Raw genomic sequence first — 72,089 nt, 5'->3', positions numbered from 1 at the left:
GATATAAAACTTTAGATTCACAAAGATAGGATAGATGATAGAGTATTTTCCTTAATTTGCCAAATGTAAATGGACTAACTATGATGTAAATGGGTAAATGGGTAACTATAATTCTTGCTTGATAACTGTTTTGTGTATGTCTATGCTAAAGTTAAAACCTTCCTTTTTATTTAGGCAGAAAAGGGAAGATGATGTGGGGTGTCCTTCTGTATATGTGTTGCTTTTACTGGCTAATGAATAAAGCTGTCTCGGCCAATGGCTTAGCAGAGTAAAGCCAGGCAGGAAATCCAAACAGAGATATAGAGAGTAGGTGGAGTCAGAGAGATGCCATGTAGCTGCTGAAGGAGAAGGATCTGAAACCTTTCTGGTAAGCCACAGCCTGTGGCAATACACAGATTAATAGAAATGGGTGACACTCCCACATCAAAGGTATAAGAGCTAGCTAGATATATGCCTAAGTCATTGGCCAAACAGTGTTGTAATTAATATAGTTTCTGTGTGATTATTCAGATCTGGGCAGCTGGGAAAAGAAAGAGTAGTCACTGGTTACAAAATGGAGACATTACTCCTGAAGGACAGCCAGCCACTCCTGGAGGCACTGCAAGGGCCTGGAATGAACATTCTTATAGTACTTAGGGAGAAATCTTTATAGACACTATGCAATATACTTTCATGTCCTGTGATGCAAGGAGGCTGTTGGTTTGTTTCCCGGCTGCTCAGCCCCGAAATAATCACACATCAATTATATTATTTAAAACACTTCTTGGCCCATTAGCTCTAACTTCTTATTTGCTAACTCTTACATCTTAATTTAACCCATATCCACTAATCTGTGCATCACCATGAGGTCATGGCCTACCATCAAAGTTTCAGTGTGTTTGTCTCTGGCAGTGGCTCCATGGCTTATCTCTGACTCTGCCCTTCTTTCTTCCAGCATTCAGTTCAGTTTTCCCCACCTAACTAACTTTTGCCCTGCTATAACTTTCTTTATTCATTAATGTTAATCACAGCATACAGAAAGAGGGAAATCCCACATCAGTCCTGAAGAAACTTAGGATGTGGGTTTTATTGTCCTTCTTATCAAGTTAATAAAGTCTACTAACTGGACCACAGCTCTCTGCAGCTGCAAGGAGATTGGAGAGAGAACGTATCCATTTGAGTCTTTCACCCATGGTATTTGTTTCAGCTTCAGATGCTACCTCCTCGCTTAAGACTTACTGGTTTTCTTGTCAAAATTATCACTTTCTCCTTGTAATATTTCATGAAGTTTTGCAAGGGTCTATTACTTTATATGTCACCCTTATATATCAGAAAGATAAGGTCTTAGCATATAGTGTTAAAAGGTAGAGATTCCAAATCCAGACTGCTTGAGTTTCAATTCCAGCCCTGAACCTTCTTGGAGGGTGTGTTAGCTAAAGATGGATATTTGACCCCTCTAAGTTTCTTCAAGGTCACACTAAGGATAAGAATACCATCTTCTTAGGCAAGGTGTTAAGCATGAGAGTGATATTTTTTAAATGTCTGTCACAAGGCAATTGCTTGCATAACGTTAGTTCTTGGACTGGAACAGTGTGGCTCGGCACTTAAGAGCACTGACTGCTCTTTCAGAGGACAAGGGCTCGGTCCTCAACACCCACACAGCAGCTCCCAGCTCCCAGTTGCGAGTCCTCTGGTTTCAGGGTATACAACACCCTCTTCTGGACTCTGAAACCACTGTACGCATGTGTTACAAAAACATGCAAACAAAACACCCATACACACAAGTAATAAAATATATAAAAATGTTGGCTACTATTTGTGAATCTATAGAATGTCTGCTTTCCCTGTAAGATTGTTATCTTGGATGGGTCAGTGATTCCTCCTTCTCCTCTTGTTCCACTACTGATAATAGATTTTATTTTTATAGCCATTTGAAGTTCATGGAAAATATATGGGAATGTGCAGAAATTTCCTCAGATTCTCTCTGCTTTCTCTTTCTATTATCCACCCCCTACCAGAGTAGGACATTTACTAAAGTTGGTAAACCTATATTGGTGGATAGTATTGTCTAGAATTTATCGTTCCTGTTTTAAGTAACAGTCTTGTATTAGTTGCTGTTCTATTGCTATGAAAAGACAGCATGATCATGCCAACTCTTGTAAAAGAAAGATTTTAGTTGGAGGCTGACTTGCCGCCCTAAGTTTCAGAAACAGTCCATGTAGGCACACAAGTAGACATGGTGCTGGAGAAGTAGTTGTAATTCTACAGCGTGATCTGCAGTCGGCAGGGAGACGGAGAGAGACTGGACCTGGCATGGTCTTTTGAAACCTCAAAGGCCACCCCAAGTGACACAGTTCTTCCAACAAGGGCACACTTCCTAATCCTTCGAATCCTTTCAAAGAGTTCCACTCAAGGATAGGACACAGACCGGGGCCACTCTCATTCTAAACTCCACAAATCCTTTAATTTGGTGCATCTCTAGCAAATATCCTACCCTGGTCTGTGACTTCTCTTTATTCTCACAAAGAAAAAAAAAAGATTTAGTTTTTTTTTTTCAAATCTAGTTTCTCCATAAGTCTAATCAAACACAGCTTTGAAGTCATTACCAAAGGGCTCATGAATTATCTCCTATATTATCTTCTTGGAGCTTCCTGGTTCCAAATAAGCGATCTCTTGAACTTAACTTCTATAAGGATGCGTGGTCTAGATTCTGTCTTTTGCATATGAATGTCCAGTTGCTTCCCCCACTTGTTTCTAAAATGATTATCTCTTCTCCATTTAGTTTTTCTGCTCTTTTCTCAAAGATCAAGCAGTGTGGGGTGGGGAGCTAAGTCTGTCTTCCTAGAGCCTAAACACTCACCCTCCACCCCACCCCACGCACCTGCGGTTTGCAGTTGTTTTTTATCCTTCATAATATTTTATGTACCAGTTACCTTTCTGCTGCTCTGATAAAACAGCCTTACTACCTTGTTAAGGTTGGCCTCTAACTTCTGGGCTCAGGTGATTTTTCTGTCTCAGCCTTCAGATTAACTGGGATTAAAGGTATAAACCATTATTCATGATCATCTATTTGCGTCAGTCCGTGTGTGTCTTTACCAAAAGTGTGTTTCCTGTAGACAACATACTGTCTGACCTTCTTTTATGACCCTCCCTGAAGCTCAAGAAAAAAATCTGCATTTTGTTCATTGCATTTAGATCATTGGCATTCAAAGTGAAAATTAATAGTGAAATTGATATATATTATATGAGGTACCATTTCTTCTGTTATTCTAAGTTTCTGGTTTTTTAATGCATGTTGTGTTTTTCTGCACGTGGGTCTGTGCACATGTCCTTTTAAAGAGCAATGTAAGCTCTCAACCCCTGAGCCATCTCTTCAAGCCTCTTTGTTTCTAGAATTATTTTCTCTGCCCTCTGTGGTATTACTTTAACATTATATTATTTCTTTTCCTCTATGTTCTTAGCATTGCAGCTATAGCTTTAGATTATTTATCTGCTTACTACTAATTTTAATTATTACCTTAGAGTTTTCAAAATGCTTTCATCACTAATCAATCTCACTTTCAAATAACATTCTACTGTACCTGTCAGGTCGAGCAGCCTGAGCTTAATTCAAGGGACCCACTTGCTGGAAGAAGACAGTTAACTGCTGCGCCTTATCTTCTGACCTCTACATAAATGTGTGTGTGGGAGCGCATGTGCTCATGCATGCGTGCATAAATAAGTAAACAAAGCCATTTGATGTAACAGGTAGTATAAGCACTTTGCAACGCAAAATAACCCAATCCCTTCCTCGTGTTCTTCACATCGCTGCCAGCCTTCATTTTACTTGCACCCAAGTATATAATGCATAATTAAAGATGTGGTTGTTACATGTTTATCTTCTACATCCATTAGGAACATGGAAAAACAAAGGCTTCATTTAACCTTTGTGCCTCCCTTCTTGGATGCTCTTCTTTTTCAACACAGACCCCAGTTTGTTACTCATCATCTTCTCCCCCTTTAAATCCACATCTGAACATTTCTTATAAGTCCCTAGATGCCTCCTTCAGCTTTAATAGAGTACTGAGGTCCAGGGGCCTATTCACTTGCAACAGTTTAAATATCATACTCATATGATTTCTAGAAAGGATTTAGACGAACATCTTACTTTTTGCTCTTGTATAGACAAAAAGGGTTTTAAAGTCTGTCTTTGAGCTTTTGATCTTTGAGGTGTGAAGATCACATGCATGTGTGCTGGACACTCTCCATCTTACTTGTGTTTTTTGGACATCCCAAACCTGTGGTTTGGTTTTCAACAGTAAGCTGAGCAATTTTCAATTACCATTGATTCAAATATTTTTTTTCTGCTCGTGTCTTTCTTCTCCTTGTATCACCACTGTGTATATATTCCTTCATTAACAGATGTCTCACAGTTCTGGGATAGCCTGTTTCAAAGTTATTCTAGTCTTCTTTATTGCTCGCTTTTGATTTTCAAGGGTTTTGGGGGGGGGAGGGGTTGCATCCCACTGTGTCTAGTCCCCTAACAAACACATCATGGGGTTCGTAGAGTCTGCTCTGTGCTCTTTGGGTTTTTACAACTTTCTGCTTCTATTGCTTATCTGTTCTTGCACGACATCTACCTTACCCATTAGATGCCTTAACATCGCAATTATAGGTGTTTGAATTCTCCATCGGATAATTTCAAGACGCCTGCTATAACTGCGTGAGGTTCAGATACTTACTCTGCCTGTGGTTGATTTCGCTGTTTTGCTTGCTTTGTAACTTTTTCTTGATAACTTGACAATGCATTCTAAGTGGGGGAAATAAAAAGATATTAAAAGAGTGTTAGCAATGTGGTAGCAGCTATATAAACCTAGAAGCAGCATTCTAAAGCCCGATGAGGAGGTAGATCTTTATCTCTTAGTGAGCTGGAGCTTCTGGTCTGTAAGCTTTGCAAACACCTCTCAGTTATCTCCTGGATGACTGGAGTTAGCAGAGCTTTCTATTTCTCTCCTTCCATTGGTACCCTGGGGGAGCCCGGAGTTGGCTATTTTCTGTCCTCACGTGGATGCCAGCTGGAGTTGAGTGTTATTGGTACCTGCTCAGCAGAAGTTTAAGATCTTGTTAAAGGGTTTCTCTGGAGAGCAGACCTTGGTAAAGACTGAATACTTTAGTGTATTTCAAAACGGTTTCTTTTTCCATCTTCCTACTGGAAGCAGAAGGGTTTATCTTTGATATTTACTGTGGAGTCCTCACAGAACTCCAGGGGGGTTAAGTACACAGAAGTCCGAGGGCTCTCCGTGACTGAGTACCCAGAATCCTTTAACTCCCCTTGGAGGCAATGGGGTCTTTGTAGCGGCTGCCCGGGCAGGTGTGCACCACCTGGAACACATCAGTTTCAGTTCAGGCTTTTCTCATTAGTTTCTTCCACTCAGGGTAAGGAGCGACTCTTCATATTTCCTTCTCTGTGTCTCAAATCTGGGGCAAATATTTGCTCAGTAACCTCACTTCTCTGTAACAACAAATCGGTATTTGGTTTTCAGTTTTCTCAGATTTTTTTTCACTTCTTTCTGAATGGAGTAGCAACTTGTAAATTTCTCCCATGGCAGGTCAGAAACCACAAAACTCTATTTTTCTTAATCCTGGGGTTTACTCATGAGCTTAAAATACATTCGTTGTACTGAATTGAGAGAGGTTTGCTGTCTTACTCAGATTTTTTTCCAGAGTTCTCAAAAATGGAATTAATAAAAATAAATTCTCCAGATTTTCTTTAGGATTGAAAGCATTTGAAATAATAAACCAGCTAGAATATTAGAAACTTAGTTTAAAAAAGACAAAGCGTATCACACATGAGTAGAACCAATCCTACATTCTGTACTCCCACACCTGCCGTTTAACTGATATTTTAATAAAATATAAAAAGAAAATAAATAAAAATAAAAAATATAAAAATATTTTAAAAAATAATAAACAAAAAACAATATTTTAATAAAGCTTTGTAAAGAACACTCTCGTCTTCACTTATTCTTTCACTATTTAATAGATAAAGAAGCTCAATCTCAAAGACGTTAGCCATTTTCTTGCTCAGGGAGGAAACGGCCACCAGCTCCAGGATGTCCATTATCTCCCGTTTACTTTCCCTTTCTGCTTCATTTCCTTAAGACAGAATGAATATCAGAGTGAAGTCATGACTGGAAAGCTGGGAATTTATTGATTGATTAATTAAAATCATTGCACATTACGAGGTCCTGATATTATTCAACAAATGAGTCACAACTATGGCCCTCAAAGAAGACAACATGAGCATATTTCACACTCTTGCTGTATGAGAAGCTTATGCAGTATACGATGACCATTATGAAGGACTGGTGAGAAAAACGTAGCCTTAAAGTATAAAGGAGATGCACACAGGATTTTCTACTTCAGTTATATTTCTTAAAATGGATCACAATTCATTAAGTATGAATATAAGTCTAGATAATAGCAACTATACGGTTCAGTCATTGAGCCCCTACTGTGGGCCATGTAGTACCTATTACAAACATGTACTGATATTCAAGATTGAGCAATAGTAGGTATCACTTCTGCCTTGTATGCCTTTCATCTTAGTGCAGAATTTTAAAAGTGAAGTGAGAATAATTTATCTTCTAAAAACACAAAGGAAATAGTTTCTTCCTTTATTTTTTAAAAACTTTCCAAGTTAAAAAAATAACAAATATTTAAAAAAGGATTTAGCATGGGCGTGGCTAAAACAATGACACAGAAATCTATCCTCAGTAAGAAAGCTGCATCTTACTTAATTAAAGCCTAAATAATTGTGATGTGAGATTCCCAAACCAGAATTGTGAGAAAGGAAAGATCTCAAGGGGCAAAGGTAATCCATCATCATCCAGCAATCAGCTGGGGATGAGTTAATGGTTTAAATGCCAACAGCGGAGGTGAAGCAACTTAAGGTACTGGAGTCAACACCAAGACAAGTCAAGGAAGACTTTATGGGCAACTTCAGAGTGGGGGCGGGGACCAGGAACATACAGCAATGCTCGGTTAAAAGTCAATGACTTTATTGTAGGGCCATATGAATGTGAAGGACATGTGTAACATCCTGAAACTGAATGTCATTTCTGAAGTGTTAGAGCCTGAAGCAGGGAATCACAAGAAATCCATCCTTTGGTCAGGTCCTGAAGGAAGACTAGTCAGTCCCAACTAAGATGGATACATTTTATCCAGGAAAAAAACAAGGACACAAGGACATGCCTACTGGGTTCCATGTAAAAGAACTATGTATATGTGTGTGTGTGTGTGTACATGTACAGACACACACACACACACACACACACACACACACACACACACACACATATCACCAAGAGAAAGAGAGAGGGACAGACAGACCATGGCATGTGTGACTCTGTGAGTCTGTTCACTAGTATCACAAACCAAACCAAGAATCAGGACCCATAAACAACCCAAGATCATTCAGGATATCATAATGAGATATCTATATTATAGATAACAAATTGACTGATTGTATAATGTGTATAAAGGGTTGGAAAGAAAAAAAAGGCTATTTCCTTTAAGTGAACCAGAATGATTTCTGCTGAGGATTGTTGAAGACCTTAGTAGATAACAAGCTTCCAGATGTCAGATAAGGGCAACCAAGACCTCTTTATATAACCCTAGTAGAACTGACTTCCCGGCAAACAGCGTCTTGGTCTATGCCCGGGCATCTCTTTGAGGAACTTACATAAGCTCCTTATGGAAATGTCTGGGCATAGCCCAAAATGGTGCTGGCATATATGATGCAACCCAATGCTGCCTCTACTTGCTGCAATTTTGCCTTGTGCCTCTGGGTGGTAATTACTGATTGTTTGATCTTGGTCAATAAAATACTATTCAATTTCCCCTAAAGACATCAGAGATGTATTTATTGCAGTAAAAATATTTTCCCATGCCACTATTTGAATCTCAGGCCTGTATGTCTACTCATTTAATTTCTGGCTATGTACATAGGCTTTTTAACATACAGACCAGGTACAAATTAAAAGTGTAAGAACATTACTCACGTTTCCAAAGGTAAAGATGGATGGATGTTTGGCAAATTACACCTACCCTTCTAGAAGGTGATGCTGATGAAGCTGCTGGAAGTTGCCTTCTTGATTCGTCTGCACTGGCTGCCTTCCACCACACCGTCTATGCTCTGAAGGTCGGGCTACACAGATGAAGCAAGAAACACCTACATTAAGAATGTGGGAGATGCCTTTGAAAATTCAGTGGAATTTTATTGTGGTAAGTGTCTACATCACATGCCTCAGACACATCACAGCTCGACCCTTGCTCTTCAAGGCAGTTGTCGTAAGGGAGGACTTCCCTGAAAAGCTTGATGCCACTCTCTTTCCATACGTGTGCCTTTCTCTATGGTCAGCGGGATGCTGATAGTCAATTCAGCTGTAGATGCAGCAGCCTCGGGAGAGAGGCAAGGCTCTTTCACACATCCAGCAGTCAAGCCATGCAGTGTTGGTACATTCACAATGAATGGGAAAGAACTTGAACACTGGCTCAGGACCCTTCCATCTGGAAATAGGAATCTATTTGTAACCTTAATATTAGGAGAGATATAAGCTCTAAATTTAGAAGCTGTTTTCTCTTTCCCTCAGTGCATTATATCATACAGAAGCAAACAACAGCTTAAATAAATATGATTACAAAATGCAATTGATTCCATTATGATATTGTTACTAAAACAGCCATTCCAATAAATGAGGTAATACCTATTTTATGTCAGATGTATTAAAACTCCAAGACCGCTTTATTTTATTATAAAATTTTAGTAAGTATAGTAAGGTAGATAAGTGAGATCATTTATAATAAAAGTTAAAGAGATATTCTGAAAATGCTGTAATCAAAGTGCTAGGGTTTTAATTCACCCACTAACATATAAAGAAAAAGTATTAAAATGATTAAGTTTTATGGAATATGAGCATTGCCAAGTTAAGAGTTGTGTGACATAGAGAAATAGCCCCCACACAAAGGATACCTAACCTAGACCTTAGATACTTACATTAAGAGTTTTAGCCAGTTTTTGGAGCTCATTGCCTTTGCTGGGATACCTTGCTCAGCCTTGCTGCAGAGAGGAGGGAACTGGTCCTGCCTCAACAAGATAGGCCAGATTTAGTTAACTCCCTATGAGATCCCCTACCCTCCCTAAGGAGTGAATGGAGGGTAGGGGGAGGGTGTAGGGAGTGGGAGGGGAAACTGGTTGGTATGTAAAATGATTTTTTTTAAAAAAAAATAGAGTTTTAGCCTGCAGTGGTGGTGCATGCCTTTAATCCCAGCTCTTAGGAGGCAGAGGCAGGCAGATCTCTGTGAGTTCGAGGCCAGCCTGGTCTACAGAGTGAATTCCAGCACAAGTTCCAAAGCTACACAGAGAAGCCCTGTCTTGAAAAACAAACAAACGAATAGACAGAAGAATTCAATGATGGAGTGCTTGAACGAAGAGGCATGGGTATGTAGGACCTCAGAAAAATCACTGACATATAAATAATTGTTAAATGAGAATGATCTTAGGAATAAGTAGCACATGTTATGAGTTCCTAGGCTTTGAAGTACAGGAGTACGTACTACCACAGGGAAGTTAGCAATTCATTGTTAGTAGACATCAGTAGAAAACAAGTAGGTGGAAAAGCTAGGGAAAGGCTTTTGAGATAGTGTGGTTAAGGGCATGTGTGTGTACGTACATACATGTGTGATGTGTATGTGTGTGAAGTTGTGGCAACAGGCATTAGGGCAAGGAGGAGGGATCATCCAGCATGAATATCAGAAAGTGACTAAATGATTCTGGATGTAGTAGGTCTGAAGGACCAATAGCTGAAAGTAAGCAGCAATGTTGGGTGGGATAAGAAGGACTCTGTCACCGCTACTGAAAAAGATTTTTTTTTTCAAGACAGGGCTTCTGTGTGTAGCTATTGAATCCTGTCCTGGTACTTGCTCTGTAGCCCAAGCTGTCCTTGAACTCAGAGAGATCCGTCTGCCTCTGCCTGCCTGGTATTAAAGGCTTGCGCCATCACCACCCACCTTAAAATGGTTTATGAATTACTATCTTCCACTGTGTTTCCCATGCATTTGGTTCCATATTGGCCTGTGGTAGGTGACGCTCGATGTTGTTAATGTCTTTCTTTATTCACGTCATCACCTCTCATTCAGAATCCAAACTGCACGAAGCTTGGGACAAACTGGCTTTACAGAATAACAAGGCAGATGATGGCATATTCAGTCTCTGGGTGGCCATTCATATGTTGCCTTTTATTTTAGTTGCCTATTGAGCTTTTTCACTTTGAAACCCTGCTTATCCTCCCTGTAACATGTCCAAAATGAAATCCTTCTCTCTCCTGGGTGGCCACATTCCCTATACTTCTTGAAAGTACCGCAAGACAATTTCACTATCTCAACTGCCTAGACTAGAGCTGTTTTTCCATATATACAAATGATGATAACATTATTCACTCAAGAAAACAAAATGGATCAGTAATTACATTGGTTCTTCAGATATCAATTGGGGATGCTGGAGAAATCAGAACTAATGATCAACCTGTGTAATAGTTTGTTATTAGGTTCAGGCAATTCTTTGTTTTAATCTCTCCCTTCCTTTCCGTTGCTCTGTCTCCACTCTGACGTGGATTCTACAGCACCCCCTTTTCTTGATTAGTAGCCACCTACCCACTTCCTCTTTCCATTCTGTGACAGAGAAATGTACCTAAAAGATAGTTGCTGTTCGCGGGTAGCCTGCTCGAGTACCTACACGCTGGATCCTCTGTATTCATGTTCATCAGAACAAATTCCCCCTGTTGACTTTGTAGATTGGGCAATGTCTTTTTATCCAATGTTATCACATAGTATTCCTGGCTTTGCTATTGCATCAGTCTAGAGTGTCTCTGTCTATGATTGTTTCCTAATGAAATAACAGCAAATCTTCTGAGTGCTCTCTTCTTCTGAGTCCCCCCCACACTCAGAACTTAACTATGTACCTGTTCGGTGACACAGTACTAAGCATTTGAGTTCATGCTACTTTTACTACCTCTGTTATGGAATTGTACTGCTAAATGTATTTATTTGGATTAGTCATTCATTGAGGATACAGAATATCGGTGACGTACGTCATTTATATGAAGTGTGTTGCCAAACATATGATAAGAGCTGTGGCCATGGCTCAGGCATAGGAAGCTTGACTCTGCCAGGTATCTCTGGCATTAAAATAAGACATGTGTGCAGACCTCCCTTCTATCCCACCAAGCATTATAAGTGAATGAAAGAATCAATAAATAAAATACATTTGAAAACACATCTTTGATGAGAGATGCGTTTTTCCCACTAAAGTCTCTTCTTATTGCATTGCTGCCTGAGCTCCCTTTGTCCACACCTAGAGAAAAAAAAATCAAAACAAACAACAACCTCCCCCAAATGAAACTAAAACACAAACAGAAAGTCCAATCTTCTTGTAACTTTTCTATTTTACCAAATATAAATCAGTGACATCCCCTTCCTCACTAAGTGAAACAAATTCCAATATGTGGTTGGATTAGCGTTCTTGGGCTTTGAAGTCTTCACCCGATTTAACAGAATCACTCTCAGAAAGTCTCAGCGTTTGCTTTCCTAAGCATTTGAAGGTCATACATAAACATTTCCTGACGAGAATTATTTCTGGAGAAATTTAAATTTGGTGGCGTTCTCTGTGCTTTTATATTTTTCTGTCTTTGAACATGAATTTAATGTGTTATATAAACTTTTATGTGTGCAGCAGAGAGAATGGCAAAATATGTAGACTGAGATGGAGGCTGTAAATTTAATTCTTACTGGATTTAGATTTTTCAGAGATGAATCAGATTGCTTTCGAAGCCCCCCTGGTGATTAATTTGAGGAGTAGGGCTAAAATCCAAACCGAATCTGGAGAAATGACTTAGTGAGTAGTGCACTTGCAACTGTGAGGATCTTGTAAAGTTGGCTGTGGTGGTATACACCCACAACCTTAGTGCTCTTTTGGGAGACGGAGACAGGTGAATGAATTTTTAGAAACTGATGGCCCCTTAGAAGCTCATAGTCTAGCGTACCCCACTAATGAACAATGAAGAAGAGACCCTATTCCCAATACAAGGTGGAAAATGGGAACTAACATCTTGTCTCTGACTTCTGCAAGTATGCCAAGGCACACATGTGATTTCACTCATGCACATGAATACACACACACACACACACACACACACACACCCCTCACGAACCCAAACTGACATGAGCCAAATCTGTAAACACTTTATTTAGCTGGTGTTCAGTTTCCAAGTTAGTGAGGCAACACCCTATATCACCTGCTGTCCCATAGAAAGTCAGCGGATGAACAGTGAGGGACAAAGAGTTAGTAAGGAATATCAGTTCCTGGGTGTGATGTATTTTATCTCTTCCTTCGTGGTTCCCTGGTCTTCTAGTCCCACCAAATACAAATGAGCAAAACTGGCAGCTAGGACTCCCCCCAGTCCTCTGGTGGGTACCTGGTCTGACTTCCTCAGCTTATCCTGCATTGTCACAGCGGGGTGTGTTCAGGATCTGTGATGCCTGGTGCTGATGTGATTTAGGAAAGAAGATGCCACCATTTCGGTAACTATCAGGTCATTGTCTTGGCGACTGCTTTTCACTGTTGAGTGTTCCTTTCACTCACTCCTTTCCTTTCTCTCGAAAGCTGATCTTTGTCCTCTCTTTAGAAAAGGGAAGAAATCTTGACTTCTTGCTTCTGCTTTGCATTCTCTTTGCTACCCACCAAGCATAAACGTAGAGAGAAAGTTTGCTTTCTCTCCCTGCTCAATCACCCCGCTTTTTTTCCAATTTTTCTCAGTAAACTAGATAATCAAAGAACTGGAACTCCCAGGATTTGGTCCCATCTGGATTATAAGAGAGAGCATTCCCTTTCTACACCTAAGACACTTTCATCACTATGATCTTAATCTTACAAAGAGGCCAAGTCCATGCTTTCTTCTGCCTCACACCAGATACAACCAAACCCATGAATCTCCATCACTTTGCTAGTTAAAATGCAAACAGTGATACTGCACGCAAATTAGAATACCTCTCATTTTTCATGATAAGAACAGTTATTCACATAATGCACTTTTATACCGGGACACTAGTTCTCAGAATTAGACCCCAGGCGTTTGTAGGCACAAAATCTCTTAATTCTAGACTGAAGCAGCACACATGTGGTAGTGAAAATGCAAAAGCATGAATGATCAACACAGTTCCCCCATACATCTTAAAATAAGTTGAAAAATGCTAGCTTCCTACATAGCGTCATTTTAAGTAACAATTATTGTAACTGTTAATTACTCAGCTATTACACCCCTAAATTATTCACTCAGAACAATGACATTAATAACATCTTGCTTGGAATCTTGCTAACTCTTGAGCGTTCTCTCATCTCCTTTTGGTTCAATGCTCATTCATTCAGTATTTATCCAAGCCAGCTTTGAATCAAGCCTTTCATGGGATAAATCAAAAGCGACGATAAACATGCGAACTGTACAACCCCATTGTCTGTAGTCTTAGTAATTGCTATACTGTGCTCCTCTACGCTTTCACTTTGTTTCTTAATAACTTCCCAAGTAAATATTATCTTCTAAATGACAAATAGAAAGGAACAGCTGAGCTTCGAAAAGTCACTACTTTGTGCAAAAAAAAAATTAATGTTCCATTTTTCAGTCATATAGCTCACGGCTCATTCCATTCTTTTATATATTCATTTTCCCTCTGTGAATTGAACAAGGATTCATCAGCCAGCAACTGTAAGTTAACTGCTGTAGTTCATACTGTGGCCTTTAAAATATTGCCGTCTTTGGAGATGGTGCGAAGATAATGCTTTAAGTGAAGCCAGGAGGTGGGACTGACTCTCACAGAGGACCAGGGCACTGGAATTGAATGCTAAGGACATGGAAGTTAGTAAAATAATTTAGTTGAGGGGTGGGCTAGGCAATTATCCCAGTGTGCTGCACAGACAAAAGAAGACATGAGGAAACATAATTTCTTTATTCCTGCAATATGACGGTGGGTACCAGAGTCAGCTGCAGTTTTGATAAGCATAAAATCCATGTCACGTAAAGATGCTATTCCCTAGCTTTCCCTCCAGATCATGTTAAACGCTGGCAGCTTTTAACACGTGCGCTTAAGGAGTTATTAATGACTTGCAGAGTGTGGAGCTTCTAAGAGAACATAAAAGGGGAACAGGTTCAACTAGAATAGCCTTTAGCCCTTGGCCTTTCTTGCTGATCATGTCTGTATGTAACCTGATGTTGGGAGAACCGTGCTCTGGGACCATAAGGCAGTAGGTATGGTCTGAGTAGAAAGATGGAGGGGGGCTGCAGCCCTGGTAGAGGAGGGAACAGCACCATAGGCCAAAGACTGCCAACAAATGTCCATAGAAGGGGAAGAGTCCTTCATTACTTAAGGCATTGCTCTTCACTTCTGTATTATACAAAGGGAGTAAACCTGAGTATAGTATAGAAGAAGCAAGCACGTCTGAACCATACCTGCCAGATTGTGCTTCTGAGGCTGATAATCTAGAAGTCACCCAGAGCAATTCCAACTTCCCTTCCTGATGAAGGCAGGCCTCTTCCTGCCTTTTAGCAATCAGTCAAATCCAACAAATGACAGCAATAATATCAAAAAAATTAATATTTATTTGATGGAAGGTAAGGCAGGCTTTCTTTCTACTTTTCTCTTCCTCTCCACCTTCCTGCAACCCTGGTAGGGAGAGAACCGCCATCCTTCCCTTACCAAAGTCAACCCGAAGACACCGTTGTGATGACCTAAACTGATGAGAAAGTATTTTGTATTTGAAACTGAAGTAGCGCCTGCTGGGTGACAGGTAGGACTGTAAGAACTTGACAGTTATTGAATTCTATGAGTTTCATATGTATTACACAGTTTATGTGCACATGTATGTTTGTCTGTAATTGAATGCAAGTCTTTGTGGGAGGAGGGGCTGCATTTGCATATATGCACCTGTGCATTTGCGTATGGAAGTCAGAGAACAACTTGAAGGGTTGTTCCATGGGATTGGTCCACATTTTATTTTTCAAGTCTCGCATTCTCCTACGATGGCTAGGCTAGTCAATGATTCCTCCAAGGTCACCTGGCTTTGTCTCCCTGGCGACACTGGGATTCCAGTTTGTGCCTCCTCAGCAAACTTTTTATGTGGGTAGGTCCTGGGGATGGAACTAAAGGTTTCATGTTGATAATACAAGGACAACACCAACTGATCTCTTTTCCTGTTTCCTAACCACGTGACTTTCATAAGAACTCAGTGAAATGGGAGCGACTATAATCCCAGGTTGTAGATATGGAAAAGAGGGATAAAATGATAAGTAACTGGCTCTTATAGCTTCTGAGTCATGGGGCTACATATGTAATCTTTGGCTATCATGGATTCATCACTTGCAGTGCTAACTCCTTGAAAGAGGACACAAAACTTCCACGATGCTGTCAGTTATAATGAGAATTAAGGCGTTACCACCATCTGGCTGTTCTGAGGCCAGCTTGTAGAAATGGAGCTCTAATAAAAGCATCCAGCAGGAATTTGAATCCCAGGGGTTGTGTGGTTGGTTTTGATCAGCAAGTTGCTTAGCTTGCTTATCTGCAAACATCTGTTTCTTTACTTCTTAACTTCTGGGTTTACGAATTGGGGAATTTCAAAGTTCTGGAACTCTGGCCAGTTTAAATATTATGGTTCCACAGAAGCACTTCCCCAAATATTCGCCGTAAACAGTTGCTGCCCAAGATGTTAAATTTTAAGAAGCCTCCCCATTGGAATACATTTGGAAAATATGAGATTATACAAAGTTTTTCTCAAAAGCTTAATATCAAAATGACCGGTTTAGGGATGAGATGGTTCAACTGTTAACACTTGCTACTCTTACAGAGGACCAAGGTTGGTTCCCAGCATCTGCACTGAGCAGTTCACAATTGCTGCAACTCCAGTTCCAGGGCTTGCAACACTCCCTTCTGGCCTCTGTAGACACCTACATGCATGCAATACACATATATTCAGCTGCACACATAGACACACAAAAATGGATATATGAGGAGAGTGCTTCTACGTGGAATAAAATTATAGAAAGGATCATCATTGTGTATTCCAAGTTAAAAGTTTGGGCCTTGGACAGCTTGAAGTAATATATTTTGATAGAAATATTCATAGAGGACTTTTTTTGGCAGTCTGTGGGTATCTTTGGTGCATGTAGCCATAGATCATAAAGAGGAGGAATAAAAAGACATGAACTCCAAGTGTAACTTCCGTTTTCAGAAAAGAAGCCACTGCCTTGTAAGTTATTACTAAGTTTTCACATTTGCGTTTTGTTTGGTTGGTTGCTTCGGAGACTGGGTCTGATGGGATAACCCAGGATGATTTGGGATTTGCAATCTTCCTGCCTCGACCTCTCTCGGTCTAGGATTCCAGGTGTGCCTCATCCCATGCAGCTTCACCCTGGTTTTTAAACAGTCTAGAATTTTTTTCTTCTGCAACTTTCCTATTCCTGGCTTTGAAGAGATCTGCCATGAGCTGGTGTTTCCCTGCTGAGCGTTGCATGATCTAGTATGCGCTCTTGTTCCTCTGCCTTCTTCTCTAACTCAACACTGTAACTATCAAAGATCAAGATGAAAGGTACGTTGCCTTCCGTCCATCTAATAGACATTGTCTTTCATCACTTGAAAGAAGTGGGAGGCCAACCCTTTATGTATAGGGAATAAAAAATAAAATCACGTTTTTCTTAATGAGCTCATGAGCAGGGAAATGTCTGTTGTGGGTAAACAGCGTGGCAAATACTAAATAAATATGCCCAAACGGCTCTACCACAGAACAGGCCCTCATTAACCTTGCTGTTTCGCTATTTTGGGTTTCATCAAACATGAAACAAGCATCTTTAATAACTTGCTTGATTACATTACACTCAAGGCTCTGAAAGGACTGAGGGATTTAATAAGAGGTGCAACAAAGCATTATTCATTGGGATATTTTTAATTAAATATTCCAGTTAGTTTTTTTTAAAAAATGCTACTTAAAGACCTTACAGATAATAAAGGCCTGATTAAGTCAACCAGTTCAGTCTGGGTCATGTGTGGACTTGCTGAGTATTAAAGCCACTTATACAGTCTGATAAAAATACATCTCAACTGAAGTCAGCATTTTCCAACTCTCTGGAAAAGAGTGCCTCTCTCAGGGGTGGTTTATTTTGAAGCATTGGTTCTCCCCCAGCAAAGATGAATCCTTTTCATTAACTGGAAGGTACATCCATTTGGGGGTTTGGATTCTTCACTTCATTTGTCAGGATAGAAGATGGTATCAGATTCATGTTAATTGCCTTTGTTGATGATTCCTAGCTGTCTTAGAACAGAATATAAACGGAGCTTCACACCTTTCCATAGATAAGCAGCTGAAACGTCAAAGCTCTAAGGAGTGTTCCCTTTTCCTGCTACTTGCACACAAAACTTCTAGTAAAGGAATTAAAAATGGAATGAAACCTGGATCTTGCTATATTCTCCAAGTTTAAAACAACAACAAAAAAAATTACTCCAACTACCAAAGAGTTTTGGAGGTCTATTAGAAAAAGCTTGAGAGATGGTTCAGCAGTTAAGAGCACTGACTGCTCTTCCAAATGTCCTGAGTTCAATTCCCAGCAACCACATAGTGACTCACAACCATCTGTAATGAGATCTGGTCCCCTCTTGAGAGAGGAGACTTGGTCAGTTATCCTCATCAACTTAGACCATGAAACTCAATATGGACAAGTTCAACAAAACCGCCATATGTAGGCTGCCCATGCATGCCTTATCATTGCCAGGGCATAAATAATAAATAAAATTTTAAAAAATAAAAAAGACCTGCAGGCAGCTGGATGAATCAGAGCAAAATGTTATCACCTCAATTAAAAAAAAATAAACTGAATATGGCATATTTACTATGTGTCTGGCATTGGATTTAAGACAGTTTCATTACGCAGGTGAATTAACTGATTCACAATGGGTCAGTAGCTGTATGGTGAATTCCTTACTCTTTTGGCCTTAGCTTGGTATTCCAGACACAGCCACTTAGCTGTGAACACATACCTATGTTCTCCTCCTCCTTTCTTTCTCTTTTCCCCCCTCCCTTTCTACCTTCTTCCCCCTTGCCCACGCTCCCCTGAATGGGATGGCTGAGAAGATGGAAGGACAGAGAGGAAGAGCAAGGAAAGAAGATATCTTGATTGAGGGAGACATTATGGGGCTAGCAAGAAACCTGACATTAGGAAAATTCCCAGGAAACCACAATGATGACCCCAGCTAAAACCCTAAACAGTAGACAAGGGTGCCTGAACTGGCCTTCCCCTGTAATCAGATTGATGATTACCTTAATTGCTATCACATAAATTTCATCCAGCAACAATGGAAGCAGATGCAGAGATCGACAGCTAAGCACTGGGCTGAGCTCCTGGAGTCCAGGCTAAGAGAGGGAGGAGCGATAAGATGAGCAAAGGGGTTAAGATCATGATGGGGAAACCCACAGAATCAGCTGACCTGAGCTAGTGGGAGCTCACTGACTCTGGACTGACAGTGGGAGAACCTGCGTAGGATTGAACTAGGACTTCTGAATTGGGGTGACAGTTATGTGGCTGGGACAATCTGTGGGTCCACTGTCAGTAGGACCAGGGTTTATTCTCAGTGCTTGAACTGACATTTTGGAGTCTATCCTCTTTGGAGGGATACCTCACTCAGACTAGATATAGGAGGAGGGCCTTGGTCCTGCCTCAAAGTGCTGTACCAGACTTTGCTGACTCCCCGACTTTTTGGAGTCCATTTTCTTTTGAGGGATACCTTAATCGGACTAGATACAGGGGGCAGGGCCTTGGCCCTTCTTCAAAGTGATATACCAGACTTTGTTGACTTCCTGACTCCTCATAAGAAGTGTCTCCAATGAAGGGATGGGGGTAGGGTGGGTGGAAGGCAGAGGAGCGGGAGGAAGGGGGAAGAGGGAACTGGGATTGGTATTTAAAAAGAGAAAAGGTTGTTTTATAAAAGATATAAACCAGCATAGGACCAAACTAGACCTGAATGTGGGTAACACTTGTATGGCTGGGGCAGACTGTGGTGCCACTGGCAGCAACACCAGGATTTATACCTACTGCTTGTACTGGCCTTTTGGGAACACATTCTCTTTGAATGGATACCTTGATCAGCCTAGAGATAGGGGCTAGGACCTTGGATCTTCCCCAAGCAACATGCCTTATCCTCTCTGAGGAATGGATGGGGAGTGGGTTGGTGGGGGAGGTGGAGGGAAAGTGAGGAGGGAAGGGAGTGGGGACTGGGATTGGTATGTAAAATGAAAAAAAAATAGTTTGTTTTTATTTTAAAAAATAAAAAATAAGAAGGAAAAAGTCCCTCCCGCTGCATCAAGGCTGAGCAAGTTATCCCACCATAGGGAATAGGCTCCAAAAAGCCAGTTCATGCACCAGGGAGAGATCCTGGTCCCACTGCCAGGGGCCCCTCAAACAGACCAACTGTTACCCAGATTCAGAGGGCCTAGTTCCGTCCCATGCAGGCTCCCCAACTGTCAGTCCAGAGTCTATGAGCTCCCACTAGCTTGGGTTAGCTGTCTCTCTGAGTTTTCCCATCATGGTCTTCACCCTCTCTCCTCCCTTGTTCAAATAATTCCTCTTCCCTCTCTTAGACTGCACTCCAGGAGCTTGTTCCAGTGTTTGACTGTGGATCTCTACATCTGCTTCCATCAGTTACTGGATGAAGGTTTGGTTCTATGGTGACAATTAAGGCAGTCACCAATCTGATTACAGGAGAAGGCCGGTTCAGGCACCCTCTCCACTGTTGGAAAAGCTTAAACCTCTAGTGGACTTTCCTTTTTGTGTTCAGCTATAATCTCTATTTGTTATATGAATTACTATTTAATTAGAATATATGTCAGTGCACAGTCTTTCTGTTCCAGGGTACATATCTAAATATTTCAAGTTACTAAGTTATCTGTTGATAGTAAATTTTCAACAGCTACCAAAGAAATATTTAAAGAAAAATATCAGTCAATAGTGGAATTACTGCTAAAGAAGTAACTAAAGAATCAGATGCACAATCTCTAAACTATAATGGGATCTCCACCTCTTCATATCTTTATATAATGCATTTACCATCTATGGATTTTTTTAATGTTTTGGTAGTTAAATTTAGGACCTCATGCATACTAAGCAAAGGCTCTACCAAACAGCTACATCCCATGCTTCTTTTTGGTTTTCATTTCACTCAATTGCCCAGGCTATCAGCAGCCTGGCAGGCCTTGAGACTGCAATCAGTCCACCTCAGCGTCTTAGACACTGAGAATGGCAGGCCTGATCCACCAGAGACATTCTATCAAGTCTGAGAGCGATACAAAATACAACGCATCTGATTCTCAAAAAGCTGTAATGAGAGGCTGGAGAAGAAGCTAAGCAGTTAAGAGCACTAGCTGCTCTACCAGAGAAACCAGAATCAAATCCCAGCACCCACATGGCAGCTCACAACCCCTTGTGGCTACATTAATGGGGCATCTGCTTTCTTCTGGTCTCCATGGGCACCAGGCATGCATGTGGTCCACAGACAGTCTTGCAAGCAAGACATCCATGCCCATAAAAATTAGTTAATTAATTAAAACTCAGTAACAGAACTGGACATGGTGGACCAGCCCTGTAATCATAGCCCTAGAAATCAAAGCAGGAAAATCAGAAGCTTGAAGCTGGCCTCAGTTAAACACTGTGAGTTCTAGGCTACCCCGACTTATATGACAAGACTCCAACTCAAACAAAATAAAGAAAAACAAACAACTAAAATTCACCATAAGTGCATAATGATAAATATTCCTATATTTATACAAATACTTGAAGTGAAAATGTTAATAATAATCAAATAGGAGATATAAACCAGTATTACATAAGGAAGTCACTCATGAACACACTCAATATAACAGAAGCAATGAAATTTATCAGTTGTAAATACTACCAGTGGTAGACTCTGGGTTCAAGTATATTTGTTTTATTCTCTTTGTGGGTAATTTTTTTATATTTATTTTCGAACTGTTCTACACTGGATATAGAATAGTGCATAACTTTAAACTAACAAATCAAACAAACTGCACATGAAGGAAAGAATGGGGAGTCCCTAGGGAGGCATGCTGATGGAGAACCAGGATAGAGAAAGGCATAGATGAGAGAAGCCGGGGCAAGAAAATACTGTCAAGGTGAGAAGTGAATGAGACTTCTAACATTGGGTGCCAAGTGGTCCTGAGTTCAAATTCAAGCTTCAAGTTATAAATATAAGCAAGTTCCTTAATTTCTTCAAAACTGTTTTCAAAGGCATGCTGTTGAAATCATGAGATAGTTATGAAAAACAATTTGGTAACAAATGATGATGATACTGATATAACCTTCTGTGATGTGAGAGAGCCTTTATTATTCATTAACATTAGTAACGCCGTACATTTCATCTAAAGTTCCTGCAGCATTGTAGCCCAGGGGAAGGAACAATGAAAACCTAGCCTTAATATCAGAGAATATACCCCAGTAGAACCCATAAGCTCCTATACAAATACAGGACTCCAGATACATGTCTATAGGCAATACCTCTTTCCATATCTATTAACAGCACCTCATCTCCATTCATTATAAGCAACAATTCATTCAACTTATACATAGTGTTGGCTTTATTAATTACTTTTACACTGTTTCATAAGCAAATTAATAGAATCAAGAATGACACAATGATACCTTGGATCCGATGATAAATGTGCAGAGGTGTTTTTTTTAAGATTTATTTATTATGTATGCAGTATTCTGTCTGCATGTTTACCTGCACACCAGAAGTTGTCATCAGATCTCATTATAGATGATTGAAAGCCATCAAGTGGTTGCTGGGAATTGAACTCAGGACCTCTGGAATAACAGTCAGTGCACTTAACCTCTGAGCCATCTCTCCAGTCAGATAAATGTGCAGTTTTATTAGACAAAAAGTCAAAATCCCAAGGTACTCAGAAGTACCATTGGGTGTTTCTAAAAGCAAATTATTAGAGAACAAGAGGCCAGGTGTTCACAAAGCCTTCTCCAACACTCAACATTCAAGATTCTAATATTTTTGCCTTGATGGGATTAAAAAGGCTTAGTCTTCAGAATGATTCTTATTAGTCTAGCACATACTTGCTAAAGAAATCTTATTCTGTTTTTCTCCCTGGAACTTTCTTGTTTGATAACATATGCTTCTGTAAGCTCTGGAGACTGATAATTGTGGAGGCCGAACAACTCACAGAGCACTAATATGGCATTTCAGTACATTAATATATTTAGTCTGATTGTAGTCAAATTTTCACGGGTATAGAAGCCATCTTCCTCTTTAGTATATGTTTCATCATTGCTATTATGACCCTGGCTACCTGACTTTGAGAAGGCCATCCTCTTCCTCTCAAGTCCAAGTGCTGAGTAGAGACAGTCAGCAATAACTGATAAATTATTGATGAATACACACTGTTCCAGCAGTCACTTACCATGGTGTTGATTTTTAAATTCAAGATGGTCTACCTTTGATTTAAAATTGTTCAAATATATAGACTAAACTTGGTTGTTTTTCCTTTCCTTTCATACGAACTTCATCCAAGCAGCAGAAATTAATGAATCTATTTTGATAAACTTGTTCACATTTTGACATTTGGAGCCTTGAGATTTATTTTTGAACTAGAAGAGCCACCTCTTGAGAGCTATGGAACCGAGAAGAGTTGGATTTAGTAGCCAACTGCTACAGCATCATGTAAAACTTAAATTAGAAATAGGGTTCGTTCGTCTTTCAACAGCTTGTTAGAGCCTCACCCTGAAGAATCCTTGGCAGATTGTTATGCCAAGTCTACAATTAAGGACGAAAAAAATAATAACTACCATCCTAGCTCACGCACAAACACACATACAGACACACACACACAACCACCACCACCCTACCCTCCCACTGCCTTCCAAGCAAGTCAAATTTTCTGATAAGAAATGCATGAATATGGAAAAGAGTATATTTTCTTCCAAAGGACTAAGAAAGGAGCTCTTCAATTTAATTACATAATGTATAAAATGACATAATTTTGAATGCAATTAAATTAATGGACACTACATGACACTGGTCATTCATGTAGTCCTTGAGATTGATTTAAGAAAGGAATTAGTGCACTTTTTCTCACCCTGGTCCCCAGCTATCACCATTCTAAAGGTTCTAGTACACACCCTTATCGGTACAGATAAGTCTCTCTAATGCTGTACTGTTTCATCCTCTAGCCTTTACTTCCTTCATTTCCATCGTTGTCTGCCTTCTCCTGTCTCAGAGCTGGGTGTACCACTGAAAAATACACAGCAGTGAAAGGGTTTTTTTTTCTAATACAAATCTTACCACTTCTTTACTCAACATTGTGGGCCATGTATGCTATATTAAATATGGCTGCTGAATTTTGAGGTTTCTTCCCATCAGACGAACCAATTTCCTTAAGTGAAATTGGAGTGGGATCTGCAAAGGTTTCAGTTAAAAGTGGGAAAGAATTAATACCATATGAGTTTCAGAACCCAAGCCTTAAGAAACTGGTAGTGTCTGTCTCTTTAGAATGCCTTCTCTAAGACTCGTGGATTATTGTTTAAATAGCTCATCTACCCTGGAAATACAGTCCTTAAGAAGCAATAGGTAGGCCTTGTATGAGAAAGTCCCCATGAGCTTAGCTTCCCAAGCATCTATGGTGTGCACTAGACATACAGGTAATGCTACATTGATGCTACAGGCCAGCACTTTTGCTACTTCAAACCAGGGACCCCACTTACTGCTGTATAAACAGGGGCAAACATCACCCAGGTAAGCCCTCGCTGAACCCTTCACTCCAAAACCCTGAATCCTGGGTCCATAACACGTTGCTTGTTCTTCACTATTTCTGACTGCAAGAAAACCTAGTCTTAGACATCTGCTTTTATGCATAGGTTCTTTTAAATTTGTATCTGCATTGGGAGTATACAGCAGATCTTTTTAAGTTTAATTCTGCTTTCTAAGATTCATCCATGGTGCTTTTTAAAATTTAGTTCTCTGCTTCTCAGTACCAAAGTTATCACCACTGCATGTTTTTGTAGCTGTAAACTGTAAACCATAAAACACACCCCATACAATTTCTCTGTCAGCCAATATGATTATCTTTCTGGGATATAGTCCAAGAAGTGGGGTTGCTATATGACAAGGTGTGTATACATTTTCTTTCATTCACCGTTTAATAATGACACCAGCATACGCATGTCACAGTTACTGTTGTGGCAAGAGTCTTACTTTCTTGCTCTATTTCCATTCTTTTTCTTTTTCTGGACTTTTATTAAATAGATTAATTTTTCTTCAGTTGATTCTAAAGTTGTCTGTTTTATCACATTCAACTAGTGATTAATAAAATATTAGAAAGGGTTTGGTTACAAAGAACAAAATAGTCCTTGACTATGGTGTCCCTGACACAAGTTTTTAAAATATATTTTTTATATAGGCCACAGTTTCCTCTCCCTCCTCTCCTCCCAGTCCTCCACACCCACTCCACTCTGCCTCCACCCCTCCCAGTCCACTCTTCCTTCCTGTTCTGGAAAGGGCAGGCCTCCCATGGATATCACCAAAACATGGCATATCCAGTTTCAGTCAAACTAAGCACCTCCTCATGTGTTAAGGCAGGACAAGGCAATCGTGTATGAGAAGTGGGGTCCCAAAAGTCAGCAAAAGAGTCAGAGACAGCCTTGATCCCACTGTTAGGAGCCCCACAAGAGAACCAAGCTACACAACTATAACATATATGGAGAAGGCCAAGGCCAGTCCAATGCAGGCTCCCTGGTTGTCAGCTCAGTCTCTGTGTGTCCCTATTAGCCTAGTGTGTGTGTGTGTGTGTGTGTGTGTGTGTGTGTGTGTGTGTGTGTGTGTGTGTGGTGTCCTTGATCTCTCTGGCTCCTACAATCTTTTCTTCCTGTCTCCTGCAGTATTCCCTGAGCTCCACCTAATGTTTGGTTGTGGGGTTCTGCATCTGTGTCCTTCAGTTGCTGGAAAAAGCCTCTTTGATGACAACTGGATTAGGAACCAATCTATAAGTATAGCAGAATATTATTGGGTATCATTACATTGACATTTTCCCCCTCCGGTTGTGTTTGATTCTATCCTAGATTTCTGGGTCATCCAGCCTTTGGGTTCTGGTGCTCCAGACAGTGTCAGAGATGTGCTTATTCTCTTGGCATAGGCTAGACCATTCATTGATTGGCAACTCCTTCAATCTCTAGGCCACCATTATCCTAGAACATCCCATAGGCAGGACAGAATGTAGGTCAAAGGTTATGTAGTTGGGTTAGTATCCCAATTCCTCCAGTGAAACTCTTACCTGGTCACAAGAGATGGCCGGCTCAGTCTACATATCTGCTATTGCTAGGAGTCCTACCTGGGCTCATTCTTGTAGATTCCTGGGGGATTCTCTTGTGACAAGTTTCTTCATGACTGGTATTGGCATAAAAAGAGACAGGTGGACTGATGGAATCGAATCAAAAAAACAGATGTAAATCCACACACCTGACTTTTTGACGAAGAAAACATCTTTAACAAATGGTGCTGATATAACTGAATATCAGCAGGTAAAAGAATATAAATAGATTTGTATGTATTACCTTATGTAAAACTCAAGTCCAAACGGATAAAAGACTTCAACATAAATCCAGAACCGAACCTGATAGAAGAGAAAGTGGCAAATAATATCCAACACATTGGCATAGAAAACAACTTCCTGAACCGATCACCAATAGCACAGATACTAAGATCAATAATTAATAAATTGAACCTCATGAAACTGTAAAGTTTCTGTAATAGAAAGGACATTATCAATAGGACAAAACAGAAGCCTACAGAATGGGAAAAGACCTTCACCAACGTTCTATCTGACATAGGGTTGATTTCCAAAATCTATATATAGAACTCCAGAAACTAGACATCAAAATACCAAATAATCCAATTTAAAAAACGGGGTACAGATTTAAACAGAGAATTCTCAACAATAGAATCTCAAATAGCCAAGAAACACTTAAATGTTCGACATTTTTAGCCATCGGGGAAATGCATATCAAAAACAACTTTGAGATTCCACTTTACACCTGTCAGAATGGCTAAGCTCAAAACCACAAGTGACAGTTTGTGCTGGAGAAGGTGTGACACAAGGGGACCACTGCTACATTGCTGGTGGAAGTGCAAACTTGTCCGGTCACTCTGGGAGTCAGTGTGGCAATTTCTCAGAAAGCTGGGAATCGATCTACCACAAGACCCAGCTATACCACTCTTAGACATATACCCAAAGGATGCTCAATCATACCACAGGGACCCTTTCCCAATTGTGTTAATAGCAGCTTTATTTGTAATAGCCAGAACCTGGGAACAACTTAAATGTCTCTCAACTGAGGAATGGATAAAGAAAATGTGGTACATTTACACAATAGAGTATTACTCAGCTCTTGAAAACAAGAACATCAGGAAATTTGAAGGCAAATGGATGAGACTAGAAAAGATAATCATGGTATGCACTCACTTATAAGTGGATATTAGCTGTAAAGTAAAGGATAACCATGCTACAATTCACAGACCCAGAGAAGCTAGGTAACAAGAAAGGCCCAAGGAGGGATGTATGGATTTCCCTGGAAGGGGGAAATAGAAGAGATTTCATGGGTGGACTGACAGTGGATGAGGATGTGAACATGAGCAATTGAAGGGGAGAATACTGAAAGAGACTACTGGGAAGGAGGGAATTTTGGGGTCAGGTCCATGCTCTAACTGTAGACCAGGCTTGCCTCAATTTCATAGAGATCTTCCTGCCTCTGCCTCCCGAGTGCTGGGATTAAAGGCGTGTGCCACTACTGCCTGGCTACATTTTATTTCTTATACGTTCTGTTTTCTCCTTCAGAAACCCCAATAGGCCAAAAACTGGCTTTTCTAGCAATTTTTTTAGACCCTTTAGATAGCATTACATGAACACTATTACTTAAAAGTTTACAACAAATTGTTAGGATCTTTATGAAACCCACAAAATGAAGGGGCATACCTGTAAGGGACTTTTTGCTTAATTTGAAGTGGGAAGGTCTACTTCTAATGGGACCTCTGAAGTGGGAAATCACACCTTCAATGCAGGTCTCTTGAGGTGGGAAGGCCCACCTCTAATCTAGGCTACATTTTCTGCTAGAAGCCAATACAAGGACAGAGAAGAAATTTTTACCCTTGGCCTGCTTGCTCTTACCTTGGTGGCAAGTCCATTCCTTTACTGTCCTTAGAGTCTACTTCTTTGAGATCCCAGCATATGCAGAAGACCCCCTGAAATATCTAACCTTCTAGACTGAACAACTACTGGATTCTTGAACCTACATTTTATAGACAGCAATTGTTGAATCAGCTGGACCACAGTCTGTCTTTCTAGCAAATCCCCCCCCCCCTTTTTACAGAGAGATTCCCTTTACAAGTTGTGTTACTCTAGAGAACCCTAACTAGTGTGCCCTCTATTGTCTGTATCTCCCTCCCCCTCCATATTTAGAGCTCCTCCATGTTGCTGGATTTTCTTTTACTCGAGTCCCACACTGAAGCTCTAGAATTTGCTGGTTGTTCTACCCTTTTCACTCTTTTGTCTTTGGGGAGGGGAATGATGCCTGCCAGCTCCCAAATAAATCACACATGGAGAGACCTATTATTACTTATAAACACCTGGACTTAGCCTGGCTTTTTTCTAGCTAGTTTTTTTTTATTCCTTTTACGTTGTTTTTATTGAGCTATATATTTTTTTTCTCTGCTACCTTCCCTTCCTCTCCCCTCCCTTTCAACCCTCTCCCATGATCCTCATGCTCCTAATTGACTAGGGAAATCTTGTCTTTTTCTACTTCCCATGTAGATTGGATCCATGTATGTCTCTCTTAGGGTACTCTTTGTTGTCTAGGTTTTCTGAGATTGTGAACTGTAGGTCGGTTTTTCTTTGCTTTATGTATAAAACCTACTTATGAGTGGATACATATATTTGTCTTTCTGGGTCTGGGTTACCTCACTCAATATAATGTTTTCTAGATCCATCCATTTGCCTGCAAATTACAAGACGTCATTTTTCCCCACTGTGTAGTACTCCATTGTATAAATATACCACACTTTTCTTATCCATTCTTCGGCCAAGGGGCATTTAGGTTGTTTCTAGGTCTGGCTATAGCTAACTTTTCTTAAATTATCCTGTTTTACTTTGGCCTCTGGGCTTTTATCTTTCTCTATTTCTGTATATCTTTCTCTACTTCTTTCTCCATGGCTGGCTATGCAGCTGGGTGGGTGGCCCCTGATGTCCTCCTCTCCTTGTTCTATCTTGCTCCTTCCCCTTTGTTCCAGATTTCTCCTTCTATTTATACTCTGCCTAGCAGCCCTGGCTATCATTTCTCCTGTCTTGCTATTGACCATTCAGTTCTTTATTAGACCATAAGGTGTTTTAGACAGGCAAAGAATCACAGCTTCACAGAGTTAAACAAAAGCAATACATCTTTACATCATTAAAGCAAATGTGCCCCAGCAGAAACAAAAGTAACACAGTTGAAAATAATATTCGACAACATCCCTTTTTCCCCATAACATCACTGGTACCCTTATATTCTCCTCTCTATTGTTGCCCCCAGCAATGGTTCCTTTTAATGTTCACAGTTTCCACAGTTACTTCAGAGTCATGTACTTACATCTGGAGATTTGGGACTAGGCTCTTTCAATGAGAGAGAATGCACAACATTTGTCTCTTTGGGTCTGGGTTACCTCACTCACTATCAGCTTTTCTCATTCTACCCATTCACCTACAAAACTCATGACTTCATTTTTCTTTGCAGCTGGATAGTCCTTGGTTGAAGGACATTTAGGTTGTGTCCATTTCCTAGCTATTGTGAACAGAGCAGCAATGAACATGGCCGAGCAAGTATCTGTGAAGTAGGAGGTCAAGTTCTTTGTGCACAAGCCAAGAGTAATTTAGCTGGGTTATATGGTAGACTTATTTTTAGCTTTTTGAGAATTTTCCACACTGTTTTCTGTTGTGACTTCACTAGCTTGCCATCCCACCAACAGCGAATGAGGGTTCCCTTCATCCCATACTACATCCAGCATGGGTTGTCGGTTTTTTTTTTTTTTTTTTTTTTTTTTTGGTTAATCTTTGCCATTCTGACTGGGGTAAAACGAAAATCTCAAAGTTATACCAATTTTTTTTAAGTTCAGATGACTTTATGTAGCAACTCAGTTATATTTAACCTTCTAATTTTAGAGGATAAGTTGAAGAAAAATAATTACGTCCAGCACAGTGCTAAAGTAGGAAAGACATTCAGCAGAGGCATGGGACGTTGAGTGCTGAGATACAACCCTGAGAAGACTTCTTAAGTGAGTATGTTAACCTGGGGGATACAATCCATAAAAACAGGAATATTCCAATGACAACAGTGGCCCATGCACGAGGAAACAATTTCCTCACTTGGGAAGGAGTCTAGTTAGGGCCCTGAAACCCCTATCACCTACGCTGGCATCCAACTCCACAACAATATTTATCTCATCTGTCAGCTACTTGGACTAAATGAAATTCACAGAATTGTTGAAGTGTGGCCATGTATCTAAACAAACAACTGGTACCTTGGCAGGAAGCTATAAACAGTAAGGAGTTTTCCATCCATCTTGTTTGGGAATTCCATCAAGACAAGAAAGCTATGTCTTGCATCTGATAGGCGGTCTTTCGTTCTCTCAACAAAGCAAGGGTGATGGTTATGAAACTGATGACAGAGAGCTGGATAAGGAAAACACAGGCTCCGGATCCCAAGGAATGCCCAGTGTCATAAAATCACAGTGGCTCACTGGGCTGGCCTCCAGCAGAGTTAAAAAAGCAACTTCAAGTCCTTCTCTTTTTATACCCCTGTTCTGGAGTTGGGTACCTCAGCAACATGGGATAGACCTGCAAAATAACACAGATGCCAAAAGAGCCTCCATCTTTGTGAACAAGACAGCCTTCAAAGCTTTCCCACTAAACACCAATCCAATGTCTGGAGGCACCGCTTCTGAGCTGCTCACTGAATCTTGGAAGCCAAGTCCCAGAACTGGATTCCAGTTTTCCTGCCCAGCAGCCATTGCAGATGAAATCTCCCTGCAGTCAGTCTGTGGTCCCAGCGTCACCTGGAGTCATCAAACACTAAGAGGTCACATTTTCAAACCAGCCCATAAACATTTTTTTTCCTGACTATCACCAGAACACTGTCTCGAAATAAAAGAAGTCTCGGGGAGGTGAGAAGGGGGCAGGGCACCCTAATGGGATGACCTTCTTCTCCCGTGGTGAGGTAGTTGACAATATGGGCTCCATCAGAGAAGGAACTCTTCAGAAGGGTTTTCACTTTACGGTAGAGAAAGCAGCATTCAGTTCTTTTTCTTGAGGAAAGAAAAACTGTAATGTGGGGAACCAGCAGTTTGGGCAGGATTAGAATTGCCACTGTGACTGGCGACCTAACGGAAATAACTTGATGACGAAGGGGGTTAAAGTATTAGTCTTTCTATCATGGTGGGGGAAGGTATGGCCAAGTAGATCTGCGAATGTCTTAGCTGCCAGAAAGCGTAAAGGAAAGTATTGAAACTCAACCTCTTTGCTATTTTCCCTTTTTCATTCCATCCTGGTGCCCAGTCTATGGGATGCTGCCGCCACTGACATTCAGAATAGCTTGTCCCAACTTCAGTTGATCCTCTTTGGAAATGTCCTCATAGGAATCCCAAAGTGTGTGTGTGTGTGTGTGTGTGTGTGTGTGTGTGTGTGTTTGTCAACAAATCTTCTAGGTAATTCTAAATCTAGTCAATGACAATAGAGATCCCCATCGTGGTGGCCTAAACTCAGAGGCATGTGAGACCAATAAGATGGATGTCTGATTCTCTTGGAATGTGGCATCTTCAGCAAACCATGTCTGTGTGGTAAATAGTCTTCATCGTTTTCAATCTGAACTATATAAGAGAGAAAAATGAAGTTCTCATCTGCAAGAAAATATTGTCATGTTTCTTTCTGCCTGAAATGTAGATTCCTCCAAGTAGCTCTCATCATAAATCAACATGGTTTGGAGTATCTCTAGTCTCTCCCTTTTAAAAGTGAGTAGAGCCACCGAGTGCTCAAGAAAGAAAATTTTAGATAGGAAGAAATGACTGTCTTTAAAAATGGCCACACCTTTCATTTCCATCATGCTATAAGGGGTTATTAAATGGTGACCACATACAAGCATTGTAATGTAAAACTCAAAACAAAGCAAAAAAATCGTCTCTTGAGATTTCTGAACTGGAGTATTTGGAATAAATGACCAACTAGTTTAACGGTTATAAGGCTTTGTGAAATAAAAGAATCCTCTCTGGAATGAGAAAATGTGTGGGCTGCTTTTCAGAGCAATGTGTATATTGTTTCATAGATTGAACTGTGCCTTCTCTAAAACACTATTTCCAATTTCTCATCTCTGGGGTCTGTGAATATGACCTTATTTGGGAGGAATACATCCTATATTATATATGTATAACTGAGTGAAAGTTGAGCGGGGGTCATCCTGGATATAAGGTGCGTGCTGAGTCCAGGTATCAGTTTACACAGGAAGGATAACAGAAGAAGCAGAGGACAACAAAAAGCATCAAGGAAAAAGAGCGGCAGAGATTGGGGTTATGCTGCACGAGCCAAAAACCAGTTGGGCTTCCCAGAAACCAGACATATGAAACCTATTTTCCTGTAGGGGCTCCACAGGGAAACATCCATAGGGTGACTTCAGACTGCAGCCCTCCCGTGCTCTGAAAGTAGAATTTCTGTGGACCTTAGCTACCTAGTGTGATAAATTACAGCGGTGCTGGGAAATGGGCACCGTGCTTTTAAATGCAGTACTTCTCATCCAGGAAAGCAGGATAAAGACACGAATTAGTATATGTCCTGGTCAGTCTGTGAGAAGAGTACTTGTAAGTGGGTTATTGTACTGAAGATCAGCTGAGAATTGTTTGCAGAGGAACTATTTGACAAGAGACCAATGCCTGTGTTCCAATAATTAGGAAACTATCGAATCTAGGCTGTTTTATAGGTGAGTAGACATTTGTGTCTACTTTTTTGTGCAGATATACGCATGCACATGCAATGGTACATGTCTGGAAGGCAGAAGGCTGATGTGGGAGTGTCATATATCAATCTGTTGATTTCATTAGCTAAGCAATAAAGAAACTGCTAGGCCCATTGGATAGGCCCACCCTTAGGTGGGTGGAGTAAACAGAACAGAACGCTGGGAGGAAGAGGAAGTGAAGTCAGACTCCGCAGCTCTCCTCTCGGGAGCAGACGCCTTCAGAGAGACGCCATGCTACCTGCTCCAGGGAAGACGCACGCTATGAAGCTCCAACCCAGGATGGACTTAGGCTAGAATCTTCCCGGTAAGCGCACCTAGGGGCGCTACACAGATGATTAGAAATGGGCCAGAGCAGTGTTTAAAAGAATACAGTGTCCGTGTAATTATTTGGGGCATAAGCTAGCCGAGCCAGGCGGCTGGGGATTTGGGGACGCAGCCCCGCTGCCGCTCATATTACTACAGAAGGCAACTTTGTGGGCTTGGTTTTCTTCTTTTCACCTGATGGTTACCAATATTCCAACTCAGATCATAAGGCTTGGTGGAAAGCACCCTTACCTATTGAGCCATTTCACCATTCCCCAAATGGGGCATTTCTGAGAGTTACAAGAGGATGGCATTAATAGCTATGCATTAAATGTATAATATATATGTAATCTTTATATTAAGATTCATGTAAACCAAAGCCATGTCCAGGAAAATTGAGACTTGTAGTCCCTTTGCCCATGAAAACAACAGCCAAAGAATAAGAAAAGACAGACATCTTTCCCAGTAGAAAACTGTAATTACTTGGCAGAAAATTCCAGAAGAGCCACATTTTATTAAACAGAGGCCTCTCATGTCCTTTCTCAAGGTTCTCTGTTCTATGATTTGGATTCGAATTTGAATGTAACCACTTTCCCTACATGCTTCTGGAAGAGCGGTTATTGACTTTGGAATCTCTCAAGAACGGTTTGAAATTCTGTCTCAGTTACTGCATAGTTATAAAGCTTTAGGAAAGCCAATCAATTTCTTTGAGAATGGTAACATTTAGGTTTTTTTTTTTTTAAAAAAAAAAGGTGGGTGTGGGATCGAAACAAAAAAGAAAGATATGCTATCAAAATAAAGGCCCTATTTTATCTTAGTGAAGTCTGAATACATAACTACAATATTGATTGTTTATATGATTGACTCAATGAAATAACCTTTGAGTTCTTGAGAAATTACAATTGCTTAGATTATTTTAGAACACTGATACTAGAAAATGAGGTGTCTGTGTGTACATGCAAAGAATGGGATGGGAAGGAAGAGGAGCAATAAGGAAGAAATGAACCAGCTAATGGGCATATGAATGAATAGAGGCTAATAAGTTAATAAATGCAGAAGGAAACAAAGGAAGGCAAGAAACAAGGAAAGAGGAAAGGAAAGGAGAGAGGAGAGAAGGAGAATGAGCGGAAAGGAGGAAGGGAGGGAGGGAAGAGGAAAAAGAAAGACAAATGGAAGAAGGGAAAACTAGAAAGATAAAGCAAAAGGCAATATCATGATTATTTTCCTGTTATACTGATAATTTCCTAGTGAAGATTTAAGCTTGTATCCGGGGAATATAATCTTACTTCGGGTACATTTTTATAACAAATCTTCTTCCAAAACCAGTGGCATTTCTGGAACTATTCTGTGTCTCTTAGCCTAAGAAAGCCCCAGATAGTGCGGAATGATTTGCCCTTCTGAAATAAAACATGTACACCTGGGGGGACAGTTCACTTGGGTGATCCAGAATGCAGTTTTAGCCACTTGATTCTTTATCCACGTGTCTACGTTTAATTCTTTGAAGTATTCTAATGAAGACAATAGTTAAGGAGCGTAGGTAATAACACTTGAACACTCGTCCTAGTTTTCCAGGCTCTCTTGAGAATCAAATGAGATAATAGGAAGAAAAAGCCTTAAAACCTTAATTGCTGTTGAGTGGAAATTTCTATTAATAACAATGAGAGTCAATAATGACAACAACTGTGAGGGAGAAAGTCAAGTCTCCTTGACAGCAGGGACAAGAGATGTATGCTTATGACCCAGGGACTATGGAGACACTGCTTCCCTCTTGAAATATGGGACATCTGGAGAACACATGGAATGACTTTAAAGAAGACTTTAAGGTGCTAAATCAAAATCCCCAGGGCCACTAATTTGAAAAAAAATCAAAGGAATGGGCATTTGGCGTATACGGACAAAGCAAGCTGTTTTCAAACAGCAGCCAGGTATCAATAACCAGCAGTCTGCCAACGTCCATGAGAGAGGATGCTGATGTAAGATGCAGATGACCACACATCCCCAGGGTACCTGAGCCCTTGGTTTGCTAACGGAGGCTTCTTTCTGCTAATCTCTCCCATGGACCATGCCTTCAGTAGCAGAATAATTTATTGGAAGGCTAAAGTTGTGTGTTCTACCAATGTATTTTCCCCTCTCACTTCTATGAAGGAGGCAGTCTTTGGATTATGATCCCCATGATCTGTTCAGAGCCAATACAGAAGCATTCAAATGTCAATGGTTCTTCCTGCCATTTGTTTAAAATAAAATATCTGAAAGGAATTAGGTGAAGGAGGGGAAAGGAAGTGGAATGGGCAACCAGAGAAGCTATGAGGCAGCGGGGTTGGTTTGCAAAGATCAGAGAGAGCAAGTGTCTTGTGAGGCCACACAGGAAGTAGGTATCATACTCTGCAATTTCACCGCAGCTGAAACAGGAGACTTCAAAGGGAATGGGGTCCACACAGGCAGGCAGACATAAAGCCCGGATCCCCCAAAGACCAAGATCTCCATGGCAAACATCCATGAAGAGAACTGAGAACTTAGACAATGATGTCTTACTGCTAAGAGGTAACAGCATCAATATCCTATAACCAGATGAATGACTGAACCCTTGGGCTACATGCGGTTTAAAAACTGACAAGCTCAGATTAAAAGCTGCCAAAAAGTGTTGGAAATCTGATCAGTTGCCATCCTATTAAGCTTGAGAGTTTGAATTCGGGCGGTTCAAAGAAAAATTATCCGTGCTTCAATTTGTTTTTTTTTTCAGTGAGGAAGTTTTATAAAGCAAACAGTCACAAACACATAGAAAAATAAAACCACAGCATTAGTATTCTAGTCCTTCCTGGTCACTTTGTTATTTCTGAAGAACCTATCACAGCAGCCAAGAATTGAAAATACTCTAAGAGTTCATCAGTTGATAAGTCAATAAAGAAGATATGGTCCATATTCACTGTTGGATACTGTTAGGCTAAAGAAAATGAAAATCTATCCCCTTGCAGCAATGTGGATGGAACATGCTTCAATTTGTGCGCAGGCAAATTTGTGAACCGAGAGTTGGGTATCGTTGCACGCATTGCACCTGACTTTAAAAGCCACGGCTGTTTGAATACTTCCCTCAGTGCTTTCCCTCCTTAAAGTACTAGACACACACACACACACACACACACACACACACACACACACACACACTTCATTATGTTTCTCTTTATTCTCGTGAACGTAAGTATCTCAGTGTTATCAATGCTAGTTTGGAGGTAGTTGCATAAGCAGCACCATTATCCTCACATATATCCACCAAAAGCCTCCAGTTTGGGTTTTATCTTTTCAAGGAAGTAGAAAGGAATGTACATGAGACCACACTGATTAGAATGCTTGACTCCATAGAGAGATAAATTAGCAGTTCTTAATTTGTGGGTTGACATCCTTCTGGGAGTTGCATATCAGATATCCTATTACAATTCACAAAAGTAGCAGAATTATATGAAGTAGCAACAAAATAATTTTATGATTAGGGGTCATCACAACGTGAGGAACTGTATTAAATGGTTGCAACATGAGATAAATGTTTAGGGAAATTTTGGCGGCTTTCAAGACTGAGGTCATACTTATTCTGCCCAGTCTTCCTGCTTGCTAATACTAAATTAAGAGAGCCCTGATTGTTGTTCCAAAGGGCCTTATGCTAAATTCATCACATCACTGTATGCAGTAGCCTGGTTGTTTCTCAGCCTGGTTCCTCCCAGACTTGTGTGCATTCTGAGGGAATGTCTGGAGCCTTACCAAACACTTTCTTAACATGATAAAATCTTACACCATCTATGGATAGGACATTGTGAGTGGCATCTCGAGCTTGAAGGAACAATTTGACCCTCCTAAAGGGATATTGATTCATAGGGTTAGCACAAACCTAATACACAATGAATTCAGTTCCTAAATACATAACAAATTCAATAAATGTTCAAAGAAGAAGATGAAAGAGGGAGGAAGGGAAAAGAGAATGTAAAGTAGTAGTCTCTTAAGCTTATTTTTTATTGTATTTAGAATTTAAAACCAAATCAAAAATTGATTTCAAAATCATTCAGTATAGTTTTAGCATTAGTATAATTAGTAATAACATTAGTATATCTGTAGCCTCTAGCTGTCAGTTGCCAGTCACATTTAATACTTTTTAAAATCAGAACTTTAAACTTTGAATAAAATTTAATTCAAAGCACATGAACTCAGTGGCATGGATTTTAAAAGTCAAAATGACGTCTGTGTATCCAAACAGCCTTTCAGGGCTTAGCCTTATTGAAATGTTTAGTTCTTATGTATTATGGACATTAGTTCTTATGTATTAAAAGGTATTATTATTGACATCCTCAGTGTATGTGGCTGATTCTTCTTTCTTTCTAACCCTAGTGAGTTTCAGGAGGAAGCCTTAGTCTTTCCAACAAATAATTTTCATGCCACTTGCTGCTATTGTTAAAAGTGTTCATCTTCACATTATATAACTTTTTTTTTAAAAAAAAAATGTGATCCAGGATGAAGCTAGGCTTACAAAATCACAACGTACATGCGAATTATAAACATAGTCTGGGTGAATTTATTCATTCGTTTATAACCATGCAATTCTATGAATCAAATATAGACACGATAATTTTAGATGTCTTTTGCAGTTGCTTCACCAACAAATGGTTTGTTTAAAAATATAGTTGTAATTTTAAAAGTACACGTGCTACCATAATATTTTAACACCCCTGTCCTTGTGAAATAGAAGGAGACAAAAAAAGCAGTTCTTTTTATTCCCCTTAGTTTTTTTTTTTAAGTCCTGTTTCCATCTTTTTGTTTGTGAACCTTAAACTTTTGCATGGGCCAAAGGGTTTCAATCTCCTTGACAAGCAAATACAAAAATGTCCTGCAGAACCATGACCAATATAAAGTAGACAGAATGAGGGGATTCTGCCTGACATTGAGGATTTGAATCCTAATGGGCAAGTGCTGTGGTCTTGCATGACCTCTGATGCAAACGGACTTTGAACCCAATCCCAGCTTCTACAAAGTCCCAATGTCCATCACTAACCCCCAGAAGAAGTATGCACAGCTGCTTCTGTCGCTGAGACTGTATGAGCTCCATGCCACTGTGCCACCATGTGTGCCCAAAGAGCTCGTGGAACTCTGCGCACCTGTGATTGAAAGCTGTCCAGGCACCGGTGATTGAAAGCTGTCTGGAAAACCCATGACAAAGTTTTCTTCTTACCACTCCTTTCCTCCCCTACCCTCTCGCAGGCAGCCCTGATCCAGACTGTATTTCCTTCCTGATGATTTTGGCTAACCATTAGGTAAAATAGAGTTTGTGGGGGAAAAAAAGAAAAGAAAGGGAAGGAAGAGAGAGAGAAAGAGAGAGAGAGAGAGAGAGAGAGAGAGAGAGAGAGAGAGAGAGGGAGGAAAGAAAGAAAGAAAGAAAGAAAGAAAGAAAGAAAGAAAGAAAGAAAGAGAGAGCAAAAATTAAAAAACCCATACTTCTGTTTGGAATCCATGTCTCTAATACCAGCCCCAGCTCTCTGCCCATTGAAGAAAAAGCCTTAATTAATTTTCACTTCTTTCTTTCAGGAAATTCTTCCTACCAGAATTTGTCTAATTGATAACTTACCAAGTGTTTCTCCTTTGTACCTTCTTATCGCCACTGTGAATATCAATTCTCTAATGACGGTAAATAATCGCTCTCATATCTGGTGGACCGAAGTATCCTCCTGATAGTTTGAATGAAAATAGTCCTGAAGGCTCCTAGAGACTGGCACCATAGGGAGGTGTGGCCTTGTTGGAGTATGTGTGGCTTTGTTTGGAAGAAGTGTGTCACTCAGGGTGGGCTTTGAGGTCTCAGAAGTTCAAACCAGGTCTGGGGGTTCACAGTCTCTTCCTGTTGCCTGCCAATCCAGATGTGGAAACCTCAACTACCTCTCCAGCACCGTGTCTGCCATGTGCTGCCATGCTGATATGGACCGAACCTCTGAACTGTAAGCCAGCCCCAGTTAAATGTTTTCCTTTATAGGAGCTGCCATGGTCATGGTGTCTTTTCACCGCAATAGAAACCCTAAGTAAGGCACTCTGTATCTCTCATTCAGTTCCCAAATGTCTCACCAGCTGCCTGCCCTTCTTGAAGCTTGCCATCATCCATCCCCACAGATCATTTCCAGTTTCTCTCAGCTTGAGGCTTATCTTCCCCCTCTGGATGTCATCATCAGAACCTTGTTACTTCCTGTGTGACTTCCCACTTGCAGTCCTCAATGCTCACATGCTTCCTCTCCTCTATCAGCAGACAGATACACTCTTAGAGCAATAATTTATGCTTCACCTTCGTGTTTTGTTGACACCTTGCACTTTAGAGGCCTAGGAAGGCTTCCTAAATATTTAATGAATTGCTGGGTAACACAATACAGGATGTAACTTGCTATCAATATATTCATTGTTTGAAACTTTACTACCACACACAGATTATATGTTAATCACTGTCTCCCCTACTTCCAAGTAAGAAACTCTCCCTATCTGTCATATGCATTAGCCACCTTGGATAATCCTTTTAACAAGCAACCTACGTTCATAGCCTTCCTCTTGCCTTCTTCTATTTGCATGCATACTCAAGGTCTTTCACAATTCTTTCTCCTTACCAGTTAGCTAGCCCCATGGAGACATATTGGGGTGCCATGATGTCAAATAAATTCTCAATCCTAGAAATTACACAAAGAACAAGGGAGAACTGATGCATAGTTTATGTCATGTAGTTGCCCCAGACTAAAAAAAAATGAAAAAAAAATGGTTCGTTTTGTTTTGTATATACAATCTTGACCTCTTATAAAGCATTAATTTTTCTAATACCCCCCAAACGTAATGTTCTCCTTTCTGTCATTAGGGAGCTGATGCTAGAGAAACAGGTGAGTAGTAGAACTGGTCTCAGATACATGAAGTGTGAGCGCTCCATCATAACTGAGCACAACTTCTGCTTCCTAGAGATATGAGCATATTGACATTGGTACTCTAAGGTTAACCGCAGAGTGTAATAAAATCGTTCAGTGTTAGACAACGTGGAATCCAAAGTCTACATCTGCTGCTCTGAGGCTCCGAGGGCTAGTGCAAGATAGTTAATTGCAATCTCAATTTTCTTATCCCTAACACCAGGGAAATTCTATAAGGATTGAATGTGGTGTGGTGTATTTCATCACAAGTCTCTGGTAAAAGACAACATACAGTATACATGTAACACACAGAGCAAATCAAAGCAGAGGCTTGTAATATGGAAATGTTTAAAGAGAAGGAAAAAGTCAGTTGTATTATCTTCACCCTGACCCTTCAAACTAAGTCCCTAGCCATTCAACTGAAGTCTAGGTTGTGTGGTGATTCTTAGCCTTGGTGAAATCTGGGTCTAAATCTTGGGTCTCCAAACTATGAGCTATGTAAATTGGAACACTTTTTCTACCCCTTGAAGCCATCATTTCTTCAACTAGCAAATTATTGTTGTTGTTATTATTATTATTGTTGTTGTCAAAATTCTGTGTATTGAAAACACAACCAGGACCCAGTGTGTAGCAAGCTAGGTGTAGCATTGCCTTAGCTCAAGTTGCTAAAACCCTTGGTGGGTTTAGTGCACGTAAGAACTCTCTTTTACCATCTAGTTATGTTATAAGAATCATTTTAATAAGCAAAATTCTAGATTATTTCCAACTCCCTAGTCCCTCAGTGTAGTTACTGTAAATGTATTCTTGCATCCTTAAGGTGGCTTCTATGAGCCTAAAATAAACCAGCCAGCAATTGGGACCTCAACTCTACAGCTGCATGGACTTGAACGATTCCTCCATTTTTCCTAAGCTTGGAAGCTGATCCCTCCCACCTGCCCCATCTCCCAACCCACTCCATGTCCACAATAAGAACTCAGCCCATAAGCCACCTGCCAATCTTGTGTAATCCTGAGACAAGAGCCCAATTACTCAGTTTAATAGAACTTCTGTCCTCTAAAACTAGGAGATAAGAAATAAGGGTTTTAGACTACTGAGTTCTTGCTATTATGAAGAAATTGAAAACTAGTATATTTGATTGACTATATGGAAATTGACTTTCCGCAGGAGTCTAACTGTTTTAACCTTCTTTGTAGGGCCTCCTAGATTCTTATTCCATCTAGTTCTTCTGATTGTATTTTAGCTTTCATTAGTTGCTTCCAAATATCAGCCATGCTCACAAAAATAGACCGTTAACTGACATTCCATCATGTCTTTCAATTTCTAGTTTCTTTTTTTTATTTTTAATTCTCAATTTTAATTTTTTTATTCATTTTACTTGCAACCACAATTCTTCCTCTCACACCTCCTCCAACACATCGCCACCTCCCTCCCAAGCCACCCCCTGTCCCCTCCCCCCTGATGTGGGATTCCCCTCTGTATGCTATGAATATGTTTTATTACCCTTGGTTAATAAAAAAGCTGCTTTGGGCCTAAGGGAGAGCAGAATATTGCCAAGTTAAAAGAGATATATATATATATAGAGAGAGAGAGAGAGTAGGAAGAGTCAGTGAGAAACCATGTAACCTCCACAGGAGACAGTTGCCTGATGCTGGACAGAATCTTGCTGGTAGGCCATGACCTCATGGTGATACACAGATTAATAGACATGGGTTGATTTAACATATAAGAGCTAGCTAGAAAGATGCTTAAGCTATTGGTCAAACAGTATTGCAAATAATATAGTTTCCGCGTGATTATTTTGGGTTTGGGTGGTCAGGAACAAACAAGCAGTCTCTACCAACACCTCCCAAAGGGTAAGGCCTCCTATGGGAGTCAACAAAGCTTGGCTCATTAAGCTGAAACTGGACCAAGCTCCTCCCCTTTGCATCAAGGTTGAACAAGACATCCCAGCATAGGAAATAGGCTACAAAAAGCCAGCTCATGTGCCAGGGACTGATCGTGGTCCCACTGCCAGCGTCCCCTCAAATAGACCAAGCAACACGATTGTCTCCCATATGAAGAGGGCCTAGTTCAGGCCCATGCAGGCTCCACAGTTGTCAATCTAGAGTTTTGTGGAGTCCCAAAAACTTGGGTCAGCTGTCTCTGTACATCTCCCTGTCATGATCTTGACCACCCTCCTTTGCTCACATAATCTGTCCTCCCTCTCTTCGACTGGATTCCCAGAGCTCAGCCTGGTGCTTGATTGTGGATATCTGCATCTGCCTGAAGGTTCTGTGAGGACAATTCGGGTATTCGCCAATCTGATTATAGGGGAAAGCCGGTTCAGGTACCTACCCTCTCCACTATTGCTAGGAGTCTCAGCTGAAGTCATCCTTGTGAAATTCTGAAAATTTCCCTAGAAACTAGACATCAAAATATCATTTTCTAATTTCTGTTCTTAGAAATAATTCTCAATTGTCATGGCATACCTTTTCTACAGGTGGGTACCCTTCGGCCATCTTTTAAGCATCTCTCATTGTTCTTTGGTTGCTTGGTTGGTTTTTATGTTGTTGTTTCCTGTAGAGAGAAGATAACAGACAGCTGCTTACTCTAATCTTTTTTTTTTAAATTATTATTCCTAGTTCCTTAATAACCAGTTTCCTGACTCTGGTGGGTGAAAAGGTTTGAGGATGATCATATTAAAAAGGATGTGACAGTGGCTGCAAAAATAGAAATAACACCCATCTTTTTAATTAGGCTCTGTGTTAAATATATTCTACTCCCTTCCACCCACTGTATTAGGCAGCTTTAAAAAATCTGTTTGCAAATGCACAAAAGTCCTCATGAGCTAGGACAGTGTCCCGAGACACGTGTCTTGTAAAAAGTTCTACAATAGACAGTTCTGGAGAAGATTAAACTATCACATGATTTATAGCCATTTAGAGATTAATCTAACAGAAGAGGATCCGTTTGAGGTGTTCATAAGGCACAGCTGGGGAATTTACATAAGTCAGATAAATTCTAGTATTTGCTCTTTTCTAGCTTTCTGCCTGGTTGGGGAATATTTCAAATCCTATCTTGATTTTGGGTTAAGTGACTCACAGTAAGCAATAGAGGCTTTCCTTATCAGGATGATGGTGGTACCAAAGTTTAGAAAACCAATAAATCAGTTGATTGGGGAATGCAAAGAAAGAGGTATAGCTGCCCGAAGGGTAGATGCAATCTCTTCTATGGGGAAAGCCTCATAAAGCCATTACCTCTTGGTGGCTGTCTGTCTAGAAGGGTCAGGCTCCTTAACATTAACATTTGTTAATGATTATCCAAGGGTAGAATTGTTTTGGAATGTGTCTAAAGCTGATTTTCAAAGCCCAAGTAAAATATGTAACTCACTGGAGAGACAATTATTTGAACACAGAAGGGGAAATGAAGACGTTAGAGGGAAAACAGCTGTCCCTGATTTTTTTTCCTCTGATAAAACTAATTCTACTTTTTGACTATGGGGAACACTTTCAATGAACCCACATTTTAAATTTATGTGGGAGATATATATTAAAGAAGACATTTATTTTATTTCCCATGCATCAGTCTATGAAATTTAACTACAAAGTTACATAATAGAGTTAGAAATAAAACACAAATCCATATTATTCCTATTTTACTCAGTATAATTTTTAGAATCCAATTCTTAAAATTTTGCGGCTATTCGAGGGAGGGATATTGAAATTCTTTTTAAAGAATTTGAATATGATTAACTTATTTCATAACGAAATCTGCATTCAACTTTTCTGTGGTTATTGAGAATAAATCACACTTTAATGTCTTATTACTGTAGAGATTTGCTCTGGGAACCACTGTAAAGATATCCAAATAAATATTAATGTGCGGTTTTCTTATGGAGACTTATAGGCATTTTCACATTGAAATGGCACAGTCTAGTCCCCGTTTAATTCCCTGACACTAGCCAAACCCTTTTAATAATCTAAACACAACTTCTAGAGGAGGATGGGCTGCCATTCATTTTTTGATTCAATTCCAAAGTTCCTTTCAGAGTAATAAAAAACATTTTCTGAGGAAGCAGAAAATGACCTTGTTTCATTATTTAAGCAGCTCAGCCCCTTTGATATTTTCCAAGCGCATGGGGTTGGCTTCAAGGCTGTTTGACTTTCAGAAGCGTTTTTTTGAACAGTGATGATGTCACCATGGAGGTCGTCAAGCACAGTTCTGTGTTGGGTTATTAAGAAGGAGGGAGTGAGACAGTCCTTGAAAGGCCTACCTAGATTTAACTGTATATCCTAATCTTAGGGGAAGACTATTTGGAAACTCCCCAAAGGAAAACAAAAATATTTGCATATTGTAAATAACAGCATCTTGTGGTGTAAAATAACATATACACTGAATATAAATCACAGTCAATTAAAAAAACAATAAAACTTAAATGTTATTAAGCTATATATTTATCTCTATTTTGCATTATCGTTTCCTCTGGTAAAGACATGTAGTTAAGTAATATGCACTAAATATTTTGAAATTACATTGAATCTGGCTGTTCAAATGGTATGTTTGAAAGGCCTTAGAATATGCCCGTATTTTCCCCATCTTCTCTCAAGCTGAGGAATTACATCATCCAAAGCCTAGTCTACATTTCAAAAGTATCAGAGTAATAGGTAAAAGGAAATCATGAAAATGATATTTTAAAAAGGTTTGCCATACGGTGAAAAAAAAAAGATTTCAGTATAGATTAAAACTGAATTCCACACACTAATGAAAGTATCCAAGTGGGGTATCCATTTTTACACGAAAGCCCCCCAATTCCTGATTGTTTCTTTTATTTTTGAAAGAATCAAACTAAGCAGCCTCCAGACTTACTTTTTCTCTAACATACAGGCAGACCCTCACTTCCTTTCCTCACCTAGAGTACCCTCCTCATCTAGGTTGACCCAACTCAGGGCACCTCTCCGGGTGATCATGCCACTTCCTGGCTGGATGCCACATCTTACTGAGGCTGTCTCACATTCAATCTAGTGCCAAAGCCTTAACCTTAATCTTCATGGTTCACCTGGCCATTTTTCCAGAATGTACCCTTGCACATTGCCTGCCTTCTCCTCTATACAAAAGCAAAGCCCCACCGTCTTTATAGTTCTTTATCTAAATGTTTCATAGCCACAGGACATTGTAAGCTTAAAATTACAGCTGTTGTTATAATGAACCTTACTGCCTAGCTAATGCTTTAATAGCATAAAACATTGAAAGACTTGAAAATATTTAAAAGTTACTAATTTTCATATCCAGGCTTGCCTGGTTTCCTAGTTCACCAGCTTTAGGCTTTGAAATCTTGGGAATATAGGCCCAGGTCCAGGGAGATTTTGTTTGTTCTCTCTTGGGGTGTGTGTGTGTGTGTGTGTGTGTGTGTGTGTGTGTGTGTGTGTGCGTGCGTGTGCACGTGTGCTCATGACCAAACCCCAAACCCATGGACATGCTAGACAACAATGCAACTATTAAATTCCACCTCAAATTTTAAAACTATTTTTAAAGAGTCCACTTCTCAATAGAAGATAAGGGATTTTTAAAAATCGCTTCTTCTTTTTATAATCATAAAAATTCCAAGCCACATTCATTTCTTCAGAAAGCAAAAACAGAGAGTCAGTCTGAGGCTGAGAAGGACTTTCTTTTTCAAAGGGGTTTAAGGTGGATCCTCAATTATGTCATGTGGAGAAGAATGTCTTCGTTCTAGATGGCGAACAGAAGAACCGTTGTCAGCAGAACGGACAGAATGGGCCTGGAAAATGTTCAGCTATTTTGAAAATAAATGTCAGGACGTCAGCTCCCCATGTCTCTGGCCTCGGGCTATCATTACTTGGCCATATCACACCAGTTAGAGCTGGCCCTATATGTTAATCCCATCAGACAAGTAAACAAAGAGAGCCAGAGATCCTGCAAATCAACTTTTATTGCTTTCATGTCACACGTATGAAGAAGTCACTTGGTTTTCTTCCTATGTATTACTTTTGCAGGCTCACAATTTATTATTGATTTATATCCTCACAAACAACAGCAACAGCATACACGAGTAGCCCTATTCGCTCTCAGTCAGTAACTCTGGGCAATTAAATATGATAGAGGCAAATGGGAATGTAGGTTTGATGGACAGGTGAGGCTAGCTAGTATTCATAAAACCTTTATAATGGAAACGCTGGTATTAGTGACATTTGAAATTTATCCCTCATATTCTGCCTTTTTTGATAATACTAGTGCGGTTATAATTATTTCCAGGTAGTGACAACGATCAAGAACAAATAAGATTAAATTTAGTTGCATTTTTGTCACATGCTCTGCAGCAACAGGGCAAAAGACAAGACACCCCATGATAAGATAACTGTATGATTTCCACTTCAAAACTCTTATTGTTACATGTTACTTAAAACAGATCGTCTTCTTAAACCTTCCTAGAAGGCTTTATTTATGAGGGAGTTTGGGATGTATACATCCAGAGGGAAGAGAAGTAGATGAGGGGAGCATTATTTTATAGTCCATGTATTTCTGATACGTTACTTAGGCAGCTGAATCAACTCCACCTTCAAGTTGATGGCATCAACATCTCCTCATATAATACAGGAAAAATGGAAACACTTGAAAGTCAATCACAAGCTAATAGGTTGACCTAAGATGTTGACACCAAATGTCATACACCTAATATAAGATATCTGAAAGTACCAGTATATGTAAAAATATAAAGTATTCTTATGCTCATAATAAATATATGTCTTTATGTACTGTGTGTGCATACATGTGTCTGCAGTAGGAGTGATATGTGTGTATTAAAATGCTAGAAGCAGATGTACAAAATAGAATCCTGGTTTGTCATTGTGCTATGGGATTTTGGATAACTATTAGTTTCTTTTTAATGTACATTTTTAAAATTATTAAGAAAATGCATTACCAATATTACTTCCCTAACAGGAGAATCAAATAAATATATTTAAGTAAGGTTTGTGGAGCAAAGATTTAAGCATATTTTATTGTGTAATACATGACTTTGCGTCACTTAAAGTATAACATAAAACTTTCTGATCCTTTGACAACAGGACTGCATACATGTGATTGATCAATAAAATTATTTTCATTTTATTTTTTAGTCTGATTGCTTACTGAATATAGAAATGAGCTAGCACCTTGGAAGCCTAAGTCCCATAGATTTGTCCTAATCTTGGAAACATTGATTCAAGGTTGAATGAGCTTTCAATGTTCTTTTTAATCAAACCTGTTATTCAGAAACCAGGAGAGAAGATGTTTGCCTCTGACTTGTCCCTCTTTCCTCCCTCAAATGTGAAGCCCACGCATACCGGAAATGCAGAAACACAAAGCTAGTTAACCAAACACAGAGAAGAAAAGAGTCAGTGTTTGCTTGCAGGCACACACACACACACACACACACACACACACACACACACACACATGCATAATGAAGGTTGCCAAATCTCTTAAGAAATAGTTTAACATTTGGAGATATTTTGCTCTCACTTTTAAAAGTCTTGTAGCCATACACATACGTCAAAAATGGAAAAATAAGAGAAAACAATTTCCGTAATAAACCACAAATGAAATCATAACAGTGTTTATATTTAACAACAACACTTAGAAATAATCACTGCATCATATGTGTTAATCGGCATCATTTCACCATCATAACAAGGCCAAGGTCATTTTCATGGTTGTTTTAAGGCTGTTCTCCTACAGCACAGAAGTGCCCACATCCTCATAGTGTAATGTTGTCAGCCCCTGGCAACCCTGCACTTATCCCGTAAAAAGGGGGTCATAGTAAATGTGATTAGTTATGCATACAGTTGTGAGCTTCTTTAGTAGTGTCTCTTCAGTGAAACCACAAGGAACTCAGTGCTAAAGTCTGGTCTCCCATTTGCTTACTGTTGCCTCCAGCATCCAGCTCAGTGACTGGCACAGAGAGAACATGCCAAAGTTACTTTAAAATGGGTGATGATAGCCAATGACTCAGTGGCATCTGATTCACGTTGGACCTTCTATTTTAAAGAGGATTTAAATATTGCTTTTAAACAGTATCTTAAATATCACTTCTAATAGTGTTATCTACTAGCGTTTGAGGAGGTTTAAAGAGTTATTCTGGAGAACTGTGCTCTTAGCAAAATGCCTACATCAAAATACTTAATATTGTCCATTGTGGCATGTGAGAAATGCTACATGATCTAGAAAACAATCGGCCCATGGTGAAGTGTTTGTTCAGTGACCTGTTTGGGTGACTTGGGGAAGGTTATCTTAATTACTTTGAGATTGTATGCAAGCATCTTTTAAATTTAAAAAATGCATGTAAACTTAACTAGCCATGGTTAGAGCTATAAATATTAAGTGAGACATATAAGGTACCTGAGATGCAGAAGAAAGTCCTTACATAATTGGTCACTTCAAGTAGAGACCAAATGAGCTTGGTTGCCTACCTCATACAAGCCTCCATAACTTACAGAGACCATCATCTTTAATTGAAAAGTCCATGAAATTAATGCTATTTATGTGTTGCACGAGATCATGGATTACCTGTACCAAAACAATAAATTGACTACTAGAAGACTAGTAGTCAATTTGTGGCATAGTATCATTACTATATACATAAAACACCGTCTCCATGGGAGGAAAACAATGGAAGGAATAAAGAAGCTACAGGCAGTGGAAAAAACATTAATCCGGATAAGCACAATCTAGCAAAGGAACAGAATCTATGTGTTAATTTATGAGAATGTCGACAATTTTTCATTCCAATCAAATGACCAAGATCTTGAAATCACCTACAAACAAAGTAACTGTGTATCTGCCAGTCTTTATGATAAAGTACTACCAGGGCTTTGAGTTGGCTGGGTAAAAATATGATTTATTCAACCACAACTCTGGTGACATGTCCAATTGTTCTATCTTTAATTAGTAAGGACTTGCACTTCACAGATATAAACTGAAGCTAATTAGGGTCTCAACATTAAAAATACGGATTTATATAACACAGAAGAAACCTATAGGCATCAGGGAATCACCAAATTTATGTTTGGGGGAATCTTTTGTTTTATTCCTAGATAATAAGAACAGCTAAACAAGCAAGATGTATATAACCATAGATATTTACAACTTCTTTTCCCATCAAGCTAGTAAAAATAACATCAAATAGTTCTGCTAACATGTAAAGTTCACACTCGGTCATTAACATAAACACAGATCTCCCATTGATTTAATTTATGGGGAAGGAAAGGAGTAAAAGTCTATTCACATAGATGGTTAGAGTGAGGCTCACCCTCTGTGTCCACGATGCCACTGGAGAAAAGCCTTTGGAAACAGCTAAAAGGGAACTGCTCCCAGAACTGACCTCTATCTCTAGTAGGTAAGAAGTTAGTCGCTTAGGCAGTATGCTGTGTAGCTTTCCCCTTTCTGTTCTGAAATAAATTGCCACGTCAAGAAGACCTATGCTCTAGTGGTCAGCTCAGTAGAAAAATACTGAAGCATTCCAGGAATGGGGCAATTTTCTTCTCTAATGAAGTAGGAAAATAAGCACGTAGTGGAGTAATGTTTTGCATCTCTATAGAGCCACTTCCATTGCTATGCTATGAAGGATGAAGCAACATACTCCAAGAACAAAACTGATTCTATGGTGTTTTGTCCCAAAACACCTGGATGAGAAAGAAAGGAAAATCGGCAAGTTAAGGAAATAGGTCTGGCTATAACTTCAGTTGACTTAAATCCCTGTTCAACTCGGGATGCTCTCTGCAATGAGATGCTCACTTTGTCTCCCTTATGTCCTTTCTGCTTTCTTAATAGATCCTATTCTTCCTTCCATGAGTATTTTGGTCTCCTCAAACTATTATTGCAAGACCCTTTCTCATTTTACTCTTTCATCCCTGGCTGCCACACTCCGCATGCCCAGCATGCAATTTTAACCGAATGCAGAGACCAATTAGCTATGTAGTGCCAGAAGATAAAATGACAGACAGCAAATTTAAGATATTCGTGGATTGTTGCACACGCTCAGAGAACCTGGAAATCCTGTGGTCTGTAGCACAGAATGGGTGTCCTGTGAGCTGAGCAGAAAGGGGCTTAGGTTTTTACAGACAGGAAGAGACTGAGAAGAGCAGTATGGAGCTCAGTGGCGGAGCATTGCCCAGGCACACACAACATACCTCCCACCTCGCAAAAAAACACTCTCAGTACAAACCAATAGACTCCCACATTTAATGGGAGGAACTAACTTCCTTCGTGCTTTTTTTTTATTGATAAAAGAATAAAAAAAAAACCAAGTTTCGTGCTTAATGCTATGAAATATCTCCCATGAGCTCATGTTTAGCAGTTGGCCTTAAGCTAGAGGTACTATTTTTGAAGACTGTATGCTTTTAGCACATAGTGCCTGGTTGGTGAGCACAGGTCCTAGGGTTGGATCCTAAGACTTAAAGTCTGGTCCTATTTCTAGTTCTAATGATGCTTTTGTAAAAATCAGCCAAAGTGTGATCAACGCTACAAGCTACCTCAGACACAACAGCATTCTCTCCCCACCAAGAGCTGTTGTTGTTTTTTTTTCTTTTTTTAATACAATCCTCATTTTAATCAAGGGAGGATGTATTCTGGCTCGTGATTTTAAGGAATATAATCCCATTTAAAAGTTTAATGCATCTAAATATATGATTATTTGCACGATTACATGTGTGTGTGCACAGACATACCCATAGCAAAGTCCTAAACACAACAATTTAGGCTGGCATAAAAGAGCCAAGTAGGGAGGCCAATTCACAAAGTTGAAGTTAAGGAAAATGGGGAATGATGGTTTTCTACTCTTGCATCTTTAACCACGACCCAAGACCATAATCGTCGAGAACTTGAGTCCTATACCTAGGTTGTTCTCTACCCACAAGGCTCTCCTGATCTCAATGTGCAATCCCTCACCCTGGGCGAGAAAGTACAAGACTGTACTTCCCTGACCCACCTCTATGACATTTTTCTTAAACATGCCCCTACCCAGTTCAAATCTAAGGGATATTTTACGTTGTCACTTCCTCAACTGAGGACTGCTTTCCTACAGCTACAAAGGGAGCTTTGGCATTTCTTTCTGGAATTCTGAGGAAAGATGTTAATTATTTACCAGACTAAGAAGTAGTTTACTAAGATAACCTGTTTAATATTTTACCCTAATCTGACCTTTTTTTAATTAGCCACTCAGAAAGAGGCCCACGTCTTCATTGGCACCCATTGTTTCTGCTTAATCTTGTTTGTTTTTTCTTATCTTAACTCCTCCTGGGAACACATCTTGAAAGGGGAAAATAAACAAATAAAAGTTTATCGTGTTAAAGTTCTTAGCTTTGTGCAAGCCAGTATTTGCAGTGCTGTTCCTTGGAGTCTATGATCTCTGTCAGGATTTTTGCCTGGGCCACAGCTCTACAAAACTCTGAGACCTTGTAGGAAAAGGCTGTGTCTTACTCCACCGGCTCTGTATGCTGATGCCACTTCCGAAGCAGCTGTGGGTGAGCCCCGCTCCAAAAAAAGGAGGCACAAACAAATAAATCTTAAGACTACAAGAAATGAGCATAAAGAATCATAAATGATCACAAATGGGTAAAAACCTAAGTGTGGATGCATAGTTTAAACATGTTATGCTAAGTGTGTTAAAACTAATGTTGATGGCTGAGTCTGTGGATAATAAATAATATTAATGTAAAATGAAAGTATTGTTTTAATAAAATAGCTACTTGGACATGACAGTTCTTATTTAAAAAGAGCTTAACTATGTCTGCTTTATTTAGCAAATTTTCAACTACTTCACTATTTTTCTGCCTAAACATTTAATTTAGAAAGCCCTCACTGGCCGGGAACACGTCCCCGCTGGATGTTTCTTTCAGCATTTTATACTGAACTTACAAAGAAATGTCATATTTTAGATGGTTAAAAGGTTATGGTAAACATATTAATGAGCACATTGTTCATGAGGAAAACTAACACTGGACAGTGAATTACTGTGTCAGTTCAATTTTCAGTACTGCTTAAGAGGAAAGACTCATTGTCGTTTGCATGTTTCAGCAGCTTCAATCCAAAGTTACTTGGGTCTCTATGCTTCTGGCCCCAGGCAGAAGCAGAGCATCATGGTAGCAGCAGTATACCAGAGGCAACACTACCGGACAGGAGACAGGAAGGGAAGAGCTGACCCGGGAACAGTCATAATATTCACAATTACCCTTTCCACCCACTCCTAACTCACTACCACTAACCTAGGCCCCACCCCTAAATGCTTCTAGAATATTCCAAAATAGTGCCAGCAGCAGCAGCTGGGGTCTAAGCCCCAACATATGAGCATGTTGGAGTCATTTCATCTTTAAACCACAACAACCAGAGATACTCGACTCTATTCCTTTTGAGCAGCTTACTATAGGGTATCCAGACCCAACATCCTAGAACAAACAAGACGGATATTTTAAATTACAAGATTTCACTACTGAGATCAGGCTAGCCCTAAAATAGCTGAGGTGCTTTTTGCTCTTGTATGTCAAACATATAGTTTGATAGATGCTGGGTAAGGCAAGTATGGTGAAAATGGCATCAACCATATATATATATATATTAAATACTTTCCATTTTTCCCTTAATATATATATATATATATATATATATATATATATATTAAATACTTTCCATTTTTCCCTTACATTCTTTGGTGATAAGAAGACAAGAGGCTACTACATCTATGTTTTACAAGAAGAATCTGAGGCTTATAGAGTGCAATAAATTCCTTCATAGGCTTTTGTGTAATAAATACTGTCATAGTACTAGAAGACAAATCTTTGAAAAGACTACACTGCTCTGCTTGACCCAATACTGTGTGACCAACTCCTATAAGGATTGAACTTATGACCTTGGCCTAATGAATACCACATTTCTAGTAAATAAGGAATTTGAGACAAGTGGACATTAATCCTAAAATGTCTAAAACATAGCCAGTTAATACCTTATGTAATTTTTATAATAAGTGCAGCATTTCTGGGTGGAGGATGTTTTCTCTGAATTGGTATTTTCTTCATATCTTTGTTGTATTTTTCACTGTATTTTCTAATTTCTATTGTCATGTTGTTGTTGCTGCTGTTAATTAATTGTTTTCTTGACACCAGCTCATTATAAGTGTGACCTCTGTGTATTTTTTGAAGCTCACTCTATCATTCTGTGACCTCCTCCACAGGCACAAGGGACAGGAATGTTTTCCTTTTTCCTTTGTTCAGCTCTGATGGAGGCTCAAGAAAGAGTCAATTGTAGGTAATTATAAGCTACTGAGTTTTTAAAAAAGAAGTCTAGGGACAAAAATCTAAAAGTATGTTTTTTAACCACAGTATAATGAATCTATGTAAAATTAGCCATGCTTAGAAACTGAATATTTAGAATAAACCCATATCCTTTGAATGCTCAAGAAAATTATCCCATTTCCAGTTTTCTTCCTGACAGGAAAAATCTGTCAACAGATTCACTAACAGTCAAAACCATAGATCTGTAAGCTAGAAAAAGATAGAATATTAAAAACAGCCATTGCTTTCTTGCTTTTGTTTTTGAGATTTTTAACCTCAGTTTGCTAATGGAAGCGTTTTGAAGGAACATGAACGCATAGAGTAGTATGTACAGAGAATGCCACCTTCCCAGAATAAGTGGGTTGGGGAAAGTTATATCATTTTCCTCCCAATGTAGGATGAAGAGTAAAGGGAAAGAGAGCAGAGAAAGCTATTGATTTGGGACTGAGAAATTGTATTCTCATTGATCTCGACAGTAAGATGAACTATACTTAGATCATCACAGCCTGGGAGTCCACAAAATCAAGTGTTTGTCATGGTCAGCCAGTTCAGCTCTTGCTGACGCGTGTAATGGAGCTTTCCAGCCAAGGCTGAGTTTTGGTCCTTAGCCCTGCTGTGTCTCTTGCAGATCTCAGGGGTGAGCCACACATTTGCAAGGCAGATGGAGCAGAGGGCAGTGAGCCCCCATTCCAACACTTGTGGGGAGCTCGGGGACACTTTCTCCTTTTGTGGATGTTCAGTTCTCTTTATTTCAAAGAGTAAGTGTTCTTTAAGCTACCAAAATGATCATTTTTCATGCAAGGGTGACAAAAGAGAAGGCACTAAGCATTCTTGTCACTGAGGCCATTTAGCTTCAAGACCAAGAAGAAAACAATCAAAGAATAGAAGGCCTTCCTCCAGTAAATGCTTTTAATGTGACCATCTCCTCCAAGCACAGATCCTATCATTAATCAAAAGGCAAAAGAAGTAGACCATTGACAGGAAAACAGAAGGCACTGAAATTGGGAAAAAGTCTAGATATATCGAGATAGGGCAGCTTCATAACAGGGTTTGCAAAGCTGGGGAAATAATTAATAAGCCTCGACTGCAACGGAAGTTTTATTCTCTAGTGAATAATGAAGTAGAATAATTATGCACGGAGAAAATGCATTAAAGGAAAACATTCCTAGTACAAGGTAGAAGGATGACTGCTAACACGTAAGCAAACGTGGCAGGCAATAGCTCAAGTCTCTGGCTACAATGGAAACAAGGGGACTGGCAAAAACAAGCTAGCCAAAAACAAGCAGAATGTAAAAGGCATTTAAACTAAGACAATTCTTAAGATTATTTTTTTGGTTGATAGAAGGCAATGGCTAAGCTGAAAATCTGCCTTTATAGGAAAATGGTACAGTAGGTATCAAAATTCATTAAAAAATTGACTTTTAAAAATAAATGTAAAGACTGGGCAGAAAACGCTGGAGTAGCTGCTGGCCAGGAGCCAATTTGTAAGCTGCTCCAGCTACCAGTGAGGCCCTCCCACCCATTCGCCTGCCCCCTGTCCCATTTACCTTGCAGCCTACTTCTGCAAAGAGGTATGATTGGAGAGACTATGTATTCATTGAATTCTGTGTTGAGGACAGTAAAGATGTTAATGCAAATTTTGAAATATCCAAACTTACTTTCAATTGTCTTGGAGGAAGTGATGATTTTAAGCATTTAAATGAAATTGATCTCTTTCACTCTATTGATCCAAATGATTCCAAGCGTAAAAGAACAAACAGATCAATTTTCTGTTGTTTGCGGAAAGGAGAATCTGGCCAATCGTGTTCTAGGTTAACAAAGGAGAGGGCAAAGCTTAATTGACTTAGTATGGACTTCAACGATTGGAGAGACCAAGAGGGGGTTCAGACGAAGATGGGTTCAATTTTGACCGTTTCTCTGAGATGATGGATCACATGGGTGGTAATGAGGATGTAGATTTACCAGAATTAGATGGAACAGATGATAATTCACAAGACAGTGATGCTGAAAAATTGCCAGATCCAGAGTAAAGAATGTCATCGCCTGGGTTTGGAGAAAGAAAAGTAACTTCTGCAAGATTTCATAATTGCGACAATTCCTGAGTTGACAGCTCTAAACGCAGATGCCTTGTTTGCCTCCTGTAATCCATTTTTCAACCTGGTTTCTTTTTCTTCTTCTTCTTCTTCTTCTTCTTCTTCTTCTTCTTCTTCTTCTTCTTCTTCTTCTTCTCCTTCTCCTTCTCCTTCTCCTTCTCCTTCTCCTTCTCCTTCTCCTTCTCCTTCTCCTTCTCCTTCTCCTTCTTCTTCTTCTTCTTCTTTTTTAAACGTTTTTAAAGGCTTCACAAGGGCTGATAATGTACCATTGTCTGAGGCAGTTTAAGTCAGCTAAGGCAAAATCCTCATGCATGAACATTTCCCAGGCAGTTGAGATCCTAGGCAGCTCTGATAAATAAACCCATTTCACCTAAGTCTTCTTTCTTCATAACACAGTTACGTGCATGTTAGGAAGCTCTCAGCTTAGGGGAAGGTCCCTTGTTTAGGTCCCAGACCATGGACTTGAAGGAGGCTGAAACAAATTGGCTAATACCAAGGTTTAAACTGATACCCTGCCATTCTTCCAGTGTCCCTGCCAGAATTACTCCACTAAGGTTTATTTTTTAAAAAAAATTAATATACTTTACATTATTGTATGTATTATTGCCAGTGTTCAGGTGTATTTTAGCAAAGACTATTGAAGGCCTTAACTTAGATGGTTTTTGAAGCCTATGCATTTGGTATTGTTTGGCTCTTAAGTTCTTATATCTCTTAGCATGGAGGATGAAGAAAGTTGAACATTGTTACTTGAGAGTCTGTACATTCCAGACCAGCTGTATTTGCACTGTCAGTATGCAAATGAGTGGAAAATGTTAATACACTATTGGATATTTTTATTTCCTGCTTTGATTTCAGCTTATGCCCTGGCTAGAAAACCTCAATTTATGTTCATGACAGTGGGGCCTTTTTTTAAAAAAAAAAGTCTACATTCTCTCTAATCAACTGTTGGAAGATTAAAAAAGAAATAAATGTAAAAATAGATATAAGTGAAACAGCATTATAAGATTTTTAACAGATCATTATCAGCCCATAAGAGGCAAATAAAAGAGATAAAAAGAGAAAGATCAAACAAAATAAAGAAAGTAAAATTGAATGTATTTTGAGTATCTTATCATTTTACTACCAAAAGACACATTTGTATTTTAAGTGGCAATAGGAAAATCAAAAATGCTGGTCAAATACCTAGTAGTAAATACTTATATAGTCTATAAAATAAAACCTTTGTATGTTTGATTGTTTTTAAAGTGAAATTGCTTAGAAATTAAAACTCAAATATTTTTGTAAGCCACAAACTGCATAGTATAAATAAAAAAGTCATACATTAGAACTAGGGAATACAATAAGTTCTAGTTATATTAAATGGGGGATATTAAAACCATTTCTAGCTTCACAATGTAGGTATTTTATTAGTAAGATGAATGAAAATAATATTTACAAATAATTGACATATATATACATATATAAGATACAGATATTTTAAAATAAAAAAAAAATCAGTGAAGATAGGATCCAATTTTCAGAATTTAGAAGAGGACAAAGGCCTGAGGAAGCAAGTGGAAGAGAATAACTTCAGATAAAAGTAAAATTTAAATTCAGAAAAGAAAGATATTTTTTGAAAAATCACATTTGATCTTAAAACACACTCACATACTCACATATATACACGCACACAGACAGTAAAGTTGATCAAACTATTTTTTGGTTCCTGTCCTGGAACTAGCTCTCATAGACCAGGGATTGAACTCTTAAGAACCTAATGGAAGAGCAGGCAATGCTCTTAACCACTGAGCCATCTCTCCAGGAACTCAGGACCGCGAGGGGTGCACCCACACACTGAGACAATGGGGATGTTCTATCGGGAACTCACCAAGGCCAGCTGGCCTGGGTCTGAAAAAGCATGGAATAAATCCGGACTAGCTGAACATAGCGGACAATGAGGACTACTGAGAACTCAAGAACAAGGGCAGTGGGTTTTTGATCCTACTGCACGTACTGGCTTTGGGGGAGCCTAGGCAGTTTGGATGCTCACCTTACTAGACCTGGATAGAGGTGGGCAGTCCTTGGACTTCCCACAGGTCAGGGAACCCTGATTGCTCTTCGAGCAGATGAGGGAGGGGGACTTGATCGGGGGAGGGGGAGGGAAATGGGAGGCGGTGGCGGGGAGGAGGCAGAAATCCTTAATAAATAAATAAATTAAAAAAAAAACTCAAATGCACTGAAATGTTTCTGTGGTGTTATATTGTGAAGGTTCTCTGCAGGAATTAAGATTGTCCATATAGAATAAACTGGATAAGAAATACAAAAAAAAAAAAAAAAAAAAAAAAGAACCTAATGGAATCCAATAGCAAATTCAACACTTGGAAAGGAACTTTGCAAACAATCCAAAAAATAATGTAAAGCGTATGAGAATTTGCCTTCATTATAAAAAGGATACTTTCTATGTATATGTTCCCTGCCGATATGTTATAAAACCCAGTGCAGTTTCAGGATAAAGCAACTATCTAGTTCCCTGAAATAGTAGAAGCCATCCATTTCCACAAAAGTTGCAGAGGTGGACCTCAGTGCTCAGTGAAACAAAACAAACTTGCTCCCAGTTTCTGAGCAAAAGATTGACATTGTTTGTGTTTATCTGTTTGTTTGAAAGCAGGTCTCACGTAGCACAGGCTGAAGGTATAATGTCAATCCTCCATCACCCTAGTACTGGGATTGCAGGCGCGCCCTTCACACGTGTGTCTCTTTCAAAGCCACATTCTTTCCATCAATTTGCATAATCCTAAACCGTGAATCATCCACCTCCAGGTTGGAGTCACGTCCTAAAGTAATTCTGCAGTTACCCTCCCTAGACTCACCCTCCTTTGTGTTCTATAACCCTGTTCATCTCCGTAGCCTAAATTCTTGGTCTTAGCCAAAAGGTCAAGAAGAGATTCTTTAGCCTCAGTTCTTTGTGACAGTCAAACCATGGCTCAAAGTAGTTATGTTTGCTTTAAACTGGATTAAGAGAAGAACCTGCTCAATTATTTAAAAGAGCCACCTAAGGACGCATGCTTCCCTTTCTTTCTGTGTCTTCTCTTTAGGGTGATTAGTGTTGAAGGGTGAGAGGCAGATTCTTGAACAGGCTCTAGGCATGGACAGACAGGCACATGCTTCAAGGTTTTCTCTGCTGATGGACATGGCTCAGATTGTTCAACTCCTCCACTGGTTATACAAGGTAGGAAATTGCCACCATCATCGTCCATCTCTGACCACCTCCTGCTTCTCCTTTGCTGAAGAATCCCCTCGCTGTGTGTCTGTGGGACCATTCGGGGACATGCCAACTCTGCTGAGGAATTCTTTTGTTCCACTCATGGGGTTACTTCTTTAAATATGGATGAGGAGACATGAGGGTCAACCTCTAGTCCTCATTCTCATTCAGTCTGCCTCGTCTTCTTGATGGGTGCTTTTCCATGTTAAATGAACATCTAAGAAGTTCCTCCTTTCTACCCCTAAGAGTGCTACATGAGAGACTAGACTCTTGTCTTCTGGAGTTACCTAACTGTTCTCCCTCAAAAGGAATAACGAATAGGTAAATCTCAGAAATCCACTACATTGAAAACTAGTATCTACATGTTAAAAATCTCCTTTATTGACATGTACTCAACTATATTCATAGCAACATTGTTTGTCATAGCCAGAACCTGGAAACAACTTATTGCCCCTCAACTGAAGAATGGATAAGGAAAATGTGGTACATTTACACAATGGAGTACTACACAGCAGAAAAAAATAATGAGATCTTGAATTTTGCAGGCAAATAGATGGAACTAGAAAACATCATTTTGAGTGAAGTAACCCAAGCACATAGAGACAATTATCACATGTTCTCACTCATAAGTGGTTTTTAAACATAAAGAAAAGAAAACCAGCCCACAAATCACAATCCCAGAGAACTTAGACAACAGTAAGAACCGTAAGAGAGACTTACATGGATCTAATCTACATGGGAAATAGAAAAAGACAAGATCTCCTGAGTAATTTGTGAGCATGGGGACCTTGGGAGAGGGTTGAAGGGGAGGGGAGAGACAGGGAGGGGAGCAGAGAAAAATGCAGAGCACAATAAAAATCAATTTAAAAATCTCCTTTATCTAGCTCTCTGAATAGTATCTACCTTCTCCAATAACTCTGATACATCATGTTTCCTGAGACGGGGATGAGGCTAACTTCAAAAGCCTCAGAAAATGCTGAAATGTGCAACCACTTAGTGTTTAGATAAAATAATGGACTCTTACAGGAATCCTGTAACCTTTACTTTAAAAACAAGCCCATTATCTAATTTAAATGTTTCTCTCTTTTACATTAAGAATAGGAATGTCTGATTCTGGATGATAGTGGTTGTGGGAGAGAATGATGACAATCCACATCCAGGTAATTTACAAAGTTTTGTGCTTGATTATTGGAACAGTATGCTTGACATCTCAACTAGCTACTTTTATACACAGTTCAAAAGAAGACTTGCCCAGTTAGTCAGTTCCCTTTGAGTTTTAAAGGCATACAGGCAAGTCTGCTTTGTAGCTCAATTTTTTCCTGTTCCGCTGATACTCAATTTCTACAAAATCTAGCCTTTACAAAAAGCCCCGAGAAGCTTGAGGTCATCCTACATTCCTTTTCTCTCCGCCCTTTCAACTGCCATTTGCCAAATATTTTAAGTTCTACACTTGCATAACTTTGGCTTCTGTCCTCAATCTTCCCCTCTTGTGGTTGATGATTTAGTTTGGTAGTTTTTCTGTATTTGCTACAATGGCTTGATAATTACTCCTTTTTCTGCCTTCTCTCTCCACAACTTTCCAGCATCTTCTAATACTAATTGGACCCCCTGAAGATTCTTGAATAGCTTCCAGAGGCTTTCAGAACAAAACTCCAAACAGAGCTAGAGTAACCTAGACATCCTGCTCCTGCTCCAGTTTTCCCTGTTGTATCCTTCTCGTTCCTGGGAGCTATACTTCCAAACCTTGATCACATATGTCCCTCTTCCTAGGATGCCCTTCTCAACAAAAATTCTTACTTATCCTTCAGCTTGAAGTTCAAATGGCATTCTTTCTCAGGAACTATTTTCTCCCCACCTCTAATTCTATACCCTTGCAACAGATGCTGTTTGTCAATGGGCTCTCATAGGTCCCGGAAGATGCTACTGCTATGAAGACACCATACTGAAATTGTTTGTTTATCCTTTGGGAGCAAACTCCCTAGGTTAGTGAGTGTGCCCGTATTATCACCATGAGTTCAGAACTTAACACAATGTTAAGTAGGTACAGCAGCAATTCAAAGAACAAGCCTTAACTGAGAGTTTTAATAATTACAGTTCACTTATTGTCTGGGAAATCACAAAGACACATAACTGTTTCAATTTTCATCTATAAAGTTAGTATCATGTATGATAAAAGTTGATATCATATTACCTAAGATCTGTAAATGAGTTAAATCATATTACCCAATAGATTTCTTTGCTCAAAATGTTGTTGGCCAGATTTATTTTTCTATAGCTTCTGAGTTTTACCATATGTCAGGAATTATCATTGGTTGTATTGTTCATAATTAATAATCTTTAATAATCTCACCAAGTTTCATGGACCCGCCTCATATTTAAGTGAAATAATGATTATAACATCATTAGCAGAACATGGATGGCTAATTCCCAGTAAGTTCGGTGCAGTGAATATTTTTATCCACTTTCATCTTAAACAGAAATTAATTAATTATCGTTGAGTGTGCAATGTGCTGGAGCAGAAACACATAAGATATTATCAAGATTTATACCAGGTATCTTTGTAGACTTCAGAAGGACTTTTAATTATATAGTATAATAATAGTTAGCAATACACTTATCTAGGGCAATGTATTTTGACATCCTTCAGCTACCTTGGCAGCATAGGCATCAAGGGAAGCAGAAATAGCCCAGATAAAAAGAAATTAAAACTGACTTTAAAGAAAGCAAACGAAACATGCTTTTCATTTGACCTACATTTATAAAGGCAAGTTCTGCAAAGTCGAAGTGATAAAGGCACAGAACTCTCTCAGCGCCGTCTGCTCAATTTATTGATTCCGTGTAAAGAAGAAAACAATGCATATTGAAAATGTGAGAAAGTGGGTTGTTCGGAAAGCAACTTCTGATCTATTGCTCGAGCAGCGATCAGCTTTGACTTTGACGGAGAGCATGCGCTCTAATGGCCACACCGGCTCTGCAGACTCACTTCCTGTTTGTTTAACATTAGCAATGAAGTGAATGGTGCATCCAGCTCAGACAGATCGGTGCCTGCCCTGAGGGTAAAGACAGTTTCCAAATGGGTGGACGAAAACCGCAATAAGTGCATTATATTTATCTTTTGACTCTCAGTTATGTTTGGCTCCTCGCGATGGATGGCATTTTCTATGTAGTATCAGCTCAAACCCCAGAAGAAATGTCAACAAAACTTGTTTTCAAAAGAAATGAAACACTCTGCATTGACAAGACAGGCTTTCTTGTTCTTCGTTTACCTAAGGAGCTTCCAACCTTTTTTTGGAAGAAGCCGGGGACTGAAACAGAAACATTTTTTTTTTTTTAAAGTAAAGCTCATTCTTTTCAGAGTCAGTACTGGTCACTTTGGGATACCCAACCTATCTAGATACAATATGGAGGTGTTTCCGGTATGGGGAAGGGCCACGCAGACATTTTGAAGTATTGCTTCCTGGGACAAGATGGATAAAACAAAACAGGAAAAAAGTCTTGACTTGAAATCAAAGCACAGCTATTGGCTGGGATTCTAGTTTTGACAAAGTCAAGTGATGTGGGGTCTGTGGAGTAGGGAGGAAAGGGAGATAAGGAAGCGAAAAAGAAACTGCCCACGGAATTCATTACAATGAACACTGCATAAAACAAGAAGGGAGAACGCTAGCCAATCCCAGGGTCAAAATAACCAGGCCCAATCCCCAGAGTGATCTTCCCATTACGTCATGCAATTACTCATAAACTCAAAGGACAGAGTTTTTCTTTTACTTTTATTTTTAAAATTATAATGTAATTACATTTCTCCACTATTTATTCATTCACAAATATTAGAACAGCTTCCAGGTACTAAAAGCCACTCAAGTTTGGAGACATGGTGAACAAAACAGATGGTAGATGATAGCATAAATCAGAAGGCAAGAAATGCTGCACATAAAAACAAAGCAAGAAGACGGTACAGAGAGTGCGAAGGTAAGAAATGTTGGAGAGATTGATGTGGGATTATCCTCTGTATGCTGTGAATATCATTGATTAATAAAGAAACTGTGTTGGGCCTATAGCAGAGCTATAGGGAAACAGAGATAGGCAGGGAAAACTAAACTGAATGCTGGGAGGAAGAGGTGGAATCAGAGCGAAGCCATGTAGCCCACCCAGTGGGAGACAGATGCTAGAACTTTAGCCAGTAAGTCACAGCCGTGTGGTGATACACAGATTCATAGAAATGGGTTATGTAAGAGTTAGCCAATAAGAAGCTAGAGCTAATGGGCCAAGCAGTGATTTAATTAATACAGTTTCTGTGTGATTATTTTGGGGCTGAGCAGCCAGGAAACAAGTGGCCCCTCTTACAACAGAGAGATTCTTGCAAAGTGGCCATGAAAGCCTTCTTGAAGAGTTGATAGTTGAGCATGATTTGCAGTAAGTGGAATGAGCCAGAAGAATCTGGAAAAGACATTTCTGGTAACAGGAAGAAGGAGGAAGGACATAAAATAAAAATATTTGTGTTTGAAATCCAACAAGGGGGCCCTGTGTGAGCTGAGCATTGCCAGAGACTCTGAGTCAACTAGAACTGAACTTAGAGAACAGGAAGTTTGCTCAAGGGTAGAGATCATGGAGCCCTGAAGACCCACGGTAAATACTCTTTCTGAGGAGGAGGGGGAGGATGTATAAAGTAGACAACTTCAACAAGAGGAAAGTGATGATCAAAGGGGAACAAAAAGCAGTCAGAAGGAATGCTAATGATCTAGGCAAGAAATGCCGATAATATGACACCAGCAAAAGTCATAAATTTTGGGAAGGGTTTAAGGATGTTCTACAGTCGCAAGGTTTGAAAATGTGGTTTGAAAAGGAGACAAAAATAATGAAGACTAGAGTTACATAAAATATTATCAAGAATTTAGAAATCAAAAGAAAGAATTATACTCTGTCTTTTCTTGGTAGATAATTCCCTGACAGGTTCTGACAAGGTTAATTTAGTCCTCTGGGCCCAAACCAATGCTGATGACAGGTTCTGGCAAGGTTGCTTTAGTAATCTGGGCCCAAACCAATGCTGATTTTCCATTTGCCATTACTAAATACTATCGAAGAATTACTTACTTACGTGTATACTTTTGCAAATGTTTTCCACCCAATAGAGCAGAGGACGCCAATAGCTTCATGAGAAGGTCCTTGTCCGCATCCCCTTTTGCTTCTTTTCTTTTCTCACTATAGACTATGCTTCTCCTTATGCCTAGGTTGTCTCTGTTGGGTCCTTTGCTTTTTTTTTCCTTTCTTTTTTGTTAGCTTTATTTGTTTTTTCTATTACTTTTCTTCCCTTTTATTGAAAATAATTTTTTCCCACATAATATTCAATTTTGATTTTTATTTGTCTATGTGGTTTGCCTACATGTGCAGGCATGCAGCACAAATGTGCCGGGTACACACTGACACCGGAAGAAGGAATTGGATGCCATGGGAGTGGAGGTACAAATGGTTGTGAGTCACCATACGGGGCTTGGGAATTGTACCCAGGAACTCTGCAAGAGCAACAGGTGCTCATACCTGCTGAATCATCTCTCCAGCTGCTCCTTGATTTTCAGAATCAATTTTTCTTTCAGAGTGTTGCTTCCTTCCTCTGAGAACTGATCCATTTTTATTTTAAAGATGTATTTGATTTGTAATCTGGTACATGAGGGGAGTTTGTGCACGTGAATGAGGGCATACAGGTGCCTTCAGAGTCCAGAAGGGGGTGGTGGATCCCCTGAAGCCAAAGTTACAGGTGATTCTCAGCCACCTAATCTGAGTGCCCAGAACTGAACTCAGGTCCCCTAAAGAACAGCAAGCTCCCTTAACCACAGGGCCCTTCCTCTGGCACAAGAACCAACACATTTCTAATACATGAAATAAATTTTCACTCATACTCACTTTATATTGGTGTAAATACATAGGCTCTATTGTACATTTTTGGTTTTTAATTACATCTATTGAGTGAATGCTCACTTACTGAAATTCATATGCTTGTTAGGGGAAGTGGGGCTTCTCAAAGCACAATTTGTGAGAGCTGATTTTCCTCTTCTATTATGTGGGTCCCAGGAATTAAATTCAGGCTATCCATCTGTGCAGCAATCACCTAAGCCAGGCTGACAGAACTCACGTATCACAGTCTGCCTCAAAACTCATGACTTTTTCTTGTCTCACTTCCTGAGTGTTGAGATTTTAAGTATGTGCCATAATGCCCAGCTATTCTTTTATTTTTTTTACTCTTCCACTAAAATAGGGATAAAAAAAAACACAAAAAGAACCATCAGTAGATTCCAGGAGGTGAAACTTTAGGTGTTGTCTAGGAATCTGAGTGCTAATTCTGAGCAGCAAGTGGATGGGAAGTTTATGAGCAGAGGAAAGGGGTTAAGTTCAAGACCTGCAGTAGAGGGCTGTTGGCATTGGTGACAGTCATGAGAATCAAGCAGGGGTCTGCACTAGGTCCTCTGTGTATGTGTTATGACTACCAGCTTGGTGGTTTTATGGGAGTCCTAACAGCAGGAATGGGTGTGTCTCTGACTCTTTTGCCAGCTCATAAGACTCTTCCTTCAACTGGGTTACCTTGTCCAGCCTCAATATGAAGGCTTTCTGCTTGTTTTATTGTATCTTGTTTTGTCCTTCTTGACTAAAATCTCTTGGAGGCCTGCTCCTTTCTGAAAAGGAAGAGGAGGGGAAGTGGATCTGGGGAACAGGGGAGCTAAAAGGAGTGGAGGAAGTCAACTGTGGTTGGGATTATTGTATGAGAGAAGAATCTCTTTTCAATTAAAAAAAGAATAATAAAACTAACAAGATCACTAAAGGTAACTAACTAGAAAATAAAATATCTACAAATCCTAAATTTTGAAGCATAATAATATATAAAATCCAAGGATAAGAAAAGCAGGGAAAGGAAGCAGCTGGGAGACCTGGGAGGCATATATTGTCCTAGGAATGAGGATGCTTCAAGTAGGAATTAGAAATCCACTCTCAAATGGGGACAAAGAAACTTGAACAATAAATTTGGAAACATCCATGCCCTTGAAGAAAAAGCTTTTGATGCAGTGAAAGTGTTTAAAGCCCAAGGAACAGAGTTTAAACCAGAATGAGAAGAAAACAGTTGAAATGCGAACACATATATGTAAATGAGGTGGGGGATGTTTGGCTACACAGGAAAGTCAGTGACCATATTGTGAAAAAGAAGAGTGTGAAGGGTGTGTGTGTGTGTGTGTGTGTGTGTATTTATAATGAAAGAAATGGATGTTTCCTTGTGTGATTGTGTTAGTGATCAGGTTGATTAGCCTAATGGGCATGCTAGAGAAAGGCTAGCGTAGATTTGTGTGGACGGTAATAAGGGAGAATAGTTAGTTAGCTTCCTAGTTAGTGATGCCCTTGCTCTCAGTAAGGACTGATTATCCATAAAAAGATGGGAAAAGACAGAGTGTTGATACACATTAGATCCCAGCTTCACAGTGATGCCGGCTGAAGAGGCTCTGTGTCACAACGGTGTCCCTTCAGTCACCTGGCACTAGAAGGTTGCTAGCAAGGGTGTGGAAAGTTTGATTTGGCAGCATTGGGCTTTGTCGTTGATCATGTGATGGGAGAAGAGCTTCTAAGAACTTGATGATGCACTAACAAATTACTACAAGTGTGGACCCCAGACTGAAGGAGAGCAGAAAGCACACGGGAATTGAATAAGCATGGAAAGCGGATCTCCGGGGATTGCAGGATCTAATGGAATTAAAGACGTGTTAGGGTTGCAGAACTTCAGGAAGTAAGCTATAAAGGGAGGAGCTAAGATTAGAAGGCTAAATTCTGGCAATTCATATTATAGATGGTTAATTATAAATCTGCATTGAGACTATAAAATTTAGCAACTAAAATAAAGTGGAGACTTATGGTTAGACCTCTGAAAAAGAAGGAAGTAGAGACAGAAATTCTGAGTGTGAGCATGGAATTGATCCGCCAGGAGATAGTCACCCCGCTATCCGGTAATATGGAAGAATGAGAAGCAGAAGCCTGGATGCAGGGAATTTCCTTTTAAATGATACCTAAGACTATCATGTAATTATTGAGCCATTTGCAAGATAAGTTGCATGCTTTTAACAGTTGCAATTTAGAAATATAGAAGGAGTGTAGAATTATTTCTCTTGAATATTAGAATACTTGGTCTTCCAAGTGATGTCTTCTAAAATGCCATTTTATTATGATAGGACATACTAAATATGTTCTTCTTTTTACTACAAATGCAAACAGGGGAAAAAATGAAGGCATCCCAGAAAGTTAATCAAGAGTAAAAACCTATGTGAAGCTTAACTTAAACACTTAGTACATGTTTGACTTTACTTATGCCACCTCAATCATAATTCATAAACAGCGCATTTCAAATAAAACGTAAGCATTGCTTTTTACATAGTTGAATCAAAACAATCCCAGGAACATACATATCATGGATTACAATGTGCTCGGGCGTGGGTGGAGTCGTAAAGCTAGTTATGAAAGAGGAGCTTATAACTTTGCTATCTGGGCATGCTCAGTTCCATCACCACTGTTCTTTCAGGATAAAACCAAGTGCTCATTCAAGAGTGCAGCCCACCTCTTATTGTTCAAATAAAGCATTGAAATGATACACATCTCAACTAGATTGATATCGTTGTGTTTTTCTCAATGTGATGGCACACTGGAAAAAACAAATCTAATAACAAAACAACAAAGACCTTGATATATTTTCCATCTGTCTGGGAAGTGGAATGTGACTTTTTTTTCAAAGGTGGGTCCACACCCTTGTTGCATAAAAGTTTGATTCTCTGCCTCCTTTCCATGGCTTTAAACGGGAAACAGACTGCGCACAAATGCTAATTATATAATATCGGTGTTAAATAAGTCAGTTAGGAAATTATCTCAAGCTATCTTTAGCTCAGCAGACGTGATGGGGCATAGACACGTTTGTTCTGGTCATTTGACTGCCAGAGAATACTGTTCCTTAACTGGTTCATGCATTCCTAGCAATTTCATAACAATAACGACAAAAACCAAACGCTGCATTTCTAAAGGATTATAACACTTCTTAGACGGTCCTCATCACTTGAAAAGCATTAGGAGGTGCAAGGCTTAAGGCCAAAATATACTAGCTACGCACACAGGCACTGTCTTCAGGGAAGCCGTCTGAACAAGACAGAACAACGTCTCCATGTACATCCTCGGCTCTATGGACTGGAAGGGTTTATGATTATCGGGTGACCTGAAATTTTAGAAAGCATTCCTGGTAGCTAGAGGACAAGCCATGGTCAGATTACATACAGCGGAATGGAAAAGGCTGCAGAACTCTTCAGGGATTCTGTTTCAGGATGGGCAAGCCTCAGCCTAAGCAAACGCAGTCTCACCTGTCACCTCAACATTCGAAAGTTTTATCTTTTGGAGCTGGCAGTTTTAGTTCCTGAAATTCATCCACTCTCACATGTATGTTCATCAGCTCCCCACTGCCGTCCCCCCAAAGAGGACTTGAAAATGTGGCCTGGGCAGGCAGTAGCTGCAAACCCCTTGAGTTTTTCTGAGGAGGAGAGGAAGATTTCTTCCTCATGGAGTCACCTATCTCGGAAAGTCTTTGGGGCTGTTTGTGGCTCGTTGCTTGTTTGTTTACAAGGCTGAAAACGGGACTCAGGCAAGCTCTCTGTCACAGCCCCGTAGTCCGAGGATTGCAAGCCATTTTTCAAGTACACCCTCACTTTCTGCGATTATAATGTAATTGTGTCCTTTCTCCCTTCCCTTCCCTCCCTCTAAACCCTCTCTGCACATATTTTTTATTCTAGGGACTATTACGAATCATGTTTATCTCAAAGGCCTTCCAATGTGTCCAAAGATTATATTTCCATCCACAGACTGCATCCACAGAATCAGAGTTTTCTGACAGAGAATGCTGGCAACAATCCGGCTTACTGTGTCAGATTAAAGATGCCCTCTGTTGCTTTGTGACTATTAGTTCTCTTCAGGTATGTTGAAAAGTGGCTAAGTGACTATCAAGTCTCTTCTTGAGCTCCTTAACTATGCCTTAAGCATTTCTTCACCTAATATTAAAGCACTCAGCACTCGTAGTTAACAGTATGGGGCTACATAGGTGAATTGCATGTACAAGGAAGGAGTTAGTTATTGTGGCTCTTATCAGATTAGAGCACAGGCCTGCAATTGGGTAGAAGGAGGGGTTGAGGAAGTACTGTGTTTTGTAATTGATAGCTAGTGGAGGAAGTATTGATATCTGTGAACACTTGTACACGGTATGAAGAAGCCATTTGGCTTTTAAGTCTCCTCCCCTCCTCCCAGTGCAAGCAACTGGGTTGTTCAAATCTCAGAGCTGGGGCAATCTGTTGAACTATGCAGTTACCCAGCCCCCACGCAGCCTCATCTGATGTTTTACACTCACAGAACATCAGTGGGTACCCCTTCATTTCCTTTGCAGATCACAACTGGAAACAGGTTTTATCCCAGCCCTGTCTGTTTCTTTATGCAAAGAGTATAAAATTGCATTGGATAAAGACTTTTGATCTTTTCAAAGTATAATTTTTTTTTTAAAGTATAAGTTGTCACTGCTTTAATATTAGGTTTACCGGTTGTTAAAAATCATAATAGCACTCTGTATTTCTTTAGTGTCTTTCATCTGAGGATGTCAAAGTGTTTCATAAACCTTGGCTAATTAATCACACTTCCCAGGACCATTGTAGGTAAGGACAGGATTATTAGCTCTATTTAATAATTGGAAAATGGGAGGTCACTGGGTTGTAGACTGGGGACAGACTCCAGTCTGAGCAGGGGCAGAATAAAGGCAAAGAGTCTTGTCTGGGTCTCATTCTGAAGGATGCCCAGCCCATTCAAAGGCCAAATAGTTTTTCCTATAAAAATCTCAACCTGAGGGCGCAACCCAATTCTTCCCACTCATCCAGTCCTGCGCAGTGCACATGTGGCCAAAGGAAGAGACCTAGCAGAATCCTCTCCTCTTTTTACCTATAAACGACACACATTTCTGGAATGCAGGTGGAGAAATGAAAGAAAAAAAATGCATGTCTTGTGAGTTTGAGCAGCTTTGTACACGTAAGTTGCCTAAGAGCTCTTCGTAAGGGAACCTGTTGTTTTAACATTACATTATTTTTAGTAGCTATATTTATACATTCAGTGATTCCATAAATATTTATAAAACATCCGTTCTATGCCAGGGATTGCTCAAGGAAGTAAGGACCCACAGAAGCAAATCAAATAGACAAAGAAATCTTTCTCAAGAACATTCATGTGCCTAAGGAAATCAGACAGGAGTGCAAATCAGCACAGGACCATAAAGGGCGTGGGCACCCATCTTCTCCAGCTATTTCTCCCTTTCTCTTAGTTACCATTACTTTAATCATGAAGAGCACTGAGCACAAGATATATTTTTTAGATAATTTTTATAGGTGATATCATTTCTCTTCTGGCTTGATGTATATTCTTCAGATAATTTTTATATATGATATCAGTTTGTTTTCTTTCTTTGTGTGTGTGTGTGTGTGCATGTGAATGTGCACGCGTGTGTGAGTGTACACCCTTATGCTGAGGCCAGAGGATGACACAGGATCCTGCTTCATAGCTCTATGGATGTCTTGTTCCATACAGCAGGATGCCTCACTGAACCTGGAGTTCAGCTGAGTTGCAACACATCCCAGGAATCCTTGTGTCTCTGCTTTGCACAGTGCTGGGTTGCAGGTACACACAACAATGCACAGGTTCTCACGTGGGCTTTGGAGATTTGAACTTAGGTCCTTACTCTTGCACACTGCATGCTTTCCCTACTGAGCCATTTGTTCGGCCTTTTGGTTTGTTTGTTTGTTTTTTTTTCCGTATTTTTAGTATAAAGTACAATTTTATTTTTTCATATTTTTAGTGTAAAGTACAATTTTATTTTTTAATATTTTTAGTATTTTGCTGACTATAATCCCTATACTTTACAGCAAAACTCTAACTTTACACCTTTGAGTCAAACCTCTCTGTTTTTCCCTGAAAGGTTTCTGTACCCCAATATTAAGACTCTCTGATGGCCCAGTAATCCAAATCAAACCAAATTAAGACGTAAAAGGCCAGGTTTAATGAGTAAAACACTTGGCCAATCAGCGTTTATTTAAAACATGATTGACAGAATACAGACAATTCTCCTGCACCACCATTTTGTTTGTTTGTTTGTTTGTTTTGTTTCTTGTTTGTTTTTTCGAGACAGTGTTTCTCTGCATAACAGCCTTGGCTGTCCTGGAACTCACTTTGTAGAGCAGGCTAAGATCCTCATAGAGATCCTCCTGCTTCTGCCTCCAGAGTGCTTGTCACCAAAGCTCAGTTTTGGGAACTAATGAGTTTCGTTGGGGTCACTTACAAGAATAGGGGTGAAGGGATACTGACAGGGCAGAAATGATTCAAAGACAGCTGCATCACCAAAGCCCACCCCAGCACTGAACAGCTCACAAAAGCTGGCAGCCTGGAGCACACTGCACAGCCTGCAGGCAGCTCTACAGGTTGGAGAAAGCACTTTCCAACAGACTGGGTTGATCTCAACCTATTCCCAGCCATTCGGCTGGTTTCTGCCTCTTTCAGGCAGCAGGTCAGGTCTCAGAGTCTTTGCAGCTCAGTCTTCGTTGTTTACTCTGGCAGGGAGGGGCCTAATGAATCTGGTCAGCTTCAGGGACTTCTGGGGCTATTTTGAGTTGTTTACCTTCTGTCTTAGCAGCTTCCTACAGCTTGGAATGTTTCAGGGTCAGAGGAAACTGTTACACAACTGCTTCTCCTCAGTGCCTTCACCCACTTCATAATTGGTTTGTTTGTTCCATTGCTGTTCATTGAAGACATTCCTTGAACATTTCTGAGATTGGCTATTTATCATATACCTTTTGAAATATTGTCTCTCCATCTATGGCTTGCCTTTTTGTCTTGCTGATCACTTTCTTTGATGCAAAAAGCTTTTTAGTGTGATGGCATTACACTTGTCTCTTTGGGTTTTGTGGCCTGTGCTTTTGATGTCATGTCCAAGAATTGGCTGCCAAGTCCAATATCCAATAACTTTTTCTGTTTTCATCTAAAACCCTTCCAATGTCAAATCTTAAATTTTAATCTACTTCGTAATAATTTGTATGTGTGGTGTTCAATCCGGGTCTAATTGCTACGTGTATATGTCCTATTTTCTTAATGTAATTTAGCACAATAAACTTGGTATAGAAGCAATGATCTCACTATAATAAAGGCCATGTTTGAGAATCCCACAGCTAGCATCACATTTAATCATAGAAAAAAAAAACTGAAGTTTTTCTTTTAAGACGAAAGAAAGAAAGAAAGAAAAGTATTTCTATTCTCACCACCTCTCTTCAGAATAATATGGGAAGTTCTAGCAAGCACAATTAGGTAAGAAAAAGAAATTAAAGTTGTCCAAACTGAAAAGGAATAATTATCTCTATTTAGAAAACTCTAAGGCTACAAATTTGTTTGAACAAATAAATGGCAGCAAAATTAAAGAATGTAAAACCAACATATAAAAACCACTGTTACTTCTATACATCTCTGATTATATTTATAAAAAAGAAATTTAAGAAAATGACCAATTTACCACAGCATCAAATATAATACTATCATACATAGGAACAAACTTGAGCAAAGATATTTGTAAACAATAAAGACCTGTACACTGAAAACTGCATAGCTCCAAAAAAACAAAAAAAAAAAAAAGAAAGAAATTAAGGCAGATACAAGGAGTAGCTAGCCCATCCTCACATATTGAAAGGATCAATATTGTTAAAACGTCCATACACTGTAAAGGGATACACGGAGTGAATCAAATCTTTTCAAAATCCCACTGGCGTTTATAGAAAGACAAAAACAATCCTAAAATTCATATGGAACCCAAACAAACAAACAAACAAACCAAGAAAATCACTCAATAGCAAAAGGGATTTGAGACAGAAAATCACTACATATCACACTTCCTGATTTCAAATCATAGCATAAGTCCATCATGCTCAAAACAATGTGTTTCTGCATGTATATAGAGATACATCAGCAGTAGGATGCACTAGAGAACCCCGGGGTAAACTAATCATGTAAGCTCCAATGATGGTTTATTT

General features: G+C 39.6%; 1 pseudogene; it reads left to right on the top strand.

Moving 5' to 3' along the window:
• The first annotated feature begins 37,470 nt into the window (after positions 1-37,470).
• Positions 37,471-54,684, top strand: LOC142838748 (prostaglandin E synthase 3-like; annotated as a pseudogene).
• Positions 54,685-72,089: the final 17,405 nt, after the last annotated feature.

Source organism: Microtus pennsylvanicus, chromosome 20 (genome assembly GCF_037038515.1).
Source record: "Microtus pennsylvanicus isolate mMicPen1 chromosome 20, mMicPen1.hap1, whole genome shotgun sequence".
NCBI lineage: Eukaryota > Metazoa > Chordata > Mammalia > Rodentia > Cricetidae > Microtus > Microtus pennsylvanicus.
This window is presented reverse-complemented; position numbering and strand designations above follow the sequence as displayed.